Source organism: Cynocephalus volans, chromosome 4 (genome assembly GCF_027409185.1).
Source record: "Cynocephalus volans isolate mCynVol1 chromosome 4, mCynVol1.pri, whole genome shotgun sequence".
NCBI lineage: Eukaryota > Metazoa > Chordata > Mammalia > Dermoptera > Cynocephalidae > Cynocephalus > Cynocephalus volans.
In genome coordinates, this window is record NC_084463.1 from 164,306,678 (window position 1) to 164,376,996 (window position 70,319).

The 70,319-nt window shown below is 55.2% G+C and overlaps 1 protein-coding gene across 1 annotated transcript; it reads right to left on the reverse strand.

Annotated features, from left to right (window-relative positions):
• Positions 1-25,015: 25,015 nt before the first annotated feature.
• On the reverse strand, positions 25,016-26,746 carry FGF4 (fibroblast growth factor 4). Its single transcript, XM_063095999.1, has 3 exons — positions 26,407-26,746; positions 25,712-25,815; positions 25,016-25,192 (listed from the first exon to the last, which is right to left on the reverse strand). The coding sequence occupies exons 1-3, from the start codon at positions 26,744-26,746 to the stop codon at positions 25,016-25,018; spliced, it is 621 nt and encodes a 206-aa protein (XP_062952069.1).
• Between the last annotated feature and the right edge of the window lie 43,573 nt (positions 26,747-70,319).

Sequence of the window (70,319 nt, forward strand, 5' to 3'; positions counted from 1 at the left end):
TAAGTTTTAGGGTGATTTGCTCTGCAGCAATAGATAACTAATACAGACATCCTTTTTATTCACTGAACGCTGACGTGTGTGGAATGTTTACATCCTGATCTGGTATCATCATCACAGAATTCCCTCAGGTAGATATAATGGTCCCCATCTCATAGATGAAGAGACAGAGGTTCAGAGAGGACCAGTGACTTGTCGAAGTCCCTCAAAGGCAGCGGCACAGCTCAGACCTGTCAACTCCAAAGCCTCTTCCCTTTCTGCCCTGCTCTCTCCTTCACTTGTTTTGGAAGCAGAGGCGCTGCCCATCTACAGAGGCCACTGCCGGATTTCAGGCCCGGGTTTCTGTTGAGACATTTCAGTGGCCCAGAGAATTCTTTAGAGTAGGAATAAATATAACAACAACTTGTAATTTTTATTAGATTCCCAGGGCTGCTAAAACAAACTACTGCAAACTTAGCAGCTTAAAAGAACAGAAATTTATTCTCTCACAGTTCTGGAGGCCAGAAGTCCAAAATCTAGGCATTGACAGGACCACAGTCCCTCCACACGCTGTCAATGGACTCCCTCCTGCCTCCCCCAGCTTCTGGTGGCTCCTGGTGCTCTTGGCCTGTACCTGCGTCTCCACGTGGCCTTGATCCTTACCTTCATTACATCTGCAAAGATCTTTATTCCAAATAAGGTCACAGTCCGAGGATCTGGGTGGAAATAAATTGGGGAGGGACACGATTCAACCCAGCACACGTTCGTTCAGTGTACCACCGTTTACAAAATGCCTGCACTTCTGGGCACACTTGCTAGGTAGCTTTTACTGTTTTCCCCACAGACAGTTGTAAAACTCAGCGAGGTGAAGGGACCTGCTCACGGCCTCAAAGCAAGCAGGTGGAGGAGTCAGGATTCGCTTACGGGAAGTGTGACTCCATGGCCAGGCAGGTGACTCCGGGCAACCTAGGGCCTCAAAGCCATGGCTTCTGACTCCCAGTCCAGCGCTGTGGCCAGACGACAGGGTCCTGGCCTTCCCTGGAGTGGGTGTGGCAGGAGCTCACACTGCAGGTGGCTGCCCCGCGGGCCTCTCCAGGTGGGCTCGAAGGCCATCAGAACCTGGTAATGATCGAGAGCTCTCTTTGCAGCGTTCCCTAATGGTCCATTAAAGGCAAGTTGGGGCCTAATGATTACAGGGAAAGTTCGACTGGCTTCTCCTTTGAAATACACAAAGGCTGCTCAGGTAATGGGCTTGAGCCCCCGCGTTTGAAGTGGCAGTCCTTCCAGGGAACATCTGGCAGGCTGTGCCACCGCACTACAAACACACCGAGCACAGCTGGCCCTCAGAGGCTGCCCGGGCCAAACACTGGGGCCAGGTTCTGCTTTTTTCTTTGGTTGTGACGCGCCCCAAACTCTAGGATGTTCACTTGTGCCTTTCTTTGGCGGGTCGGGGGTGGGGTGGGATCTTTCTTTTTATTTCTCCGAGCTGAACTTCAGAGAATATGAACACCAAAGAACCAGTGTTGCCTCATTAATTCAGGATTAATGTTGAGCCAAGCGATTCTTCGAACAGTTTAAAAAAAAAAATACACGATGTTGAGACCAGAGAGTTGCCCTGGTCAGATACCCGTTGCAGGATTCTGGGCAGTGTTTTGGGGACCAGCAATCCCCCCATTTTTCTAATCACCCATGCATTCAACAAATACTTATCTAGCACCTACTATGTGCCGGGTGATGGGGACATAGCAGCCACGAGACACTTGGTCACTGCTCCAGGGGCTCAGTGTCTGGGAGAAAGATCAATCACTAGCAAGGGGACCAATGCCTGAGATGATTTTGGATAGTAATAAATGCTTAATAGGGAGTGGCAACGGTGGCGTTTGAAGGTGAGGAGTAACACTTTAGCTATGGAGGTGAGGAAATTCAATATATGAGCTGAGATCTCCATGAGAGGGGGAGCCAGCCCTGCAGAGACCGCAAGACGAGCCTCCCAGGAAGTGCAAAGGCCCTGAGGTAGAAAGCTCTTGGAGCATTGGAGAGCCAGCCTGAAAGGGCAGCATGGCAGGAGGGTGGTGAGCACGAGGGCGTGGGTGGAACAGATCGAAGAACACGGCAGGGGCCACAGGGCGCGTGGTTCCTGTTGTGTGTGAGGACACCACTGGAGGTTTGGGCAGGGGAGTGACTTTGGTTTTAAGCATTCTACCTGCCAGTGTCTAGGTTCTCAGATGGCTTTCCTGGAAAGCACCAACAGACAGGGAACTCCTAGCAGGACCTGGGTCTGACTCTTTTCGGAAGCCCCAGCACCCCGCCCTGGGCCTGGCACACAGTAGGGCCTCAGCACACCCCAGCTGATCAGATCAGGGTCAAGCCTGCTGCAAGGGAAAATGAGACCAAGGGGCCTGGGAGCGTTCTCCAAGGTCGCTTGTGGGAGAGGGTGTGGCTGGCTTGGAGAAGACTCAGTCCTGCCCTGGGAGAAAGCCCAGTGCAGCCAGCAACCCCTCGGCTCCAGTGGGAAGAGCAAGGCTGCAGAAGGGGTGGTGGCTGGTGCAAAGGGCAGAACCCCTCACCTCCTGTCTCAGCCAGTCTCCTGGGCTTCCCAAACCTTCACATGGGGCCTGAGCAAGCACTCACCAGTATTAAGTCCAGCAAAGGCACAAGCGAATAAATGAATGAACTAGTGAATGAATGAATGAATGTAAGAGTGAATGCTATCCCACTGGTCCAGGGAGGAAAGTCGCTGGTCTTCCCTGGGCCTGGAATACCTTCCCCCCACTCTTTTTAAATCCCCCCTCAGCTTCCAGGCCCTTCTGGCAGGAAGGGACGATGGCTGGGGATATGCAGACCATTTGGGCTGGTGGGGGGGGCTCCACTTCCTGAACGGGCTGGCAGGACTTTTTGAGATCCTCATGTTTCTTGCTTCTTTTTTCTGCTCTGAAACCTTTTGTGGTTACAAAAGTTTGCTGTGAAAATGGTAGAAATAACTGCAAATGAATGTGTGGGCCCATGGACACACACACCCCGAAATTCCTCTATAATCCCATCAGTCAGAGATAACCAATGTACGCATTTTAGTGTCTGTCTCTCCAGAACTTCTATGCATAACCACATACACTTATATTTTTCAAACATCTTCTATTCAAACCGTTGACAACCTGCTTTTGTCACTTAATTGTATTGGGAACATCTTTCTGCATCGTGGAGTATCTTTCTACTTGATTTTTAATGCTACAGAATATCAACTCCATTGTTATTTAGCTCATCCCCTTTAGGTGGGTGCTGAAGTTGCTTCCTTTCTTGAGGGCAACAATCTTTCTTCCTGTGGAAAGCACACGTAACACGAGCTACCACTCTACCCATCTTAAGGAGCACAGGCCAGCGGCATTTACCACATTCACAGGGTCGTGCAAACATCACCGCTCAGTGCAGAACATTTCCATCACCCCGAAGGAAAGCGCTGCACCCATTAGCCGTCGCACCCCGTTCCCTTTCCCCACCCCTGACATCCACGCATCTACTTTCAGTCCTGTGGATTTGCTTATTCTGGACACTTCACAGAAATGAAGTCGTGTACTCTGTGGCCTTTTGCGCCCAGCATCTTTCACCAAGCGCCGTGTTTCCAAGGCTCATCCACACTGCAGTGCGTGTTGGTGTCTCGTTCCTTTTAAGGCCGGACAGCATGCCATTGTATGGATAGACCATATTTGGTGTGTCCAGTCACCCCCTGATGGGTATTCGGTTGTTTTCCCCTCTTGGCTATGGTCAATAGTGCTGTTATGAGCCTCTGTGCACAGGTTTTGGGGTGGCCATAGGTTTGCAATTCTTTCAGGGGGTGGAATCACTGAGGCACATGGCCACCCACTGCTCAACTTTTACAGGAGCTGTCGCACGGTTTCCTGCAGCGGTGGTACCTTTCTACGCACCCCTGCCTGAGCGCAACAGCTCTGGTGATGGCCAAGACCGTTCTCTCAGGCCCAAAGCCTGGAGGCTGAGTGCTGGGTCAGCCTGTGCTTCCTTCAGTTTACCCGGCACTGCCAGACGGCTGTCCAGAAAGCCTGCTCCAATTCACTCTCTGGGAGGGGGGCACTCTTCAGTCTTATTGGGTCCTTTCGGGGTGATTGGCACCTTGAGGTGACACAGGCAACCCTGGGTGACCATGGACATATCCTTCCCCTCTCTGGGACCACGTTTCAGCCTCTGGTGTGTGGGCTGCACCTGGCACATCTGGAGGCTGCCCCGAGCGTCAGAGGAGCAGTTCAGAGAGAATTTGGTAGGCCAGGGCTCCAGCAGGTGCACTGGCCCATGGACTGGAGGGGGAGGGGACGCTGGCCTTGTCAGGGCCTGACCAGGGGGACTGATGGAGGTGGGGAGAGTCCTGGTCATACCCGCAACTGCCATCTTTTATAAATTGCTGATGGAAGGGCTTGAAAGGGCTTGGAGGGATGGGGAATAAAAGAGGGGAAGGGCTCCCAGCCCCTCTGGGTGGTGGCTGAGGGAGGGGATTGGAGCCAATGGCCACTGGGGGTGATGAGTGAATCTTTTTAGCAGACATTTCCCAAAGGCAGTGGGCCTGGGCTAAGAGCAGGGAGAAGAGACAAAGGGGAGTTTGGAATATTCCAGAAGGAATGGGGTTACTTCCAGGTAGAAAGATGCTTCAGTACTCCCATGGCTTGGGCACGGGCAGGCCAGGAATGAGGAAAACCAGCCCCGGTGTCTGGCAGAGGGTCCAAGGCTGTGACTTCTGAGCACCACAGGGGTGCGGGATGCACACGCCAACACGGCCAGGCAGGGGTCCCGGGCAGCGGGTCACCACGGGTGCTGCGGGCAGGGAGGCTTCTCGGAGCCGGGCCTGGAAGGAGGAGCAGGAACCAGGAGGGAGCAGAGCAGAGAGGCATCTGGGCTGGGGAAGATTGGGACAAAGGCATAAAATGGTCCTGTGAGAGGACAGAGGGGGCCAGGCTGGCTGGGGCCACCTGTCAGAGCCTCGATGCCAGTCTAAGCCAGGCTCTGTGGGCAACCGTTGCAGAAAGTCATGAGCCTCCACGCTGACCCATGCAGAAAGTCCTCTGTGGGAGGCCAAATGCTTGTGGTGTCACCCAGTGAGGGATCATGACGGGACAGGAAAGGGCAGCCTGACACTGCCTGGCCTGGCTTTGGGGGCCTCAGAGGCCCAGCCTCACCTCATAACAGAACTGGTGGGTGCTTAGGGCCACATGATCTTGTCCACCTCTGTCCTTCTTGTTTTATGGGTTTCAAATTTTACCTGGGACTGAGAGAGTTACTGGAGACGGTACTTTGTACTTCAATGGACGCTTTCATCTGCAGCCCTTGGAAGGCTCAGCAAACATGGCTTAATTAAGGGTCCCGGCACCCCGAGCCTCCTAAGTACTGTTTTGCAGCTGGATGGCATACAGAACAGAGGGATTAAGTGATTTGTCCAAGATTGCACAGCAGAGCTGGGTGGAACCCCCAGGGGCAGGGGCGCCCCAGCTTCTGCCTGGCACCCTCTCTCTGCTTGTTGGGTCTTGTCCTGCTGGGGCCCCAAACACTCAGCCTGCGTCCCCTGGAAATCCAGGCTGCCTCTCTGCCAGCAGCCAGCCCACAAACGAGCCTGATGAGGCTGTGTCTGATGTTGACGGGGCTGGGCAGGGGACTTCTCCAGGATGGAATGGCCAAAGGCGTGGGTGGATCATTGGGCCTGGAATCTGCTCCCACGAGGAGGTCCGTGGGGCCCCGCAGGGCTGTGGCTGGCTCCCAGCCTCTGGGCGCTGGGCCGGCAGGGGTGAGGGGACCGGGCAGTGATGGCTGTGTGTGGGGAGGGGTGAGGTTGGCCCCGTCCTGCTGGAAAATTCCTCACGTTCTTTCTTTGGGTCTGTGAGCTCATGAGCAAGGGTGGTGGGTGCACGTTATAAACCGGAAAATAAGTCACTCATTGAAAAGAAGAAAAACAAATGTGTTTCCAGTGTGAAGCGTCAGTAGTCATCAAAGTCCAGCGCAGGGGGGTGGCCCGGCTGCCCACAAGTGGGGACGCCGGCAAAGCCCCAGCTGCCAGCTCAGCCCCCGGCTCCCTCTCACTTGGGCGCCCACTTTGCCCACCGGGCAAATTCAAGAGCCTGCTGGCAGGTCTCTGCTTCTTGTCTCACGATGGCCTGTTCTCAGCCAGACAGCCAGGTTGACCTTATTATAGCATAAGCTACATCAGACCCCTGCTCTGTTCAAAACGCCCGGTGGCTCTTACTTCACTCCAAGCAAAAGCCCAAGTCTTGCCGTGGTCCCCGAGGCCGTCACCCTCTGCACGCCCTTTCGTCTCCTCCCCTCCACCCCGCCCGCAGCCCCCCGGCCTCCCTTCTCTCTGCCCCACGTGCCCTCTGCCCGGTGCAGCCTCACCTGGCCCACTTGCTGGCTTCTCCCTCGCGCCGACACTCAGGGACCCTCTCCCTCCCAGCAAGGCCCTTCCCAGCCACGCGAGTGAAGACTGCGGTCCCCGCTCCCGGGCCCTCCCGCTGCCCTCTCCTCTCACCTCCTGCCACCTTCTCAGATGCGGTATCTGTCGCCTTCTTCACGGCTTTGCTTCCTGCCTGTGCCCCGCCTAGAACGAAACCCCAGTGGAGCGGGTGTCTGTTCAGTCACTAGAATGAGCTTGGTGTCGCGTAGGCAGCAAGAAGTGGTTGCTCCGTGTTGAAGCCAAGAGCTGAATGGGTACCGGGAAGACAGCGGCGGGGGGCAGTCCTGTGTGTTACATTTCCAGAGTCAGCTTTGGGACAATGTGCTGAGAATCGTAAGCCAGAGGGGTCCCCAGGAATGAAAGGGGATGGTCAAGGGTAGAGCCAGATCCCGAACACCCCAGGGCAGGCAGGACCCAGCAGAATTGTCCTCAGGGCAGGGGGGTGGCCCACCGGCGTTTGGAGGGTGAAGGTCCAGCCAGAGAAAGGAGGCTCCAGAAGAAAATAGGGAAGAGGGATGATAGTCAGCAGAACGTTCCAGCAAAGGTCTCCTAGGGCTGTGCCTGGGTGTTCCTGGGGGAGAAGGGGGCAGAGAATTAGAAGCAAGCGCTGGACAGACACTGCTCACCGCACTGCCAGCTGCACCCTTGGCAAGGGACGTCTGCAATCCTAGGGGACCCGCAGCACAGCCCCTTCAGCAACGTGAATTTCTCCCATACTACAATGAGCGGTAAAATGGTTTATGCTCAGCCCGGGGTCAGGACCACGCAGAGCCAGATCCTGACAGCTGAACCCAACACCCGGGCCAGGCCTGGCCCTTCCTGTTCTGGTCTTGAGTCACAGTCCCGTCCCTCTGTAAGACCTGCCCTGGGAAAAGGGGCATGGAAGAGCCCCTAAGGTTCCAGAAAGAAGAGCTGGGAATTAGAGTTGCCAGAGTTAGCAAGTAGAAGCAGGACACCCAATGAAATATGAACTTGAGATAAATACTGAATCATTTGTTAGTATAAGTATTTCCCGTGCAACCACTGGGATATGCTTACGCTTAGAAGTTATTGTTTATCTGAAACTCAAATTTAACTGGATCTTATCTGACAGCTTAGGGCGGACAGAGCCTCTGGGGGACACCCATCTGGGTGCCCAGGGAGGACGTGTCCCAGCTGGAGCATCACATAGCAGAGCGTGGAGCCATGCTCTGTCCCATGCACCGGCCCACTCAACCTCAAGGGTGAGAGCCTCATCCCTGCAAGGGTTTAAGAAATGAGGGGAGGATTCCTGTGCTGTGTAGGAGATGGAGGCCCTGGAATCCTAAGATTTTCAGGGCCAGAAGTGGACAGTAGAAGTGACCAAGTCTCATCTTACAGATGAGGAAACTGAGGCCTGGGGAGGTGAGCTGGCTTACTTGGGGGCCCCTCTAGTGTCAGCAGCTAAGCTGGGGCTGAAACCAGCCATCGTTTCTCTCTTTGCATACTACCTGCTGTCTGCAGCAAGTGTCACCCAATGGCTAGTGCCACCAAGAGCAGAGGCCCAGAACCTCAGCCTCACACCCAGTCTGGTGAGAGCCCTGGTGAGAGTCCCGCAGACAGAGGCCACAGCCCAGGACCCCCTGGACAGCCCCTAGCCACCCAGCCCTGAGCGTCTTCCCTGCCTGGGCCCCGAGCCTGACTTCAGGCCCCTCTGCCACTCCCTCAGATCCTTGTTTGTCAAAGCTCCAGCCCCTGGGGACCCCAGAAGCCCTGCGTTTGCACATGAATAGGTGAAGATTTCCTGAGGCCATCTTGCCATGAAAATGCACATTTCTCACCAAAAGGTTCTAAGTCGGGCACCAGAGACTCCAGCAAACAACATGGCTGATCCTATCCCAGGTGTGGAGGTGGTTGGGTGCTCCCAGGGGTCTGCCCAGCTCCCACCCAGGTGAAATGAGCCAACCCAGGTGTCTTTGGGGAGACAGCATCCCGAGGGCCCCAGACATACCTAGGGCCCTCACCGAGGACAGCAGGAATGTGGAGTTTGGGGCTATCTCCCCAGATTCGTGCTCTTGGGAGCAGATCATCAGGGCTGTGGGTGAACTACAGACTCAGAAACCTCTCTGTTTGTGCTCACTCATTCACTCAACAAATGTTAATCCAGTCCTTGCTGCCTGCTGGGTATGCCACAGAGAAGGGGACAAATGAGACAGTCGAGGACCTGCTCCCATGGAGCTTAGAGTCCAAGGAGAGACACATACTGGGCAAGAACAGGATGGGTGGACTTGCTAATACAGGCCAGGAAGGAGCATGCCAGGCTGAAGGAGGGATTGCCTGAGAAGCCTTCTTTAGCTGGGGTGGGCAAGGCGGCTTTCCAATGTGGAGGGACCTGCCTGTGAAAAACTGGGGCAAGAATGCTCTAGGTGAGTGAGCAGGTGTAAAGGCCCTAGGCTGGATGGGCTTGGCTATGGCAGGCAGAGGACAGCTAATGTGGCCAGAGGATGGGGAGACGGTGGGAAGTGGTGGCTGCCTTGTGGGCTGGTTGATGAGAGCTGGCAGGTCTTGCCCCCGTCCTCTCAGGTCCAACTTTTAGGGGTCCACATTCCTCCTGAGGGTGCCTCTGCTCTAACCACACACACTGTCTGCTCAGGTCTAGCTCCTCTGCCTGCTGGGCCTGGGTCCTGGCATTGGACGGGGTCAGCCAGGCCAGCCCTCTGCCTCTTCCCATCCGCCACCCAGGAGGGGGTCCACAGCCCAGCCAGGCTGGCTGAGGTGGGATGGGCTTATTCCTCCCAGCTGTAGGGGGTTGAATGGTGTCCCCCCAAAAGATGTGACCACATTCTAACCCTTGCAACCCGTGAATGTGATCTTATTTGGAAATAGGGTCTTTGCAGATGTAATTAAGCTAAAGATCTGAAGATGAGGTCATCTCAGATTCAGAGTGGGACCTAAATCTAATGACAGATGTTCTTGCAAGAGAAGAGAAGGGGAAACAGAAAAAGAGCACAGAAGGTCACATGAAGGTGGAGGCAGAGATTGGAGTGACATGGCCACAGTCAAGGAGCACCTGTAGTCACCAGCAGCTGGAGCAGGTGAGGAAGGACACTCCCTTAGAGCCTTTGGAGGGGGAATGGCCCTGCCCACACTTTGATTTCAGACTTCTGGCTTCCAGAACTGTGAGAAAATAAGTTTTTGTTGTTTTAAGCCACCAAGCTTGTGACATTTGTCATGGCAGCACTGGGAAACTCACACCGTGTCCTTTAGCCCTTCCATGACTTGGCGAGTAGACGTGAGGCCCACACGCCTCTGAGACCCTCATCTTTCCAGCCTGGACAACCTCTGGAGCTCCTCTTTGGTGAGAAGGGACCTAGGGAGAGTCTAGGGTTAAAGAGGTTTGAGGGTCGAATGTGGGCCGCCCACCTGCAGCAGAGAGAACTTGGCCAGGCCACTTAAACTGCTTTTAACCTGCCTCTCCTCATCTGTGAAATGAAGCCATACGCCTGCCACCCCACAGGATCTTCAGGGCCTCTCTAGAGGACCCAAAGGAAGGACTTCAGCAAAGCTGGGGCCCCAGGCCCAGCCCATGCTCTGCCCACAGCCCTCCAGAGCTCCGGGAACAGGCCCCGGCTGGGCGCCAGGCATCCCCGGCTACCCCACCCCACCAAGTGATTGGGGCCATTTGAGTCCATTAACATATTCTGGCGACAAACTCATCCCTAATCACATTAGCTCTGAAGTACAAATCAGGTCCGGCCCTGGAGCTGGTTTCAAAGAGTCAGGGGGCTTGGCAGGTTCTGGGGGCTTCTCCAGGCTCTGTTTATTCCTCTCTTTAAATCCAAACCTCCTGGGCTGGTGTCAAGGAGCTGGGAAGAGCCAGGGGCCTCCCTGGGAAGTGTGAGTGTGTTTGGGGGGCAAGCCCCAGCAGAGAGAGAGACCGCCCACCCACCTGGGGTCTGTCGGGTGCCCTGGCCTGGCCTCAGAGTGGGAGTCCCCCCACCTCGATCTGGGGTTCTGCCCTCAATACAGGTAGCGCACACCATGATTCTCACCTTGGGACCTGCAGACACATTTGTGGCAGGTCAAGGATGCCCCATATTGAAAACTAGCTCCATGGTGATAGCAAAGGCTTTGGACACACAACGACCTGGGTTCCACTGAGTCTGCCACTCGCTGAGCTGTAGGACCTTGGACAAGACCCTTCATGACCCAGCACTGAGAGCACAGGGAGGGACTCTGGATAATTCTACAAGGGGTGGTTTTGGAACTCACCACCCAAGTTCCACACTGAACGTGGAGAAGAGATGTGGGCTGAGCTGTGTCTCCCCAGATCATGTGTCCAAGTCCTAACTCCCATTACTTCAGAATGTTACTGTATCCGGAGATAGCGTTTTTCAAGAGATCATTAAGGTAAAATGAGGTCACCAGGGTGGGCCTTAATCCAATAGGGCTGGTGTCTTTATGAGAGGAGGAGATTAGGACAGACACACACAGAAGGGCGACTATATGAGGACACAGAGAGCAGACACCTTCTGCAAGCCAAGGACAGCGGCCTCAGTGGGAACCAGCTCTGCCACACCTTAGGCTCAGACTTCCAGGCACCAGAACTTTGAGGTGATAAATGTGCATGGCCTAAGCCGCCCGGCCTGCGGTGCTTTGTTACGGCGGCCAGAGGAAACCCACAAGGGTGTTTCTCGAAATGTCTTTCCTTTGTGTAGCGGGTCCTCCTCTCCTGGGGTGTGTAAATAGGACGAGGCACTCTCTACTCGATGCTTTCAGCGGTAGTTTGGACGTGTCAGCAGAGATGTGTGTGTTCCTCCTTTTGATTTTTCTTCAGTAGTTGAACATGAAATACCTTTATAAATAACAAATATGTAACCATATTAAAAGGGATTAATCTTGTCCCCCTACAGCACCACCATCCCCAGAGGGACCCCGTGTGGACCGCTCGTGGGACGACTACCACCCTTTCTCCATGTCCGTTCACACGTGTCCCGACATACATGCTCGTGCGTAGAATTTTTATGGTTCCTGGTTTTTGTACAAATGACACCATCGCGTGCACACTGCTCTGCAACTCGGTTTTCTCACTCAGGGTCTCGCCAGTGAGATAAATGCACGTCTAACCCTTCAGTTTTATTATTTCTCTTTCTTACGAGTCAGTGGCCCAGAAGTGATCTGAAGTTTAGAGATAATTAGGGCCCAGCTGTAAATCCATTTAGACCTGCTGGCTTTTGAAAATAATAGATGATTAATCACATGTTCACTTTCTCCTATGGTTATAGGGTGTGCTTAGGTTTTCCATCTCTTTTGGAGTCAATTCCAGTCTTTGAATTTCACCGAGGAATCATCACTTCCTTTACATTTTCACTTGTATTGCCATGGGGGGCAGGGGGGTCCACATTTCTTTATCTCCTGGCCTATTAACTCCTTCTTCATCAGGGGCCGTAACCTCTTTCTTGTTCTTACATTTGTAATTCTTGTTCTGTTTCTTTCTTTCTTCATTCTGATGTCCAGAAATTGTTTTTCCCATTGTACTGACCTTTTCAACAAGCCAACTTCTGGTTTTATTCATGCTTTCTGCTATTTTTTTACTTTCTGTTTAACTAAATTTATCTTTTAACGCTATTAAATCCCTCATCCTAATTTCTTTCAGTTTACTTTCTTTTTCTTATTTCTTTACTTGGCTATTTAACAGATTTTATTTTCAATACGTTATAACAACAATGACATTTCTATCTATAAAAACCTCTGAGTACAGCTACTGCTGCATACATATGTGTTTTTATGAGGTATTCTCTTTCTAGATTTGCAGCTAACTTACGGGATTCGTTTTCAACTCATCTTTGGTTTAGGAGTAACAAAAGATAGTATACGATGCAGCTTTCGGTGTGTGACAAGCCAGTGTACGATGCAGCTTTCGGTGTGTGACAAGCCAGTGCGAAACACGGTGGCTTAACGGCATAACTCTTGCTGCAGCTTGCTGGCTGTGGTCTGGCTGGGTGCTCTTCCACCCCGGGCTGGCTCCTCTGATTTCCACCGGGTTCCCTGAAGCATCTATGCTCAGCAGGGGGCTGGGTGGCCTAAGACAGCCTCCCTCACGTGTCTGGCAGTTGGCAGGCTGTGGGCAGGGAGTAAGGATGGCTGGGCTCGTCATTCGAGAGGGTGGCCCAGGCTGCTTCATGATGAGAGTTCCCAAGCATAGTGAGAAAGAGCAGGCCCCAATGGCCAAGCACTTTTTACCTCTGCTCGTACCACATTTGCTTAGAGTCCAATTGAGCAATGCAAACCACATGGCCAAGTTCAAATCCAAGGGGTGGAGAAATAGATTCCATCTCCTAGTGGGAGAACTGCAAAGTCATATTCCAAAAGGGGGTGCTACAGGAATGAGCATTGTAGCCATTTTAGCAATCTAGTAGTTTCGTTTTTTAATGCCCAAGCGGTAGAAAAATTTTAAAAACATCTTAGAATTGTTTGTTTGTCTTCTTATTACGTTATAATTTTCCTGGAGGTAGGGGGGAGATTTATTAAGCTTTTCCTGTGGCCGGACACATGGTCCATTTCTGATAATGTTCCATGGACATGAGGAATGCGTGTGTAACCTCTGTCTTAAGAGCACAGTGGTTCTTCCTGTTGACAGATCACTCAACTTCGTCTCCTTCATGACCTTGCTGTGTTTCTTGTTCGACTTCATGGTTTTCAGCGTGGTTTAGGAAATGGCTACCCATGGCCCGTAGATGTAGCATTAAGTTGCACTGAGTTACGTGGTGGTGCAAATCCCCTTTTTATTTTCCTTCATCCTTCTGATTAGAAATGGGAGACTCTCAGTGAATGCCAGCACACCTGTCACACCTTTCTAGGGCTTCCAGATCCTCATATTTTAGTACAGTGAGAGCCAGGACACAGGCTGGTGCTCTCAGAATCTATCTAGAATTTCATCTTGATTTTATGTAACTGGATCTATGGGTACTGATGTCAAGGAAAAGTAATTTTCCAGTGACAGGACTGACACAGAGTTTCCTTTAAATAGAACACGAGTTGGTTTAAAGAAAAAGATTAAGTGAATAATAGAACTGGGTTGAGCAGCGGGGGCAGACATCAGTGCGGGTGATTACCTACTTTCCCTTAAAGCAGGTTTCTTCTGTTTCAGAGATCTGTATGTAGCCATATATAACAAACACCAGACATTCAATTCCATTTGCTCATGAACACACATGCTGAGGGTCCCCTGTGAGTACTGTCCTCCCTCAGATAGGACCAAGGAAGCAGTGACCAAGGAAGTCACACATGGAGCTCACCACCAAGGGAGCCGATGGTCAGTATGTGCAAAAACAAATGAACATGGTCATTCCAGCAATCACAAGTGCCACGAGGGGAGAGTGACCAGGGAGGGCCTACTTAATCCTGTGTGACCCTCAAAGGCATCTCTGAGCCAGAGCTGAGAGCTGGATGAGGAGGGCACCCGAGGTCCAGGGGGGCAGCAAGCAAAGGCCCTGAGGCAGGACCAAAGGGAGGGGCCTGAGGCTGGGGTGAGGCCACAGGGCACAGAAGAGCCCGCCATGGGTGGGAAGATGCTCTGCTGGACGGTCCTGCAGACCATAGACCCAGCTGCCATCCTTAAAAAACAAACAAACAGCATCTAGTGAACATTAAAACTTACTGTAAAAGTTTTAAAAGTCTGTGAAAAGTTCATTGCTCCTTGCGTTCTAATCCCAGCGCTTCCTTGTATTTACTGGCCAAAGTTCCCAGCTGCGTCCCCGTCTCACACTGGACTGGGTCTTCCTCCACAGGGCAGCTGGGCCCCTTGAGCAAGTTCCCATTTTCTGTGTCCAGCAGTGACTTGGTCTTCCCTTGGCCCCTGTCTGGCCAGCCTGAACAGTGGGGGACACGAGGGGCACTGGAGGGACCTGCAGCATCTGCCCCGAAGCCAGGAGGAGCAGGAAAGCAGGAAGGAAGGGGCCGACCTGGGAAAGAGTCAGTCTGCACTTAGGCCCCAACTCTGGGTGCTGGGAACCATTCATCCTGCTGTGAGGTCTCCCTCCTGCTCCTCGGGTCCCATCCAGGGCCATCCAGTGAGGGTCCGCACTGGCCCTAGATGTAGGAGTCCCCTCAGAACACAGGGAAATCTGGATTCTGCAAGAAACCTCCAGGAGGAGCAAGCCTTCTCCTCCACCACGGGTCTTGGCTCCCCTCCCAGCCTAGGAAAGCAAGATGCCCAGAGGCCCACCTGCCCTGGATGTCCCGTGGCCGCAGGGAGGGAGTGGCTGCAGCAAGAGCTGGAGTGCATTGCTGCCACCGTCCCTGCCTCTTCTCACAGCCTGTGCCATCACACGATGTACTGCAAAAACAACCACCATTTTATTGGGCTACTGACCCTGTTGTAAGGAACTTGGATGGGGCACAACCAAGTGGCTTGTCTCAGCTAGGACATCTGAGCCTCAGCTAGGAAGACTCAAATGGCTGGGAGCTGCAACCTCCTGTAGGCTTCTTTACACGTCTGGAGTCTGGATTGGGGCAATTTGAAGTCCAGACCCAGCTAGGACTGTTGCTGGAGCACCTGCATGTGGTGTGGCTGTGAGGCGTGGGCTTCCTCCCAGGATGGCGGCCTCAGTGGTTGAAACGGTGGCTCATGGTTCCAAGTACCTCCTTTTGTGACCCACTCTCAGAAGTCATACAGTGGCACTTCTGCCAAGGCTATTGGTGGGAGCAGTCAGAAGCCCACTCAGGCTGAAGAAGAGGGGACAAAAACCCACCCCTCCGTGAGAAGGAGATCATGAAGTCACCGCCACGGAGCTTCGTTTGTCATTTTATCCAGGAGTCTAACATTGGCATAGAGACACATGCAGGCACGTCCTCTTGAAGAGGATGCTCTGGGGCTTGGCTGGGCTGGCCAGGGTCTCTGGCTGTTTTGGTGCTATGAGCAGCTGTAGTGGGAGGGAGCTCATTGAAGGTATGAGGTCACCTGCCAGGTGCAGTTTCCCTTCTGGGTCAGTGCCTCGGTAGCTCCTCCGGGGACCTGCCACTACTCTGACCAGGAAGATAGAGTTGGCTGCCTCCCTGTGGCTGACCCCACAGTGCACATCCATACACATAACTAAAATTGGAGCTGACCCTCTTTGAGCACTCACCGGCCCTGGAGCTGTGGTGAGCTCCCAGTGCAGAGCACCACATTGGCAGCAGCAGGAAAGGTGACACTGGGGGGACATGGTCTAAGCACTGTCACAATGACTCTCAGAGTGAGAAAGCTATTCCCTTTTAGTCATTCTCATTACCAGGAGAAAGTCTCTGTTTGGTGATAGGAAGTCCTTAACACCTCTCCAACACTTGCAAATCTCCCTTTAAAAAAGAGGCCAAGCCCCAGGCTCAGAGCTTTCAGCAGGCACCTGCATCTTGCAAGAGGTTCTGAGCCTCATTTTGCGTTTATTTTCGTGGGTCAGCTTCTGTGTATGGCAAGAAACAATGTTTTTCTGTTTAAGCTGGTGCTGTAAAGTTTTAAAACAATTATTTAATTAACAAAGGGGTTAATTGAAACAAAAATATCAGGTAAATAGAAGTACAGACGGTATGTAGATGTGGCTGAAGTCATGAGGGTGGAACCCAGAGCCCACGTTAAAACAGTGGCAGCCCTGGAGACACCTGAGGTTTCAGGAGCTCAGCCTCACTCCCTCCTAAGAACCCTGGAGAAGGATCAATTATCACAGGTTATTAAGTATCACAGTTGAAGGAACAGGACTCAGTGGGGTTCAGTCTCATTGCTCAAAACCTACACCAAGTGCAGGGCATCACCAGGAGTCCAGCCTGTCCCCCAGACCCTGGCTTTCCCCACCTGGTTTGCTACCTGCCTTGCTGCTGCCCTAGAGGTGGGGCCTGAGCTCGAGGGTCCAGGGGCTGATAACACAGAGGGACATATCAGGACCAACCACAGGGAAGCTCCCGAGATGCCAACTGCCTCGGGTCAGTCCAGAGGCAAAGGTGTGGGCACCAGGGCTCAGGGTCCAGAGGGACCATCCCTGAGTGGTGACCAGGGCTCATCAAGTCACTGGGTCCCCAGATGACCTATGGGAACAAGTCCTGAAGTTCCTCAGGTCATCTGGTCCACCTCACGCATGTGTGTGCGTGGCTGTGTGTGAGCATGGGGGGCGGGCCAGAGGTCACAGATTCCCCCCGCCCAGGGAAGGAACAGAGACTGAAGCTGAAGTAAATCCCAAGTCCAGGTTAGGGCATCTCACAGGGACAGCGCTGCCAGCACCACCAGTCCCAGGCACCAGAATGTGGAAGGTCGTCCCAGTGTGAGAGCCCCCCAAGCGTGGGGCTCCAGTCCAAGCCCACCTGCCCCGATGCACATGCCGCAGGCTTCCCACGAGAGGCTGAGGGGGATGCAGTAAAAGTTGGCTGAAGAAGGGAAGTTTGTCGTGTGACTTTGGATGTGACTCCCACAAAGGAGTCCCTGGGATGTCCAGGTCTCTGCCACACGGCAGGTGACACCAGGAAGAAGCAGAGATGCTCCATCCCGGTCTCCTCCAGGGACAACCTCAAGCCCTGTCCCCATCTGCTGTGGTCTGAATGTTTGTGTCCTCAGAAAGTTTGTGTGTTAAAACCTTATCCCAAGGTGATGGTGTTGGGAGGTGAGGCCTTTGGGAGGGGATTAGGTCATGAGGGTGGCACCCTCATGAGTGGGATTAGTGCCCTTATAAAAGGGACCTCAGAGAGCTCCCTTGCCCCTTCCTGCCATGTGAGGACATGGACAGGAGTTTCCATTTGTGAACCGGGAAATGGTCCTCACCAGACACGGACCGTGCTGACACACTGATCAGGGCCTTGCAGCCTCCGGGACTGTGAGAAATAAGTTTCTGTTGTTCGTCAGCCGCCCAGCCTAAGGCATCCTGCTACAGCAGCCTGAACCCCCCAGCAGGAAAACCCTGTTCACTTTTCAATGCGAGAGACTGAGGAGAAGAGAAGGAATTGGAAATAAGTGAGCTGCTGATACTCTAAACAGAGAGCCGCTGGGTGGGAAGCTGGCTCCGGCCCTGAAGCCTCCTGCCATCAGCCGGGTGCTCCGTGGAGAGCTCGCACAGCAGACACACATGTCTGATCGCAAAGGCACAGAGCACCGCTATGAGAGCCAAGCCAGGCCCAGCCCCTGAGCTCAGAGATGCCAGTCTCCTGGGTGAGGAGAGCAGGCACTGAACCGAGAGCTGCACAATTCATGAACCAGCTTGTCACCCCGTGTGGGCTAGGACGAACCACCAGGCGTGGTCCCCTCCCCAGGACAGTGCCTTCATCTCCCAGCCGCCGATGGCTCAGAGTCCCCCTGCCCCTTACCTTTCCCTGAATGGGGCCACTTTGCCTGGAAGAGCCTGGGGGGTCCGTCTCCCCCGTGGCTGCCTGCAGCCAGTGTCTGACAAGGGGGGCACGACCCCCTTGCTCCCAGGCGGGACAGCTCTGTGGGGTCCTCACCAGCCAGAGCACCCGGGGAGCAAGGGGTCAGGCTGGCCACCCTTCGGGGGCATCTCACCTTGGTCGTGCTCCTCCCTGGCCGGGCCTGCTTCCCTGCCTCCCTTATGAGTTTCTCCTGACAGCTCCTCCTTTGATAAACCCCATGCTCTGGACTCCCCATCTGGGTCTTTTTTCTGGGGGGCCTGACCTAAGATGCCAGAGAGCAGGTGATGGGATACGCGGCTGAGCTGGGGAAGGCTGGGGCGGAATGAGTGGACTAGCTGGCCTGGAGAAGCCTATATCTTCCAAACACCTCACAGGAGTCAACTTTTTCTGTTCTTCCAGCAAATGACCTCGACTGTGACTTTAATAACAAATCTGGGTCAACTGGTATACTGGGTTGGTCAGTGTCCCCCCAGATTCATGTCCACCCTGAACATGTGCATGGAACCTTGTTTGAAAATAGGGTCTTTGCAAATGCAATGGAGTTAAGGTGAGGTCATACTGGATTGGGGTGGGGTAGGGCTAAGTCCAGTGACTGGAGTCCTTACAAGAAGAGGGAAATTTGGACACAGAGACACAGGAACCCAGAGAGGAGAAAGAAATGTGACCATTGAGGCAGAAATTGCAGTAAAGTAGCCATAAGCCAAGGACTGCCAATGACGCCGGCAGCCACCTGAAGCTGGAGGAGGCAGGATGGACCCTCACCTAGAGCGGCAGCGAGCACTTTGATTTCAGACTTCTGGCCTCCAGAACTGTGAGAGGATACATGTCTGTTGTTTAAAGCTACCTGATTTGTGGTCATTTGTTACAGCTGCCCTGGAAAGCTAATGCAGCTGGACAAAGAGCTTGGGGTGGGGGAAGATCATTACAGGCATGGAGGGCAGCATGCGCAAAGGCTCTGTGGCTGAGTAGATGGCACCTTTGGGCTCTGAAAGAACAACAGCATGACAGGAGCAGGGCTGAGCACGGGGCCTGACGTGAAGGGGGATGGAGGGGTGGTCACTGGGGAGAGGAGATGGAGCCTCTGAGGTAAATTAAAGACAGCTGCAAATTCTGTGCCTTTCCCATGGTGAGCAGAGTCCAATTCCCTCTCCTGGAATCTGGGCTGGCCTGGGAGGTTTGCATGACCAATGGCAGAAGTGATGTTCTGGAACTTTCCAGGCAGGGCCATCAGAAGACTGGGGCCTCTTGGAGCACTCTCCCTGGGATCCCCGAGTTGCTGTGTAACGGCTCTAACCTCTGGAGACAGCTGTGCTGGGGAGTCCATGTGTAGCCACTTGAGTTAATGGTTCTAGCTCCCTCCCACCCCCAGTCTTGCCTGTCAGGACACCTGCCCTGGACATCCAGATGAGCCCGTCTGATGGCTGAGTCCTTCCACACCATGAAAAGCAGAAGAGGCACCCAGCCGGGCCCTGTTCAATTTCCTGACCCTCAACATTGTGAGATGTGATAAAATGATTGTTTGTTTCAAGGCACTGACCTTGGGGTAGCTTATTAGGCAGCAGTAAGTGACCGGAACAGCCTCTTAGGCCTGGCTGAGGGCTGTGATCTTGACCCTAAGAGCACTGGGAGGCTGTGGAAAGATTTTTAGTAAAGGGAGGCAGGACAGAATTTGCATGTTGAAAGGCCCCTAGACAGCCTGTGGGTGTGCAGGTAGAAGTAGGAGGCTGGCTGAGAGGCTACTGCAGCCACCCAGGCCCACGGAGATTGTCCTGTACAATGGTTGCTGCTAGGTGGGTGGAGAGATCATTAGATTTCAGAGCTGAGGGAGTGGCTGCAGGAGGGCAGGAGGAGGTGGGAGGGTGACCCCAGGGTTTGGCCTGTGCACCTGCACAGGAGCGGGGCAGGTTGGGGCAGGTTGGGGATGGTCATGTCCACGTGTTGGACATGTGGAGGCACCTCAGGGGCCTCCCAGTAGAGTGGCTATGAGGCTCAGGAAGGGGTCGTGCTGGGGGTACACGGGGGAACTGGGGTCACATTGTCTACTAAGGGTGCCCTAGACTCTGGGCCTCTTGTGGCAGTTGGATTCCTTACAGTAGGCCCTGGGTCTGCCAGGATGGGCCTAGGACCCCTCCTGTACTGGGCAGGGAGGGGACCAGGCCAGAGAGGACTTGGGGAAGGGTCTACACTGGGTTTATCTTCCTCATTCCCATCACAGGAGGCAGCCCAGTGCCGACAGTCCCCACCCATTTTTTTTTTTAAAAAGAAACATATAGGATGCAAATTACAAATCAAAACAATTACAAATGATTAGCATTGAAGAAACATTCTGAGCTCATGGGCCTTCAACCTGTCGCATTTTAAATAGAAGAGCAAGCGTAAACCAGCTCCGCCTGCAGCTGATAGGAGCTGGAATTCCTGGAGTCTCCCTGAAGGACTGTCAATAGAACCAAAGCCAGGGACCGAGTGCTGGCTCCTGGGACCAGCCCCTGCAGAGAAGATCCTGGCCATGCCCTCAGGGAGGGCCTTTTCTCTGCATGACAGTGACTGCTGCACTGGACCTGAAAATCATCCCATTAGCAGGAAGATAAAAAGGGACTGGGCCGTTAAGACAGTGATGAAGGCTCTCAGGGGAATCGCAATCATAAAGGCGATGTTTGCTGTGCGCTGAGACAAGTGCTTTACAGGCATCTTCTTCATCCTCACACCAGGCCCATGGGGTGGGAACTGTGAGCAGAGGCAGGGTGCAGTCACCAGCTAGTTCAAGGTCACCAGCTGGGAAGCAGTGGGGCCAGGGACGGGCCTGAGCCTCTCACCAAGGGGGCCGACTTTGAGAAACCCACGCTGGGTCCCCTCTCCTCTTTGTTAATTTGACTTCTAGCCCCCCCATGCCAGCCCTGACCAACCTACCTCCAGCCTGAATCCCCACAGTCCTTTCCTAGTGGGACTGCCCAGATCCCTGACCGCCTGTTCTCAACCCTTCTCTGCTCGATCCCAGGGCTTTGAGACGCCTCCATCACACGGTGAGGAAAGCCCAATCCTCATGGTGGCCTCCGTGGCGCCATGAGCCGGCCTCTGCCCTCACCCCCTTCCCGGCCCCTCCAGAGACTCCAACCACTCTGGCCTCTTTGCCGAGCCTCAAACGTACCATGTCCGTTCCCTGTTCTGCACCTTTGCACTGGCTGTTCCCTCTGCTGGGAATGCTCTTCCTCACATGGCTTCCTTCCTCTGCTCCTCCAAGTCTTTGCTCAAATGTCACCTTGGCAGCAAGGCCCACCTTGGGCTCCCCGTCACTTGCCTCTCCCCTCGCTCTCTTTCTATCTGTTGAATCAGCATCACCCACCTTGCCAGATGATCCTTGGTTATTTTAACGTGGGCTCGAGGTGGGCAGGGGTTTTTTTCACTTACAATCGTGCCTGGCTCATACTAGGCCCTCAACAAATATGTGTTAAATGAATGAATGACTTGTGAGTCTCCCTTTGCACCCCTCCTGGACATCCCATCATCCCACTATGCTAAAGGTTGCACAGCCGAGCAGAAGCTCAGCTGGGTTGGTGGACTCTGTGCAAGGTGGACTTCCACCCCAGAGGCTGGATGGGGCATTCGTTTGTCCAGGACAGATCTGGCCAGAGACCCACTGAAGACCGCAGGGGCCAGCAGAAGGAAAGGGCGAAGGCTGGATCAACCAAGGTTTCAATCCCCTCCCTCCGCGATATGAGTAACTACCTGCATGAGTGTCCTGGGGCTTCCACAGCAAAGTGCCGCAGACTGGGTGGCTTAAAATAACAGACATTGATTGTCTCACAGTCCTGGAGGCTGGAAGTCAGATCAAGGTGCCGGCAGGGTTGGTTCCTTCTGAGGGCTGTGTGGGAGAATCGCTCCCCTAGCTGCTGGCAATCTTTGGGGTTCTTTGGCTCATAGAAGCATCACCCTGATCTCTGCCTTCATCTTCACACGGGGTTCTGCCTGTCTGTGTCTTTTTACATGGCCTTTTTTGTATAAGGACACCAGTCATATTGGATTAGGACCCACCCTAATAACCTCATTTTAACTTAATTACATCTGTAAAGACGCTATTTCCAAATAAGGTCACATTCTCAGGTACTGTGGGTTAGAACACAATATATCTTTTGGTGGAACACAATTCAACCCCTAATACTCCCCATGTATTTCTTTGTCACACACACCTAGATCACGGTGTCAAAAAGTAACGAAGGAGAATGTGACATCCTGAAGAGCAAAACAGGCACAATTAAAGATCTCCCAAAGACCTTCCAACCCTGACTTTGGGGGCCTTTTCGTGAAGTAATTGGATTTATTTTATGGGGAAAGGGAACCCCAGACTCTGGGCACATCAGGTCAGTGTTTAGGGTTTTTCTAATCCAATTTACCATGCTGCTCCATTCTATATGACATTCTAGTAGAAGCTAGTTATAAATACATAGTATATACAATTAAAACCAATTTTCACAAGACAATCCACGTGCTTGCTGTGATTGACACTCTAGTATTTTCTATTCCATATGAATCTTATCTCATTCCCTTTCCATTCCTGGCTAGTTGGGAGTTCATCACATCCGTTTCAAGACCCATTCTTGAGTGAGCCCTTTGATGAGCAGCTCTGGGACTCCACTGTCCACCCCAGAGAGGTGCAAATTGCTTTCAAGAGCTCCAGTCCAAGCGGAGGGGCGCAGAGCTCTGGTTAGTTCCAGTGGGGGGGGGGGGGGCGTGAATTAGCCACATTGGGAGAATGAGGATAAACTGCAAGATCCAGAGTCACGGCAAAACTTTGTGACACTTACCGACACCCCCCAGGCTCCTGTTTTCAAGGCTCCATTTGTGTGGACACAGCTGGCTAAAATTCGTCTCCCCTGCCCCCACCCCACCCCCAGCAATGTGAGGCTCAGGCCTCAAATAGACTCTGGAAGACAGGGGAAGGGAAGCAGATCTCGGCATTTCAAGGCATGTTTTAATGGTTTTTAATACCTTTCCCAATCATTTACATCAAGTCCAGCGGGGTTTTTTTTTATACACGATAAATGCTTATCATTTTATTCGGCATCTTGATGTGCACAGCACATATATCACGATACGGATTGGCACCTGTATAAAACTACAGACAAATTCTGAAAATAATGGTAAATACACAAACCTCAAATCTCCATCACAGCAATATAAAAACTGTACAATATTTCAAAGGCACGACTATGTCCCAGATGTATCACTCATGATTTTCTGAAGAAATATATATACGTAGTCTAGCGTGATTCAATCCTGCACTTAAGACATCTTAATTCCTGACAATTTGATTGGGCTCTGAGACATCTCATAATAATTTAATGCGTTGAAGATCATCACGGCTTGTTTCTATGTAAATGCATTAAATACACCAAGTCCATAAATCCCCCCGCCCCCGCCCCCGCCCCCAGCATGGGGATCTTTGAGCATCGTGTTTCCTCAATACTCCTGGAGAATAGGGCGTGGTTTAAAACTTGTTTTAAAAAATGTATTGCATTGCATGAAGAGCAGTTTAAGATGTGTGGTCCTGTCTTAGTGTCTTCGCAAGTGGTTTCTTTTCTTCTAGGCCTTGGTTAAGAATAGTATTTTAAGTAGATGATTTGCATTCAAACAAAGAGTTTTCAAAAGGAATGTGAAAGACAAAAACTCCAATCAGATTTTCCAGTCTTGCTGTCTGTAGACTCCCATAAAGTTAATTCGGGAGACAGTTCAGAAACATCCTAGGAGAGTATTAAAGTCTTGGTCGAAACATTCGGAGCATTTCTGGTAGCAAGCTAAGGTCATTTTGTATAAACTCTAAAAAGTCATTCATTAAAATTAAATGTTTGCCATCACCTCGGAACTTTTTTTAAACATCACTGACCCTGCCTCTTCCATCTTTGCTTCAACGACAGGGGTTACATTTGTAAAATATATAAAGAAAAATATAAGGTTACTTGGTGACCATATAGTGCACTCAACAGCTGTCTGCAAATATTTTCACCATGATTACCCTTACTAAAAGTAAATCACGGGGTAAAGATAGCTCAAACGTGACAAGGTTCCAATGGGACGCACCGATGCTCTCTGCAATCCTTTTTGGCTACATACGGACAAAAAGCCACTTGGATGGCAAACTCCCTGCACCGGGTCTGAGCTTTCCGCAAATTTTGCCAATGGTTTAAGGGCTTGTGAGGTAGATGTTAAATGCATTTAAGCAGGGAATGCATCAGAAAGCAGCATGCTCCTCCATGCAAACACTGCATCAAGTGTTTTACACAATCACAAGGACATTTCACCTAAAACTAATAGCTATTTCTAGCCCAAAGCTCCCCAAGCACGGGGGAGCCTGTTTTTCTGTTTTTGTTTTTAGAAAATATATTCTATTATCAGAAGTATCTGCTATCGAAGTGTATTTCACCAGGGTTTTGTATCACCGGGGTTTTGACTGTGGTGGCAAATACAACGTCCTGTCCATTTGCAGCCTTCTGGTGGGATATCGACCGACTCTTTCCCATCAGACTTACAAAATAGCTTTGTCTTTTTTCCAATGGCCACAGCAACACAAGCTGCAGCAGATCCAAAAAAGGAAAACAAGAGTTTATAACATTGTCTAAGGGTCACTCCCATCTGGTAGATCAAGATTGACTACAGGAAAGTTCAAAGGTCAGTCCTGGCAGATCTAAACACGGAGTGGCAGCCGAGGACTTCGACAGCACACTCTCTGTACCCGAGGTAAACCGATATGTCCGATTAATAGCAACAGGGCACAAAGGGTGCGGGCCCTGGAGGCTGCAAGCAGAGGAAGCCGAGATGAGCGCTCCTCAGCTGGCTTCCAAACCCCCTGCAGGCCTCTCCAGACACGGGGATGCTCCACGCCATTCCACAAGGGGACGGCGCAAAGCAAGGTTCATACGGGGATCTGATGTCACTGTTTTTTTAAAACACAGAATAGCAGCACACTAGTGACAACTTTTTGAGAAGTTAAACAAATCCAATGGTAAGGTTCTGCATTGTTCCACCAGAAGTCAGAGTTGTTTGTTTCTGGTTTTTTTGATTCCCCCATCCCCCCAAGAAAAATATGAAACACACCCACAGACCATAAATAATTTGGTGGCGATATATACATATTTAAATAATTAATTTAAATATCTTACACCTACTCTTGCATTAAACTCTCCATCTGAAGAAAGTGCACCAAGGTGGTCCTCGGTGCTCCCCTCCCAGGAGCTTCCCGAGGCTGAGGTAGGGCGCTCCAGAGGGTCACAGCCTGGGGAGGAAGTGGGTGACTTTCATGGTGGGTGACACTCGGTTCCCCTTCTTGGTCTTCCCGTTCTTACTCAGGGCGATGAACATGCCAGGGTACGTGTGGGACTCATAGGCGTTGTAGTTGTTGGGGAGGAGTATCTCCTTGAACTTGCACTCATCGGTGAAGAAAGACTGGGAGGGAAAGAGACCAGCGTTAGGGCCGGGCCACCTCTTGGGCAAGGGACCCTGGGGGCCGAGGGTCAGGGGCTCCTTTCTGTCCCAGCCCCCTCTCTGAGCTGAGAATTCTCCCCCGGACAGTCAGGGTGTCAGGACTCTGACAGGGTGAGAAGGAGACATGGTCAGACCACAACAGCTGGTGCTGCCGCCACCTGCCAGGCACCTACCAGCCACTGCGTCCAGCCGGAAGAGTGCAGCGCTATCCCTGGGATACAGAGATATCCCACCTGCCAGCGGTGCCCTTTCCCGGGTCTGGTAGGTGCCCACTCGGGGATGGGCTGCTCCTTTTGTCGGGGCTGGCCGCAGGACACCTGACCTTCTTCTGAGAACTTCGGGGGTGTGGGTGGCACTGCCAGCCCTGTGACCCAGTGTCTCCCCTCTGCGACCCAGGCACAGGTTGGCCTGGAGGAGTCACGATCCTGCTGGTGCGGTGCACTGGCCCCAGCCAGGCGCCTGGCGACCCTCGCTACTCACCGAGCCGTAGAGCTTGCCCTTGCCGCTCATGGCCACGAAGAACCGGCTGGTCACACCGAAGATGCTCACCACACCGCGCTCCACCGGCGACAGCTCCAGCAGGCCTGGGGGCGGGGCGCAGGTCATTCCGGGGCAGGCGACCCTTGGCCCACACCGCCCCTCCGCCTGTGTGCCTCCGGGGACCCCATTTCTGGGGTGGGATGGGAGTAAAGGGCCCTGGGTCCCCAGCACAGGTTGCCCCCCAGGGCCCCCGAAGCCCAAGTACGAGCTGGCGCCGAGTAGCTCGTCCCGTGTCGGGGGCCCCCGGCGGCCACGCCCAGTCCCAGACAGCAGGAGCGAGGCGGCCCCCGAGCCCTGCCCCGGCCTGGGCGCTTGTCCCGGGCCCCCGCGGGTGCCGGTGGCCGCGCTGCGCTCCCTGTGCCCACGGACGAAGGCGCTGGAATTCAGTACCCGGAGTCCGGGGCTTCCGAAGGCGGGGAGGCGGGGCTCGGCCGCCGGGGTGCGCAAAGCCGGTCCCTGCGGCCACTGCTGGAGCCAAGAGAGTTTGCGTCCCCGCGCCCCAGCGTCAGAAGGGACCGCAGCCCGAGTCCGCCCCGGTTCCCAGGGCCCGAGAGCAGGTGCCCGCCCGGGGCCTCCGTGCGTGGTCGCGCGAGCCGGAAGGAGCGGCCGCTGCCGCGGGCCCCCGCCCCACTCACTGTCGCTCGTGTCCGCGTGCACGCCGCCGATGCGGCCGTCGGGGAGCACCTGGAGGTGGAAGCCGATGCCCACGTTGCAGTAGAGCCGCCGCAGCCGCTTGATGCCCAGCAGGTAGTCGCCGGCGCCGCTCTGCGCGGCCGCCTCCTGGGGCTGCGCGGCCACCGGCAGGCGCGCCAGCGAGCGCGCCACCAGGCTCTCCCAGCGGCGCTCCAGCTCGGCCTCCAGCGTGCCGTTGGGTGCGGTGGGCGCGGCGGCGCCCCCTCTGCCCGCCCAGGGCGCCAGCAGGGCCAGCAGGACCGCCGGGAGCAGCGCCGCCGCGGCCGCCCCGGGCCCCGCCATCCCGGCCCGCGGGCCGTGCGTCCGTCTGGCGGTCCGTGCGCCCAGGAAGCCCGGGGCCCGAGCTGCGCCTGTGGAGGCCCGCGGGAGCGCACGGCCTGGACCCGGACCGGGAGTGCGGGCGGAAGGACGGCCGGGAGGCGACTGACGGGGCCCCCGGGCGCCGGGCGCTACCCGGGCTGCATGGAGCGGCGCGCGGCGGCGCGGGGTCGTGCGGCCGGGCCGGGAGCCGGCGGAGCGGTGCGCGCCTCCCTGCGCGCTGGGCCGGCCGCGCCGAGCCGCGGCATATATAGCCGGGCGCCCCTCCCACTCGCCGGCTCCCGCGGGGGGCCGTGCGCGATCGCCTGGGCGCCCGGGGCGCTGTGGCGCTCGCGGCCGGTCGCAGGCCGCCTGCCAATCAGGGCCGGGGGAGGGGAGGCGGCCGGGACGAGCTCCGCCAGTGCCACCTGGAGGGACCCCGGCCCCCACCCTCGGCTCCGCCCGGCCCGCGGACCTGTTCGTGCCGCCCCTCTCGTCTCCTCCACTCCTGATTCTCATCCAAAGTTCGGCCTCCGACTCGCGCCTTCTGCGTCTCTGCTCAGGCCGCCTGGGCGCAGCCCTAACTCGGGCGCCCTCACCTCCGCGTGCGCTCAGGAGCCAGCTGGCCGCTGTGTTTTGCGCTTCGCCTTTCGGGGACTCTCGGGGGCCTGGTTCCATTGCTGGGGACTTCAGGACTGGCCCAGGAATGAGGGGTGGGTAAGGGCAGTAAGCAACACCCAGGTGGCTGGGCTAGGGAGAAGCCGGCGGCTACAGGCTAGAGGGAGGCGAGGCCCGGTCCTGACCTGCAGCCTTGGTGCGTTTCGGGGATGGAGTTCCATCTCCTGTGGGGAGGCTCGGCCTGAGCAGGCGTCCACGAAGGGGGTTGCTGCTAGCCAAGGGGAAGGTGGTGAAGATGCACCCAGGGGAAGCCACAGCCCTGTACCGCCTGTACACTAGGACAGGTGGCAGGGCACAGAGCTATAAAGGACATCCACCATCTCCCCTTCACCTCCCATTCCGCAGCAGGAATATTCAAGTCCCATAGCTAGAGCCTTCAACCCAGCAGGACCCAGGCCAGGCCTTGGGAAGGCTCCCATCTCCCACCCGTGGTCCCCACCCCCTACTGTGCCCATTTATGGCCTGACGGGGATGGCTGCCAGAGGCCCAGCTAGATGCTGGCTCACCTAAGTGTGAAAATCCCTGTTCTTTGTGGTACCTGAGGAGCCTTGCTTGCCACCTCCAGCAGGCCTGCCTGCCACAGCTGCAGGGGGCTTGGAGCCCACCTCACCTTTTGTTGCCACCAGCACCTGTGACCAGAGACATCCCCAGACCATTTCAGCCTCCTCCACCTCCCACTCCATCCCTGCCTGGGGAGCCCTGGGAGTTTAGAACCCTGCTGGGGCTTATTGATACCACTGAAGGGGACCTGGGAGGCTTGTGGTCTCTGCTGGGAGGCCCAGAAACGGGTGCACTCAGGGGTCATGGAGTGGCCTGGCAGGACCAAAACCTGTCTCCAGACTCTTCAGTGCAGCTCGTTGCCCCTCTCTGGGCCTACAGCCTAGCCTGCCCAAGCAGCACCTGCACAGAAGCAGGTCTCCCTGGCTCCCCACTCACAGCTGTGAGAGGCAACCTGGCAGCCTCTGGGCCCCTGGCCCCCCAGATGGGCCTGCAGATCTGGTGCGAAGAAGACAATCCTGGCCAAGGTTCTGGAGACCAAATACCTGCCCCTCATTTGCTGTGTGGCCTTGGGCAAGTCTCTTTCCATCTCTGGGTCCCTGACTCCCAATTGGCAAAATGGCATGGAAGGTGGTCTTACCTTCCTCACCCTGGGTCCCCCTGGGCACCTCCTCTGGGGGAGTGGGACCCAGGCCTGGAGACCTGCTGTGCCAGCTGCCCTGAGCAGAGGCCCTCTGATGTCTTTCCCCAGCTCCTGATGGGATGAGTCCTCTCTCTTCCCAGGACTTCTACAGCAACTCTATTTGGGGCTCCCCCAAGACCCCTTTCTAACTCTCCTATCTGCTGATGAGTTCAGCAAAGAACCCCACGGGCAGCTAATTCAGCTCCCAGAACTGCTAGCCCACCTGTACGTAATAGGTGCTCTTGGGGACTGAAGGACTGACACCCAGCAGGGGGATTAGGAGTTGGGAATTCTGGGCAGAACTGACTTGAGATATGGCTCCCACCTTGTCACTGAGGGTCCCTGAGCCCACCCTTCACCTCTGCAGGCCTCCTCACCCAACCAATGTCAGCTAGCAAAGGCACAGGTGAGGATTTGTGGCACAGCTGCAGATGACAGGTGCATGAAGCACTCAGTGTTGCAATTTCCCTCTCCATGACCCCCATTTCTTGACCCGGGTCTCCCGCCTTCTTCCTCTCGGCCACTGTGCTCCAACCACACTGGTCTTTTTATCTCTCCAAGCTTCCAGCTGGAAGACTCCCCCACACCTTTCTGTCAGTGACTTCTCCCTATTCGGGGAGCAGCCTCAAATAGCAGCCACTTGGGGATACTCTGTGGCACCCCCAGTCCCTCTGTGGTTATTGTCCTTCACAGCCCTTAAAGACTCTGACCTTTCACCCCATTTAGACTGTCACCTGCAAGGGCCGAGCACAGGTTTGTGTCACTCCCAGCTGTATCTCCAGTGCCTGGCACATTATAGGTGCTGAATAGGTGTTGGAGAGTAGGCGGCTGGCTGGCTGAGTGCAGCTTGGAGCTCCTCTGCCAGTAGATCCTCCATGCAGGCTGCAGTGCCTAACCTGCCACCGTGCCTGGGACAAACAGAGAACACCTGCAAAAGCTTCAGGCCCAAGCTGCTGGCTCCCCCATGGGAAGCCCCTCACTGACTTTTTTCCTTTTATTGGAATGAAAGAGTTGGACCAAGGGACTAATTTTTCCAGATCTAGACCCCTTGAGGACCCGAGCCAGCTCTCAGTGGAGGGATAAGGCGATCTTGAAACAAGACCCTCACTTAGCTTGGGCCATAAGCCCTTCTACCTTGCTGCTTCCCAGGGTGCCCTGCTTACCAAGAACGTGGGTTGCGAGGAAGCCTTGGGGCCATCCCGAGGTTCTGGGCTCTGCAGCCACCTGCTCTGGATTCACATCCGGTCTCTATCTGTGTTGGTTGTACAACCTTTGGCAGTCTCACTTCTGATCATCCTCAGTTTCTCTGTCTATAAAATGGGCGTAGGAGTTGGACGTCAGCCTTAACAAGACAGGGAAGAGGCTTAACAAGTCAGCTCTTTAGACTGCACACCCCTTGGGGAGGGGGTTCAGACAGGGCCTGGCTAACAGTAAATGCGCGGAATTGGTGAGATAAACAAAGCCGTGTGTTCGGCCTGCAGGAGGGTCTTCCGAACATCATCAGCCAGTGAGTAGAGAGGCGCAGTGCGTGTGAGATGGAACAAGAGCTCCGAGAGGAAACCGCTGCTCCCCGGAAATCCTTCTGATCTAAAAAAAAAAAAAAAAAAAAATCCCAATGTCGTATCTTCCCCAGAATGGCTTCTTCTCCCAGGAAGGAGTGAAGGGGCTTTGCAGACCCACCAGCTCAGCTGTTAAGAGCTTGCTTGGCTTAATAATAATAATAATAATAAAAGTGCTACATAAAAAGTCACTTTGAGTCCTCAGGGCAACACAACAGAGCTCGGCCTGGGGCAAGGGCCGAGGCCGTGTGAGTTCTGTAAATAGCTCAACTGTTTTCTCAACTCAACTTCCCATTCTGGACCTTGGCAAGAAGAGCCTCACGACAGCGTCTTTCTGCATAAGTCAAGGAGAAGGGTTCGGCCGGAAGTATAGAGTTGTCCACATTCAGCCAAAGCACCCCAAGAAAAGTGACACTTTTTTCTTTAGGATTTTCAAAGGAAGGAAAGATTCAGCCAATATTTTTAGCTTTCTTTTTTAATGGTGATAACATAAAATTGACCATCTTAACCATTTTTTAAAGATTTTTTTTCAGAGCAGTTCGCAGCAATATTGAGGTGAGTTCCCATTACCTCCTGCCCCCATACGTGCCTGGCCTTTCCCTTTTGAACCATTTGTAAGTGCACAGCTCCGTGACATTAAGCACATTCACATTATTGTGCAGCCACCACCAACATCCGTATCCAGAACCTTTTCGTCTTCCAAACTGAAGCTCTGTTCCCATTAAACACCAACTCCTCATCCCTTCCCTCAGCCCCTGGCAACTACCATTTTACTTTCTGTCTCTATGATTTTGACGACTCTAGGGACATCATGTAAGTGCAATCACACAGTCTTTGTCCTTTTATGTCTGACTTATTTCACTTAGCACAATGTCTTCAAAGTTCATGGTGTTGTAGCGTGGGTCATAATGTCCTTTCTTTTTAAGGCTGAATAATATTCCATTGCATGGATAGACCAAATGTCCATTGGCGCTGGTTGCCTCCGCCTTTGGCTACTGTGAATAGTGCTGCTGTGTCCATGGGGGTGCAAACATCTGTTCAAGCCCCTGCTTTCATTTCTTTTGGGCCTAGATCCAGAAGTGGAATTGCTGGATCATTTGGTAATTCTATGTTTAATTTTTTGAGGAAGTGCCTTACTGTTTTCCACATTTTTATTAAGGCACCTTAAACATAGGGCATCAAGGAGATGAAGCAGCAGGTCGCTTGTTAGCTCAGAGGTGTCTTGGGTAGACAAATGCTTGCCCAGAGGTGGCTCTGTGACCTCTAGCTTCTCTCCTCTCTTGTTATCCTCTGGCTCATTTCTCCTTTACCTGACGCTCACCCAGCCAGGTCTGGGCAACAGGCTTAGGGGCAGTTTCAGTGACTGCAAATCTATAAGACAATGGGCCATCCGGATGCACAGGTGTGCAAATCTTTGCACGTATTAGATACTCAAACCTGGGAGAATTGGACAGAAACTATGCCTCAGTTTCCTCATCTGTAAAGTGAGAACACCAGAGTTCTCACCTTGGAGGATTAAATGAGATGACCCATGTTCAGCCCTTAGAACAGGCGGGCACACGCTGTCATGGCAAAGCACACAGGTGTATTGCTTTTGAGGTGTTGCTGCCTGCTTGACCACGAGTCTGGGGAGCCAGGTGCCCGGCACACCCCCTCACCTGCCCTCACTCACCAATGACTGTGGGCGATTTGCTTAGTCCCTCAGTACCTAGCATGTTACCTTCATGAGGTCGCTAAGAGAACTGGAAGAATTAGATGTGCAAAGTGCTCGGTGCCCTATCCCCAGGCTGTGAACCATCGGGATCTCCAGCACCTCTCCAGATAAGAATCAGCGCCGCAACGTTTATTAGGGAGCCGGGCGCTGTGCTCACCCGGGCTTTGCAAGGCTGACTGCCCTCTGTCCTCACCCAGCCCATGAGGCAGGGCCTGCCTACTATCAACATTTTACAGAAGGAAGAACCGCAGCTCGGGGCACTGCAGCAGAAACCTCCAGGTCACCGAGCTAGAAAACAGCAGAGCCAGGCCCAGACCCCAGCACTGGGCGTTGAAGTCAGGCTCCAGCCATGCTGCTCCCTGCCTCAGTTCCCTCTCCTGAGAAATGGAGCTCGTGGTCCGGACCTTGTCCACCTCACTGGGACGTTAGGAGTTCAAACTGTGCAAGTGAAAATCTTCCGTCAGTTCCAGAGTGGGTATGAAGTTCCACGCGCTGATGTGACAGCCCCTATCCATTTGTCCATTTGGGAGGTCGTAAAATATGTGATCAAGCTCCCAACCTCCCACAGTCTCTGTATAATAGCAAAGATGGTCAGAGCTGAGAGGACCCCCAGACGCTGCCGAATCTGACCCTTTTGCTTCACAGAGGACAGTGGAAGGCCAGAGGGTGGAAGGGCTTCACCCAGGTCACCCAGGGGCCCAGTCCTCCCACTCGGGGGTCTGTCTCCCCATCAGCTGGACCAGTTTTCATGGCGTACCCACTCTGGAGAGTCCTGGGGTCCTGGGGATGGGGACATTTCAGCTGAGACCTAGATGATGAGAAGGGGCCAGCCAAGAGGGGGACGCAGGTGCTCCAGGCCGCTCCAGGAAGCTAGTGCTCGGGAGCCGGGTGGGTGCACGAGGTTGGAGGAGTGGGTAGGCCTGTGGACAGGGGAAGGGGTTTGGACTCGTCAGAGGGGGATTCACCCCATGGGGCTTGCCAGGGAGTCTCTGCAGATCCCGTGTCCTCCTCATAGCCTTCCCCAGCAGAGGAAGGGGCACCCCTATGGGCCTGAGGGGCTGGCCACCGGGAAGACTGGGGGTGGGAGGCATCCAAAGGATAGGGGGTGTGGATCCTTCCCCCTGCTCAGGGTTTCCCAGAAACACTGAGGTCGAGGTCCACTCTCTTCCCTGGCAACTCCAGGGGTCTGCTCACAGCAGTGGGCATGGGGTTCAGCCCACACAATAAGACAAGATGGGAAATGCCAGTGGGAGAGGGAGTGAGGCCCCCCCCAGCCCCAAATCCCTCTCAATTCTGGCCCACAGGGTCCTCAGAGTAATCATGAGGTGGGGGGTGTTGGGAGGTTGAAGAAAAGTCAGCCTCTTCCCCCTACCCTCCACAGTGCCCTGGATGGACTCTCTAGGCCTAGGGAAGGTTCCGGACACCGTTTTCCTGCAACTGTGTGGCATCGTGCCCCAGATGGTCTCTTCTCTTTCCCTCTTTCTCCCTTCAGGTCAGCAGAGCCTGGAAAAATCCAAAAATAGCACCTGGCCTGACTCACCTGCTTACAGAGGAATGATCTCAGGCCCCAAATCCAGGGTTGATAACTTAGGTAGCATGAGGGAACCTGTGGGGACTTGGAGCACACAAGCTGGGTCCCAGTGACTGCCCCTCCGCTGATGGGCTGTGTGGCCTTGGGCAAGTCACTCACCCTCTCTGAGCCTTTGTTGATTTTTCTGTAGAGTTGGGCCTATAATGGTGCTCACCTAGCAGGGTTTCTGGGACGATCTAATGAAATGGGATCCTCCTTATGAAATGGGAGAGCCCACAAATGCGGGGAGGAGGAGTTTAGAGGAGGGGCCCTTCGTTCTCTGAGAAGGTTTGTTTCCACGGCCAGACCTCAGCTTCCCACCATTTCAGTCCTCTTGGTCATCTCTAGGACTGACCGTCCTCAGAGGCTTGTCCCAGGGCTCATCGGGTCTGCAGAAGTGGGGGACATGAGGCTGGTGGGGGGCGGGCTGAGGCTTCTCTCTCTCCTGGTTCCATCCTGCTCCCAAGGAGACTTGCTTGCTGGGGACGCAGATCTGGGAGGAAACCCAAGGACAGGTGTCTCCAATGGCCCCTAGACAGGAGCGTTCTATCGAAGGCTGGACATCTTGCCATTCAGGGTGGGAGGGACCCTCAAGCGATCTCAAGGCAGAAACCAGCATTGAGCTTTGGGGCCCGTCCTCCCCTGATAGGGAAGAGTTCCCTTGTTCCTAAGACGGCAAGTCTTCTTTGCTCTTGAGCCGTTCTGAACTCAGTGTTATAATTTACGTAGGTTACATAAATCCAGATGACCTGAAGGGCCAGATAAATCCATGCCCTCACTCAAATTTGGATTTAGATTGCCCTTGGTCTGGAAAATAGTTTTCTTCTTGGGAGACACATGTGTTTCTTTGTCCAAGGGGACAGGGGAGCGGGTGCGAGGACTTCGGCAGTGACGGGGGGCCGGGGTGATGGGTCCTCTGTCTCAGGCCTCAGCCAGCAGGGGGCTGCCTCCTGTGGCTCTGCCCAGCCCAGGCGTCCTTTCTTCACAGGCAGCAGGTGTCCATTAGGGACACCAGCTCCTTTTCTCTTCTGACCCGTCATCCTCAGCGCTGTCTTCATCCTCTCATGTACAGCTGAGTTGGCTCTCTCATACCTTTTTACGCTGAAATCCGAAATTTGTTACAAATAGCTGCAAAAAATGTAAACTCCAGAATATCTTAAATATTGACATCTAAAGTAAAATTCTTCTGTTACTCTTTGAAATGTGTCCAGTGGAGTCTAAAAACTATAACCATTTGATGTCTGTCAAATTTTATTTTTTTAAAAAAAAATGAATTAACTTTACTCCAATAGATAAAAATTGCAAACCCTTACCTTTTACCTTTGTATTTATATTTTCATTCTATTTCCCTCACCAATTTTACCCAAATTTGATGTAGTTTTAACCTTGAGAGTGTTTTATTGATCACTCTGTCATAATTCTCTGCAACCAAAATATTTCTATGAATTAGTTTAAAAACTAATGTCCTATGGCTATTAGCATTAAATGTTTTTGTTCTGGATTTTGTTTTCATCACAGTTATTATTAATACATAGTTAATCAAATAACTGATAAGTAAAGAGCACAGATCAAATTCTGTTGGAAATGAATCTTAATTTGATGGAGGTAGAAGTTTAATTATTTCATATGCTTATTATTTCTGGAATCACATGGGGTTGGCTTCAGTTTTATCCCCATTTTCTATAGGTGGAAAAGCTGAGAAGCCTGTTCTCAGAAATAAGTAGGCAGAAGGGAAGTTTTGTTACGGTGACAACACCCACCAAAGCGTACATTCAAAATTGCATGTGATTTACCATGAAAAATGGTTTTTACTGCTCTATCTGATGACACCTTTGTTAGTTCCTCTTTTGATTTGTTGACAGCAAAAGCTCCTGAGTCTTTGCCTGAATCAGCAAAGGATTTGTCACCAGTCACTGGAGCTGTACTTTTTTGGCTTCTGGAAAGTTTAGCCAAAGGTCTTTTTACCAAGACCTATGAAAGAACCATGAATTATGCCAGTTGGTCTTTCACTGGAAGGAACCTTGTTAAACCCTATATAGGGCAGAAGGGGCAGGGAGGGGGGACTATTGCTAATTTCAATGTGGCTTAGCCAACACTATGGTGACAAAAAGCTTCTAATGCATCATGCATTTTACATATGTTTCTTTCCAGACCTTGGAGCTGCCAACTTAGCTCACCCGACATATAGAAAGTTTTTGCCATATAGTGGTGCAATCAGCAAAGCCAGTCTTCACGGTGAGAGGGCCACATGAGATTTAGAATCAGAAGGCAGCTGACTGGGTTTTCCCATCCAAACCAGCAGGTTACTCTGCGATTTCTGATTTCTAACTCTAAGGGAGATGGTAGGGGACAGGCAGAGATGTAAGTAGAGGAAAAGGGCCAGACCTCTGCCTTGAGCTGGATGCCTAATGACCTCAGGAGCCGCCCTTAACCTTGCGTGCTTGCCCAGGGCTCTCTCTCAGGACTAACCCATCTTTGTCAACTGTGTGTGTGGCTTGGGAGACACAAGGTTGTTAAAAGAAATTGTCACACCTCGGGCACTCCACTCTGCAAGGTATCTGCATCCGAGCTCCCCAGTGCAGACCAAACTGCCCCATTCCTCCTGTCTCCCTTCACCCTGCCAGGGGCTACTTCCAGGCCAGGGAGAGCTGGAAGGAGTGTCACCATGCTGGCAGACTACATCGTCCTTTTGTTTGGTGCCCTGAGGCTTTTGCACTTGAGGAGTGCTCAGCCTTTCTTTTGTAAAGTGGGAGAAAGACCAAGGTGAAAGGGAAGGTGGGAAAGAGGAACCACAGGGCACCTGGTGCATTCTCAGATGCAGAGCTGTCCCAAGGGAGCGCTCACTTGGGAGCGGGTGACCTGTTCCTTCTATTCAAGAGGAGGTGGGGCTTGGACTGCGGGGCGTGGTGGTGGGCACAGACGGGAGAGTTTTCTGAGAACTTCTCATTCCCCACCTCACCTTTCAGACCTCAGCTCGACCTTGACCTTTCAGGGAAGCCTTGTCTGATCTCTCAAGTCCAAACTCCCATCAAAAGGTGACCCTGTGAAAGTCCAAAGTGGGACTTTTGAGAAAGAAAGGAGGTGCTCTTCATTACTGCACTGGGACAAAAGGCACTCACCTGGATGGTCCTGGGAATGGCACTGGAGGCCACCATGAGTCCCCAAGAGCAGCCTGCCTCTTCCCACCGGGAAGAGGTTCTGTGCGCACATCCATGCCTGGACATCCACATGACCTGGGCCTCGGTTCACCTGGTGACCAGCTCTGCACACAGCAGGCTGAGGTCCCGGCTCTGAGACTGGTAGTTTAAAGGGCTGCATTCGGACCCTGAGGGTGACCCGCGGGTGATCCAGCAATTCAGGGCAGGGGCAAGGGTGCCTGGGAAAGCCGGCGTAGCCCTCAGGCCCGTCAGTGGGGCCCTGTTTTCTCACTCACTCCTCAATGACCCCAAGAGCTGGGCAGCGACCGCTCTTTCCGACTCACCGACAAGGGAACTGAGGCTCAGGGGAGGTGGCTGCCCCAGGTACATGTGGCATGTCCCGGGTGGTAGCTTAATGGGGGATTAACGTGGATGTGGACAAAGCAAGGCCTCACTGAGCCAAATGTGTTCTGAAGGATCCTTCCCGAAGCGCTCTGCTACGTGGGTCCCGCCCTCCTGTCTGTCAGGTCCCCAGGACATTCTCCCTTCAGTGTCAGCCTCCCCAGCTGCATCTGTCGTCTCATGAGGCTGCCTCCAGCCTTTAGGGGAAACATCAGATGAAAGATACTCTCCGTGCTGACTCTAATCTCCTAATCAGGGGGGGGTCCGAGCTGATCCCCTGATGGGGGTCAAGGGCTCCCTCTGCCTCCTCCAGGGCTCATCGAGCAGCAGGTGGCATCACCTGCAGTAGGTGAATCATTCTTTCCCCGCTTACCTTCACCATTTTTAATGCTGCCACAGGATGGTGGGAGCCACATAGGCTCCATGCAGCCTCTGGGGACGTCTGGCTCCAGCCTCACCCTGGCTGTGAGGCCTTGGGCACATTCTCACCTCAGTCCTCTCATCTGTAAAATGGACGAGAAAGCATTACCTCTTAGGGGAGTGGGTGGGGTAGGGTGCAGGAGCAGGGGCTGCCTTCCCATCTGCACCCCGAGCCCTCTGCCTCTCTAACATCACCCTGGGGCCTCCCGCTGCTGCGAGGCCGGGGCTGCCGGCCCTGCCAGGCTGCCAAGGGCCACGCCTAGGCCTCTGGCCTCAGTGACGAGGCCTTTTTCTGCTTCTGCCGCCTGCTCCCTGACATCTCACACGCCTGCCTCTAAGCCTGAGATGCGGCTTCTAAGCCAGGGCAGACCCAGCCTGCTATTCTGGGGTCTTCTTTCAACTATTTTGGCAAAGACCAAATGGCAGCCTCCTTTAAAATAGATGCTCCAAGCTCAGGGGTCATTCCCTGAGAACCAGGTCAGACCAGGCCCGGACTCCTCCACAGCAGCTCATTCAAGTTAAATACAGACCCTGGCATCTGTAGCTTTGAGGAGGGCTCGACTGGAATACCAGGGGGCAAACGTGGGGCAGAAACCAAAATAAAATCAGGCCGGTCCTCGGAGGTGCCTCTGGCTCCTCAGTTCCATGAGCGCTGCTCTGACTTTCCTTGTGAAACCGCAGGGCCAGCTGCACGAGGTGGCCAGGGCACCCGTATGCTTGATAAGTGGCAGCCCAGCCGCCTCTGGCGAGGTCACTCCACAAATGCCCGTTGGGGGACAGTCTCCCGCTCAGAACTGTGTGCGGGAGCAACGCGCTGAGACCAGGAAGCCCTATCTGCAGCCTAGTTCCCTGGGAAATGGCTTTCTGCTTAATGTTCCCCTAAATGTTGGGGATCCTATAGTATAATATACATATCACAACTGAGAAAACTTGAAAAAACAAACAGAAAGGACTCCCAGAAATAAAGCGATGCAACTCACATTTTGCTACAGGCATGGCACCGGGCTCCAAAGACGTCAAATTGTGAGATGTCTCTGGTGTGCACCTGACCGCCAGTGCCTGGGACCCTGACCATCTACTAAACTAAACGGGTTCCCCCTCGGCTCATGTGGTTTCACTCAGTCTCACCACTCTCAGACGTCCTCACATGCCAACCTCGGGAAGCGGGTCTGTCGGCAAGTGCAGAACCAACGCGTCAGGTGGGCCCCGCGTCAGAACGGCATGTAAGCAGCAGCTGTGAGCCTTTGCAAGGGGAACAGAACGCTTGTAACTTTGTGAGGCTGGGGAGAGACCCCTGGAGTGGCGGGGGACTGGGGAGACCTCCCTACAAAGCGATTCTGGGGCAGGGAGCTCATGTCTGCCCTCCCTCCCTTAACAGCCCGGCGATGGGGTCAAGCCTAGCGTCAAGGGAGTATTTTGCCCATTTGGAAGGCCAGTATGTCATTCAACAAACGTTGGCTATCCTCTGTGTGTGCAGACTCTGTTCCAGGCACTGGGGACAGGGCAGAAATGCCACCATCACTGCCTTGGTGGAACTGACATTCCAAGGGGAGAAGCAGACTCTGAGTAAAGAGTTACCATGGAGTGAGGACTGAGAGAGGGGGATGGAAGCTCCCCCGGATGGCGTCTGAGGGAGGCCAGGGGCCACTGACCTAGCTTGGGGGTCAGGGAGGCTTCTCCCAAGAAGCAGCGTCTGGTTGACCTGAAGCTCAGCTTGGGCCAGTGAGAGTGACCTGGGCAGAGAGCACAGCACGTGCAGAGGCCTGGAGGTGAGTCACAGGAGTCCTGGCTTGGGGAAGTGCAGGCAGCCTGGGCGGTCAGCCCAGGGGGCTGAAGCCAAGAGGCTGTGGGGGCTGACAGGGCTTTGAAAGGCCAGCCCTCTGGGTTTGGGCGTGGGCACGGTCAGCTTTGTGTTAAAGGTGGAGCTTTCTGGTCTCTGTGAGCAATTGCCAGGTGGGACAAAGGCATGAGCCCTGGCTCCTAGCACAGGGCTGGGCCTGGGGGCAGCAGAAAAGGCTTTACTCTTTCAACCAACCTTAAATCAAACTTGCGTGGTTTCTGACCATCTGATGGCCCTCAGCCTGGTCTCCTCCCTGAAGTGCAGGGGTGGCCTGAGGTCTGAATGGGCTGCTGGGGCCCAAGGATTCAGGCCAGGCCTTCAAACTTGTCCTTGACCTGCCCAATCCAGCAGGCAGCGTGGGCATCTGCCTCCACCACAAGTCCTCCCCACAGCGTGTCGGAGAGCCGAAAGGTGCAGTGTGGCCTCCTGGTAGGGAAGAGGGGGCAGGGGTGCATGGTGGGGCTGGAGACTTGGCAGGTCCATGGGAGCCTGAAAAGACATTTTTATCTTAAGAGCAAAGAGAAGCAACTGGAGCGTTGAAGCTGCAGATTGACTTGGTCTCACCGGTCTTTCTCAAAGCTTGCCGTGACTACAGCAGTGCGTGGCAGGGGCGGGCAAACACTTCTGGAAGGAGTCCGTCGGGAAATTATTTCCAGCCTTGTGGGCCGTGCAGTCTCTGTCCCACCACTCAGCTCTGCCAGTTGTAGCTGGAAACCAGCTGCAGACAACACGTCAAGGAACAGGTGTGGCCCTATGCCAGGAAGAACGGGCTAGGTGGGGGGCTGGATTTGGCTAATGGGCGTGCAGACCCCTAGTGGAGGGGCGGGATGGGAGTTGGGGCGGTCACGTGGTCGCACTTTACTGTTTGAGCACCTCTGTCCTGCAACCACAGGATCCTTTGTTCTCCAAGTCTCCTTGAGTGGCCGTTCCATTCCAATGGGCCCCTCCTCGAAGAAAAAACACTAAATCGTCCTCCAAGACTTATGGATCCAGTACCCATGGTAAGAAGCATAATACAACGATGATATTACTGTTTATTGGGCAGGCACCACAGGCATTTCGTGGTCTCATTTAGATTTCACAACAGCCCTGAAAGTGAATGAGGAGACTGAGGCACACTGAAGTTAGGCAGATGCAAACTGCAACAACACGGGGTAAGCCAGGGAGACAATGCCACGGGTGCAAATTCTCCTTGAAACCAGGTGCTGATGTCAAGAAATAGAGTAGAATCTTCTCACATTACGCAAATCACCAAAAAGACAGAGGGGACCTGACGCCCTGAGCCACTGAATCATGAACGTTGCAGGTCAGGGCAAATCTGAAGATGTGTGCAAACGACCTGAGAGCACGAGGTTGCTTGTGATTTCTCCTCTCTCATCTTTCCCTGTGGTCCCACCCAGCCCTTTGGTGTCGTTGCAAAGCAGATGGTTTCAAGGGAGCACTGGTTCTCATTTTGCACGTGTGTTCTACTGGTGCGTTTGTAATTCATGTAATTTCCTGGTTGCTCTTAAAAGGACAGTGGCCACCATGTCTGCGGAGTGGGGGTCACTAGCCCAGTGAGCATGTGAGTTGGAGGTCAGTTAAGCCTCAATTGGCTGGCTGAGGCTGTTCTGGCACAGTACACACGTGAGCTGTTATTGCCATGTTTTTAGGATCAACCTCATTGCCTCCCAGACGGGAAGATCTCTGGAGAGCTCCATTCTGCTAATTACTTGCTGCGTGGCTGTGGGCAAGTCACTGACCTTCTCTGAGCCTCAGTCACCTCCCATCCTTGTGGTGAGGATTTGACAAGATCATAGCCGAAGAAGGCAGAGGGCCCGGTGCACGGGCTGGCCACGTGGTCTTGTCTTCACGGGCAACTTTTGGAGTGGGTGGGCACTGGCTGGCACTGTGCTCCTGCACTGGATCACAGCGGAGGGGCCTGCTGGGGCTCAGGAGGCTTCCTCTTCAGCACAGAAGCATGTGCTTTGGGCCAGGGCAGGGCAGACTCTGGCATCCTTGGTCATGCCCCGGGCCCCTAAATGTGTAACTCTGCTTCCCAGAACCCAGGGCTTGGACCGAGGTGGGAGGGGAGGGGATGACCAACAGACAAGTCAGTCCTGCTGCTGGGGGTGCTGGGGCCAGAGGATGTTTGGTTTCTCACGAGCTATTGCAGTCCCAGGAGAGGAGCTGTTGGGCTCAGGGGACGTGGACACGCCAGAAGCAGTGACCGTGGCACTCCTCAGGGGCCTAGCCCCTGTCCGTCTTGATCACCCAGGCCAGGAATGTGGTGGCAGAAAGGCCCCATGAGATGGAGACTCTGATAGGTCCTGAGGGGAGGGGTCGCTTCCTCTCAGCCAAGCCTCAGTCACTGCACAAAAGGCGAGGGTCACGGTGAGTGGTCCTGCCACAATGCGGGAGAGTGAGTGAGGGGCCAGAGGATGGGCTGCACCCTCGAAGTGGCTCCTGGGAGATGCTTCCAAAGCAATGTGATATCACTGCTGCCTCCTTAACCTTCCATGGCTCCCCAGTGCCAGACGGAGCAGGTCCAATCGCCTTGGCTGTGCCTCCTGACCTGGACCCAGCTGCTTTCTGCCCAGCTCCCCACCCAATACGACCACCTGGCCATGCTCATTAGACTCCATCCTAGAAAGCCCTTCCCCACCTTCTCTGTGAGGCTGATGATACCACTTCAAAGGCAGCTCATCTTTGGAAAGCTGCCCGACTGTTTGGTGTCAGGGTCCAGCCGGGCCACCTCCATCGGTGTCCTACCCCAGGAGTGATCATCGCTGGCTCTGTGGTTGGCTTCTCCCACAACACCCCCAGCTCTCAAGTGCAAAAGCCAGCCCGGCACAGCCAAGACCTCAATAAATACTTGCTGAACGGACAGAGGAATGAATGAATGAATCATCCTACAAATACAACTTTTCTCCCCACTTAATAAATACACTCTGCCATTTCCCTCACCATTATGTGGTCTTTGTAAACATCACAACTTCTGCAGAGAGGATGATGTACGTGGTTTATTTAACCGCTTTTCTCCATTTCCAATATGAGGTGGCTTACAAGTTTATTTCTATTATAAACAATGCTGTGATGAACATCTTTGTGCACAAACATTTTGTTTTCATTTTGTTTTGTTTTGCTTCTGTATTGGGATGTGATCTTCAGAAGTAGAATCTCCAGATTCAGGCCAGGAATTTTGGGCTATAAATTGATGGTCCTCAAAAGTAGCATTTTATGCTGACAGAGGTATGTCACAGGCTGTGCATTCACTGCATCCTCACCAGCACTGGATAGGTTTTGTTTCTGTTTTTGTTTTTTCCTGCTAGTGTTTATTAATTTGACAGGCAAGCAATAATACTTGACATTTATTTTCTAATAAATTTGAATACACTCTTATTTTAGAATAGTTTTAGATTTTTAAAAAGGTTACAAAGTTAGGACAGAGAGTTCTTGTGCATCCCACAATCGGAGATATTGTTAACGTCTTGCATGGGTGCGGTACGTTTGTTACAGCGAGCAAACCAGCACTGACACCTTATTATTAATAGAGGTCCATGCTTCATACAGAACTCCTTAGTTTTGCCCCATGTCCTTTTCAGGACCAGGATCTCATCCATGTCACATTCAGTCCTTGTGTCCTCACAGGCTCCTCTTGGCTGTGACAGTTTATCAGACGTCCCTTGTTTTGGTGACAGTTTTGAGGCAATGCTTGGTTTTTGCTGCCCTCCTAACTCGACTGCCTGGGCTGAGCATGTCTCCGCAAGCTGCTTTGCTGACGTGTTTTCTCTTCTGGGTCCCTTTATCTCTTGGAGTCTTGGTGGATTTCCTGGAAATCTGAGCAAACCTAGAGTTTGTGAGCGGGAACCGCGCCCCGCGCTGGTGGCCGGCTCATGCAGGTCTGTGCGCTTCCGCTCCAGTCTGTTACTTGGTGGGACTCACCACACGCTGTCGAGTAGACGGGTGCTGGGGGATCTCGTGGGCAAAGCCCTGTTGATATTTGTGTCCCTCAGCTCTGGGGGAGGCCAGGGATGGCGTGGGGGGCAGTGGATAAAGTGGGGGGGGTGGCGGCAGGTGCAGGAACGTCACGGTTGGCCCCTTGAGAGCAGTGAGGGTCTCTTTCCGAGGGTGGAGTAGAGGCGCAGTGCCCCGGCCCTCTGCACCTGCCCTCAGAGCCAACGACACTGGGAACAGAATGCAGGGTCCCAGGTATGGCCCTGCACACGCTGCCCTGCCCATCTGGAGGCAACTGGCCGTGGGCCTGGCTGCTCGACTCTGTGCTAGGCCTCTCCCCGCCCCAGGGAAAATTTCTTGCAATTGCTGGGCACCTTTCTTGCACGGTGGCTCCTTCTTGTCTCTCTGGTATCAGCATGGATGTCACCTCCCCAGACGGGTCTTTCTGGTCAGTTTCCCCCGTTGCACCGGCCGCACGGCTCTCTAGCCCACTCTGAGGTTGGCTTCATGAGACATGAAGGCTCGTCACATCTGAAGGTAGCTATTTGTCTCATGCTGTCTTCTCTAGCGTCGGCTGCATGGACAAGGAGTCGCCTCTCTCGCCCTGCTCTCTCTGCCAGAGCCCCGTGCCAGGCTGGCACCTAAAGTCAGTGAGTATCTGAGAAAGGAACGAGAGAAGGATGACGCCATGCAGGCATCCCCACTATCAGGGGGACAGCACCATCTGCTGCTGGAGGCAGCCTCGACGTAAGGCCACCGCACGGCACCTGCCCCGTGGACCAGGGAACCAGGAGTGGGGCCAGGGGTTGGCCCAGCAAGGATGGCCTGGAACTGGACCATGTGAGTTTTCCCCAACGACAAGGTGTCACCCTCCTCTCTGACTGGAACTCAAGTCCTGGCTCATCACTACTCAGCAGCTTCTCCTACAGGACCCCAGGCTGTCAGGGTGGCCAGCTCTTGGAGGGCCACACCCAGCTCTTCTAGTGGACATCAGACCAGGGGCTGGAGCCAATGACCTCTGGAGTCCCGCCTGCCCAGAGACCCGAAGACCTTCTCACCCGAGTGTCTCCTACTGCCAGGTTTACGATGGTCCCTATGAGGGGGCAGGGCAGGGATTGGCACCCCTATTTTCCAGGGAGAAATGGAGGCTCAGAGGCAACGGGAAGGTCTTGTTCATGTAAAGGTAAGAGGTGGAGCCAGGTCTGAACTAGGGTTTGTTTGACTGCTTGGCCTTTGCTCTAGACATGAAGACCCAGTGCTGTGTGACCTCGGGCAGATGGCTTCACCTCTCTGAGCTGTTCCCTCATTGTCAAAAGGGCGATGATTCTTCTAGGATAATCGTGAGGCCTGGGTGAGAGCTCGCATCCAGAGCTCAGTGAAGCCAACATCACATTGTGGCAGTTAGCTACAGCCCACAGGACTGTCACCCCTGTCCCTGGTCCACTGCCCTCCTTAACGCCCATCCTCACCCCTCCTGGCTGCCCTTGGGGGACCCAGATCCTGCCCTGGGAAGTGCAGCCCGAGGTACATGGTGGGAAATGGCTTCTGGAAGGCTGGCCCCTGTCTTCCTCTGCCCAGCTGGAGTCCAGGACCTCAGCTTTGAGCCCCCAAAACCCGACCACCATCCCTGCGGGATCTGCAGGTGGGAGGTACATAGCTGGCACCTGGCCAGCATCATCTGGGGGCTCAAGCCCTTGCTGAGCCGAGAGTCTAAGGTTGTGCTCTGAGGGGAGGGTGTCTGGTCCCCTCTGCCAGGGAGAAGCTACTCAGATCGAGCCAAAGTCCACATGGGACCTGGCTCAGACACAAGTCCTGCCGTGTGCCCAGTGCTGGCCCCCGGCCAAGCCCCACCTCTCTTCCCACCGTAGGAGCAGGGGCGGATACCATCACTTCCAGGGCCCAGGCCTGGGGTCAGCTTGGCAAAGTGTGTGGCCCAAGTCCTGTGGCTGGTGTGCAGCCAACTGTGGGGTCCACCAGCACCCCAGGACTCCCTACTCCCACTGGGTTGAGGTTCCGAGGAAGGTGCTGGCCTGACTGATGCCCCTTTAAATGGCCCCAACCCGGGAAGGATGGGAATGACAGGTGAGGGCAGCAGCCTGCAGCCCCTGCCCCTGCCCAGGGAGGGGCTCTGATGACAGCCGCCCAGCATCACTTGGACAAAGCCTCTGACGGAGTCCTTCGGGCTCTAGCTAGGGAAGCTCTTGTGGCCAAGCTCAGGGTGGGACCGGCAGGGGCTCTGACCTCCAGCAGGTGGTTTCTGGCTGAGCTGGCAATAAATCTTCACACTACTCTTGCTGCAGGGGGGCATTCAACGTGCCACGCATTCTCCTGCGTTACTCACATTTGAAGAAGCCGCCAGGGCAGAAGAGCTTGATGGCCCCAAGAGACACAAAGGTGGATGAGGAATCATGTGCCTACTCTAAGGAGGGCTGTGGCAGAGACCCCTAATATCCTTTCTCTCTTTTCTCCTTAAGAAGAGAAACCATGAGTCTTGCCTGGCACTTGGCCGCCTAAAGACTACATTTCCCAGCTACCCTTGCCTCTTGGAGTGGCCATTTAACTGAAGCCTGGCCAATAGGAGGCAAGCAACAATAGTGGGCGTGGCTTCTGGGAGATGACCTTTGAAGGTGGAGACATGTCCATCTTCCTTGCTATTGCTGGATGGAATGTGGGTGACATGGCTGGAAACCAAGCAGTCATTTTGTTCCATGAGGTCAAAACTACCTGACAAATATGGAGGAAAAAGATAGGCGGAACCTGGGTCCCTGATAGTGAGGAGCAGCTCCATTACCCTAGATCTTCTTTACGTGAGAAATATAAACTTTTCTCTTATTTAAAGTACATTTATCTTAAGTTTTCTGACCCATGTAGCTGAGCTGAATCCTAACTCATAGAGAGAAAGAAGATACTCTGGAAAGTTCAGCTGTGGCCAAAATGAGCTGTAAACTCAAATCCACCAGATTCCAGAACAAGCCTTTCCTGTGCAGCTCAAAGTGGGGGTGCAGGTACAGTGAGCATTAGAAGGACCCAACCTGTTGCTGAAGGGGGCCAGAGATTCCCCAGACAAGGCCTTAGTGAGCTTCAAGGGGACCAAGGCTCCCCCCAACCCCCTGGCCTGTCTCCTGTCAGGAGAAGGCCTGAGATGGCCCCAGACAGTGATGCCCATATTCCGGTGACGATGTCTTCCCCGGCCACACCCCCGGTGGAGGGAGCACTTCTTTGCTCAGTTCTCCACCTGCCCCTTAGCTCACAGAAAGAGTGTCATGGGGGGGTGGGGGGTAAGCCATGGTCACCAGAGCCACTGTCTGTCCACAGTACAGCAGGTACAGTGACCTCTCAGACCAGCTTCCAGTCTAAGCTCATCCCTTATAGCTAGGGTCTTGGGACTTTGTCCCTGAGCCTCAGTCTCCCCACCTATACAATGGAGATTATAATGGCCATTCCTACAGAGTCACTGGGAGAACTCAGCATCTGTTGGGTAAAAAGCACCCACCCATAGCAAAGCACTGTGCATGCCAATTCAGTAAGCATGACGGCCCATGGGATGTCCCTTTAAATCAGGGGTTCCTAAACTCTAGTGTATCCAAAACACCCAGAGGGCCTGTTAACACCCAAATTGCTGAGCCCTACCCCCAGGGTTCTGATTCAGCAGATCCAGGGTGGGTCTGGGAATGCAAATCCTCGGTCAAGTGACCAGATTTTGAGAACTTCTGGTTTAGATTAAGGACCCTAAGATGAAAACATGAAGTTGAGATCCCATTAAGACCACCTGGGCCCAAGATCAGTGGTGCTCTAGAGCCAGGTGGCTGGTGTGAATGTGACTCCAGTCCTTGGAAGCTGTGTGACCTTGGGCAAGTAGCCTTCCCTCTCTGAGCCATGGCTCCTCACCTATCACATGGGGAGAATTAGAATCCAACTCAGAGAGCTGAGGTGGAGATCGATCAACGTGACATGGTGCAGAGTGGGAAAAGTGCCCAATAATGTTTCTCTTCCTCCTCTCCATAACCATTTTGTACAGATAAGCACATGCTCTATTTTTTCAGCAGAGGGAGTGGCTCTGCTGCCCATCTCTCATGCAGTGTCAAGAGTGGGCACCTGCTGCATATCCTACCTAGGACCCAGGCCCCTGCCTCTCCTTGCCAGGCCCTAGCCCTTGTGCCTAAGGAGGGGTGCACTCTGTTCTCCATGTGTCACCCAGGGTGACTCAGCAGCCACTGCAAGCATGTCACTGGCAGAGGCCTGCCAGGTGGGGACAGACCGGGCGATGGGTCCGCCAACTCCACCGCACCTGGAGCTTGTCACTGAGATCACTGCCATCTGCTGGTGAGTCCCAGTACTGCATGCAAGGATGACCTCCTAGACCACCTGGGACAACCCAGTCCCCATCTTCTGTCCCCCGAATTGCCCCCAAAGGGTGGGGAAGGCTGCCCAGTCTCACTGTCATGGAGATGTGGCTGTACCATCAAAGTCATTGAGATATAATTCATTTACCATACAATTCATCCATTCAAGGTGTGCAGTTCAATGGATCTGTATTTACAGTGCTGTGCAACCATCACCATCTATTCCAGAGCATTTTCATCACCCCACAAGGGAACCCTCTACCCATTAGCAGTGTCTCCCCATTTCCCCCAGCTCTCCCCAGACTCTGGCAACCGCCAGTCTACTTTCAATCTCTCTGGATTTGCCAATTCTGGACATTTTATATCAATGGAATCATAAGTTTGTGACCTTTTCTATCTGGCTTCCTTTACTTAGCATAACGCACTGGAGGTTCACCTGTGTTGTAACGTGTATCCGTACTCCATTCTTTTTATTGCTGAGTAATATTTCATTGCATGTCTATAGCACATTTTATCTATCCATCCATCAACTGATGGACATTTGGGTTGTTTTCATGCTTTGGCTAGCACGAGTAATGTTCTAAGCACGTTCACGTGCAGGTTTTTGTGTGGATGTGTGTTTTCATTTCTCTTGGGTGTATACCTAGGAGTGGAATTGCCTAGTCACATGTAACTCCATGTTTAACATTTGGAAGAGCTGCCAGCCTGTTTCCCAAAGTGGCTGCACCACTGTGCCCACTTCTCGGTGTCCCACCTCTTCTAGTTCCCTTTGCCAGTACCGTGTAGGGTGTAGGACAAGCACTGGAGCCCGAGAGACCTTGGAACCAGCCCTGACATGCTGCTCACTGGCTGTGTGACCTTAAGAAAATTGCTTAATCTCTTTTATCCTCAGTTTTCTTGTATGCAAAGGTAGTGACACATATCAATGGAATCATAAGTTTGTGACCTTTTCTATCTGGCTTCCTTTACTTAGCATAATGCACTGCAAAGGTAGCCAACACTGTCGGGGTTCCACCCATAACCTCTTGGCCCTCACCGTTCCATGCACATGGAACCCAGAGCTTCCTGTTACAATCCCCTCAGTTTCTTTGTCTGAGGAGAGCAGACTCAAAGTTCAAGGAATGACTGTCCCCGAGAGCAGCCCTCAGCCAAAGACAGACTTGAGCTGGTGGATGAATAAGTAGCCCAGGTACCTTACCCTCAGGTGGCAGATTGGTGGGGGATAGCAGAGAGTGTACAATTACCTAGATAATTACAGACAATGTCAGGTCCTGTGAAGGAAAATAACAAGGTGCTGTGAGAAAAAATGAGAAGGGGTCCTGATTTGGGGAAGGGGTGGGTCAGGGAAAATCCCTCTGAGGAGGTGACACCCTTAGAAGTGAAGACTGAGAAGGGACCAACCTGGTGAAGAGTAAGGGGAAGATTAGTCTCAGCGGGCAGCATGTGCAAAGGTCCCGAGGCAGGGAGAGCTTGGGCTGGACGGAGCAGTGTGGCTGGAGTACTGAAGTGAGGAGAGGGAGGGCACAGCATCCTGGTGGAAAGACCACAAGGCTTGCTGCACGATTGGAGAGTCGGTCTGCCCTCCTGAGACAAGAAGAACTTTCAGATAGACTTGATCTTGCACCGTGAGTGTTCATGGAGGGAAGAAGTCAGAGAGAAACCTCTTGCAAAGAAAAGGAACCCAGTGCTAAGAATCAAATGGGCAGGATTCTCGGACCAGCCCCTCCCCTGCACATACTCAGCCAGCAACCTCCACGGCGGGGGCCCTGGGGATGGACCCTGTCATCCTTGGAGAGCTGGGAGGCTCACTTCCCTTGGTCTGGGCAGTCTTGCTTAGGAGGGCTCCCTGAGGCTACAGGGCATGGTGCACAGGACGGTCCACCCAGCTGTGTCATCTGCCAAGGGCACCTGTCAGTTCTGGGCGTTGGCTTCCTGGTCAAGCAAGCGGAGACAGTAGCCCCACCACCAGCAGGGGTTGTCTGAGGATGCTGAGCCGCTGTAGGTGAGTTTAGAGAATGTGTGAAGCACGCGGCCTGGTCTGCCTCCAAGCCAGTGCTCAGTGAAGGGGGCTTTTCATCATCCTCATCACTACTGTCCCCTGGCAGGGCCAGGACTGGTGTGGTGACACTGCTGCTGACTTAAGAGCTCTGCTGATGGGTGCCAGGTACCATCTCCACTCCCTACCTGTGGTAGAGCATTCGATTTTTGCAACACCTTTGTGAAGCAGGTGTCATTATTGTTCCCATTTTACAGAGGAGGAAACTGAGACTCACAGAGTTTAGAGCGTCTTACCTGGCCTTGCAGCCTGTGAGTGGAGCACTGAGCCTGGGGCCCAGGTTGGCCTGAGAACCTACACACTCCTCACTGTGAAGTGGTTCTGTCTCTGCCTGGTCTTCCCCCTTCCTGCCCTCAGCCCTTCAATCTGGACCTTTCCACATCCAGTGCTGCTCTGCAGGTTTGCTGGCCAAGGGGTGTGAGGATGTTGTCAGGTTGTCATCAAGGTGGCTGCTGGGGGTGGCTGGCCACAAGACACTGACTCCGAGAGCAGGTACCTGACTGACAGTGTCCCTGTCATTGTCATAAACAGAGATGTCCCACAGCTTTTCCTGGATATCTTGGGGTACTGCTCCCACCACTGTTTTAGAGCTGTGCCTCTGTCCCCCATGAATCTGCAAGCTCCTGCTGGACAAGGACAGGCAGCTTCACCTCTGTCTCCCTGCCCAGCAGAGGGTCTGGCATGTGGCTGGTGCTGACATATGCTGAGCGGACAGATGGATGAGTGAAAGGGTGGGTGAGCAGATGGATGGATGGATGAGAGGATGATGGAAGGATGGATGGAGGGAAGAAAGAATGGAAGGATGGGTGGGTGGATGGATGGGTGGGTGGATGGATGGATGGATGGGTGGACGGATGGATGGATGGATGGATGGATGGATGGATGGATGGATGGATGGATGGATGGACGGATGGATGGATGGGTGGATGTATAGTTGGAAGGAAGGATGGATGGAAGGAAGGATAGATGAATGAATGGATGGATGGATGGAAGGATAGAAGGATGGAAGGAGGGATAGATGGATGGATGAGTGGAAGGATGGATGGAGGAAAGGAAGGAAGGATGGACAGACGGATGGATGGATGGATGGAAGGATGGATGGATGGATTGAGAATTACAGTGCCATCTTCCTGAACTGTACAAAAGACAGACAAATGTATTTATTTCACCAGTGATAATAAAAGAATTTTTTAAATGTCTATCTTGTAACCAACCTGCCCAAGGCATGGGGTTTCCCAGGATTTCCCAGCCCACCATCAGCATGCCCTGTGGGTCCTCACATGACTCCCATTCATTCCCCACCTCTGAGGCCTGGGTCACCAGCGCCTCCGACAAGAGTGCTGTGGAAATGGTGCCTTGGGGAGCACGTTTTGCTCCTGTGCATCCCCCAGCCCCTGGCAGGAAAGCCGAGCCTGGCCCTCCCCTGCATTCTCTCATGGCTATGCAGCTATTACTTAAGGACAATTCGCCATCCACATTGTCTCAGTGAATCCCAACAACTGCTGTGGGAGCCCAATTTGACAAATGGGGAAATTGAGGCTGGGGAGAGGCCCCGGGGCTGCGGGTGCTCTCATGACCAAACGACACAAGCAACCAAGGCCATGGTTGAATCAGCAGGTCTGAATCCAGCGCTGGCTCTTTTCCCACCCTGCAGCCCCTCCCCACCAAGTCCTATTCCTCAGCCCCGGCGGGCCACTCAGGCACATGTGTGGGTCACCCCTGGTGTTGCAGCTACTGCAGCTTGAGGGGCAAGAGGTCAGCTTCAGGGGCTGCATCTGGCACTGCCCTGGAATGCAACTAAGACAAGTTCACCTTCCAACAGGCAGGCACTAATATAGACCTGCTCTCTCACGTTTCCAAGTCTTTCAACCCCCAGGGAGGTGGGAGGCCTCTGAACCCACAGGGGGGTCAAAGGACCACTCAGAGTAGCTGAAGCTCAGTCATCAGGGCCAATCCTGCCTTCTGCATCAAAGGTAGCCAACCCCATCCGAGGCAGAGAGGGACGAGAGGGCTGCCCAGGGCTGGGGCTCAGAACAGAAAGCAGGGTCCTTGCTGTCTTGGCTTCACCAGGCAGGGCCACCTCTCCCTGGGGGCAGGTGGGGACTGGACCAGACCTTGTGGAGTAACCCATGTGCTGCAAAGCCACCTGGCCAACCAGTGAGCCTGCTGGGCACAGGGGACCTGCTGGCCACCCCGAGAGGGTCTTTTCCCCCAGTTTATCCAGCAGTGTTTACTGAGCACCTTTGACGTGGTCAACCCGCTGCCTCTAGTGGGGAGGGCCCCATGGTGAGTGACACCATCCCCGCCGCCAGGGTGCTGCGAGGACTAGCCATTTTAAGCATACAATAATAGCATCAAGGACATTCGCAATCTTGCGCAACCATCCCTGTCACCTCTTTTCAGTACTGTTCCATCTTCCGAAACTGAAGCTCTGTCTCCATTGAACACAGTCCCCAGCCCCTGCAACCACCACCCTTTCTGTTCCTGTGATCTTGACAGTTCCAGGTTCCTTGTATGAGCAGAATCATGCAGTGTTTGCCTTTTTTGACTGGTTTTTGTCCTCGAAGTTCATGCACGCTGACGCGTGTGTCAGAATCTCCTTCCTTTTTAAGGCTGAGTCGTGCTCCCCTGGGCAGATGGAGCACGCTTCGTCCATCCGCTCGTCTGTCGATTGACACTCGGGTGGCTTCCGCCATCTGGCTACTGTGAGTCATGCTGCTGTGAACACAGGCGTGCCGATATCTGCTGGAGTCCTGCTTTCATTTCTTTTGGGGATAGACCCAGAAGTGGAATTGCTGGATCACGTGGCAATTCTACATTCAGCTTTCTATGGAACTGCCATACCGCTCTGCATATTGGCTGCACCCTTTTACATGCTGACCCCTGGCAGGTCCTCGGCCCAAAGTCCCAGAGACTCTGACAGGCAAAGACCCTGCCCGGCCTCCACCCCAAGCCCTGCACCTCCCTCCCTCTCCCTTCCCTTTCCTGTCCTGCCCAGGCAGGTGGCAGTGACAGCCAAAGCAAGGGAGGGAGGCTGCTGTCCCTGGAGCCTCTGAGATGGTCTCCCAAACACAGGGCACCTTCTCATGGAGCCACAGGTGCCGGTCTTCAGCCCCCAGCCACTCTAGGCTCAAGGCAGAGCAGGTGGCCGGGCTGAAAAGGGATTGGCACTGGGCTGACAGGCTCACCCTGCCACTTCTCCTTTTCAGGGGGACCTTCCCTGCTTCAGTCCCCTCCTGCCTAGAATGAAACAGAGACTTCCGCTTGTGCCCATGTGGCACCCCACGCAGCCAGCACCTTCTGAACCCTCCCAGGGAGCCCACACTTACAGCCCAGATGCCCACCTTCCCTCCCCTTCCCCTCTTTCAGCAGAAGAGGGGTCTCTTTCTTTTTGAGGGCCACCCAAGTGGCCAGGCATCCAGGCCCCTTGTCCTCTGTGTTCATTTACTTGGGCTGCTGTAACAAAGTGCCACAGGCTGAGCATCTGGAACAACAGACATTTATTGTCTCACAGTGCTAGAGGCCAGAGGTCCAAGATCAAGGTGTCGGCAGGGTGGGTCCTTCCGAGGCTGTGAGGGAGGATTTGCTCCAGGCCTCTCCTTAGTTGCAGGGAGTTTGCTGGCAAACTGGCATCCCCTCACCCCAATTTCTGCCTTCGTGTTCACATGGTGTTCTCCCCGTGTGTATGTCTGTGTTCAAATCCCCCTTTTTATTAGGACACCGGTCACACTGGGTTAGGGGCCTGCCCTACTCCCATGTGACTTCTTAACTAGTTACATCTGCAGTGACCTTATTTCCAAACAAGGCCACATGCTGAGGAGACTAACTTCAACGTATGAATATTAGGGAGACACAAATCAATCCATAAATCCCTCCCAACCCATTCCCCAAATGAAGCTGCCTGGTCTCTGTAGAACAACAGCCTATCAGCTGCAGAAAATGCACACACTCTTGACAAATCTGTTCTAAATATTAACCGAGAACCCCCAATGTCCCCCACCCCTTCGTCTGTTGATCGTGTAGCATTGAGGTGGAATCAGCGCTGCTGCACCCCCTCATAACTGCATGCCCTGGGCAAGGTCACCCCGCTGAGCCTGTTTCCTCATCTTCAAAACGGAATAGCAGCACCTGCCCCATGTCGCTCTGGACACACGATGAACCCAAAGCAACAGCTCAGCGTGAGCTGCCGCCCCTGCTTGTCACCAGTTCCTGGGAACCTGACTTGCTGAGGGGCCGGGAGAGCACCCTTATGTCCTTACACTTGGCAGCCCTGCATTCGGCTGGTCTGAGCCGACCGCGGGCTTTCTGACCCCTGCAGTCCTCCAGGGGCCCCGGGCCCAGGCCACATTCCTCACCTGGGCCCCTATCCACCTTGCCCATGTCCTTTGACTCTCACCTGGGCTGGCCCCAGGTGACTCTGTCCCACAGCCACTGTCAGGGAGCAGGTGTGGGGAGGCGCCTGGTCCAAGATGGAGCTCAGCCACCTATTCCTCGCAAACCACGTCGCCTCTCTGAGCCTCACTTTCTTAGGCAAAGATAGGAGTGCTCAAGACCCTGGAGCAGGTTGGAAGGATAAAGGGAGGGACTTCAATGCTCAAAAGTGTCCCCAGGGATGCATGCAGCTTTAGGAAGGAGGAGCTTTTTGGAGTTCTAGAACAAAGTAAGCCTCTCTCTTCCTTTCTCCCTGCACACACACAGGCACACCCGCACATTCAGACAAACCCAAGAACACGCAACCCAACCGTGAACGTAAACATGCACTCATGCACACACACGCAGGCACACCCGCACAGTCAGACAAACCCAAGAACACGCAACCCAACCGTGCACGTAAACATGCACTCATGCACGCACGCAGGCACACCCGCACAGTCAGACAAACCCAAGAACACGCAACCCAACCGTGCACGTAAACATGCACTCATGCACACACGCAGGCACACCCGCATGCACACACACTCAATAACACACAAGCACCCATCACACACATGCACACGGGCACAGGAGCCCACACACATGCACACACATGCACACGCACACGCACATTAGCCTGTTCTTCCCATGCACACAAACCACCTATTGGTTTCCAAAAATAGTAACTTTGAAAAACTAGGGGATTAAAGCGCATCGTTAGCCCGATTCCTCAGGATACAATCTTACAACTTAAACTAGCAGTCGGTGCAAGCAACGCCGGCACAGACCCGTCTATCAGCAAAGCAACTTGTTGCAGTAAAAGCTGCAAGTGTGTCCTCAGCCTGCATTACATTCTATTAAATAACAAAGTAGAATAAAATACTTTAATGTTTCGTTACGCACGTCCCCACGCTGTCCCACCGCTCCGCGCTGCCGGGCGGCAGCTCGGGGGTCTTCCGTGCAGGCTGGCGAGGGGCTCCTTGCGACGTAAGCCCACCAGGGCCTCGCACTCAAGGCTCCCGAGCCGGCCTCGGGCCTCCTTAGCTCCGCCGGACCGTGGGAGCTTCGGGAAGGCGGGGACGCGTCCCGCCGGCCCACGCGACGTCGCCGAGAGCTCGGAGGGCGGGCACGGAGGCTCGTCCCCGGCCGCCGCCGCGGGGTCCCCTCCCCGGCTCCGCCGCCGCCGCCGCCGCCGACCCTTGCCCTGGGGTCCGGCCAGGCCGCTCTGCAGCAGCCGCACCAGCTCGTGGTCCCTGGGGTCCAGCACGCGGGGCAGGAACAGCGAGGACTTCTGCGTGCGGCGGGTCTTGAAGCCGCGGCGGGGCCGGCCCTTGCCGTTGACGGACACGTACCACAGTCTCTCGGCGCCGGGGTGGCGGCGCGGCCCGGAGCCACCGGGCGCCGTGCGGTACAGCCGGGACGCGTAGGTGTTGTAGCCCAGCTCGTGGATCCGCTCCACGAACTCGCACTCAGCGTTGTAGCGCTCCTGCGGGGAGAAACGCCACCGGCGGTGGCCGGGGACAGCAGGCTGGCGTGGACGCCAGGGTGGCAGGGACCGCGCCCCCCTGCTGCCGCCGACCCTGCCCGGCCCGTGCCCTCCGCCCGCGCCCTTCCTCCCCCGGTGCCCGGACGAACGTCTCTTCCTCTGCAAAGGCTTCCCGAGCACCTGCGGAGGAGTCGGCCTCTGCCAGCTCTGTCCCCGCTGCCGAGGGCACTGGCTATGTGGCACGTGGGGAGCAGAGACAGGGCTTGCCCACCCAGATGCCATAGATGTCGGCTAGCAGCATGGACGCAGCAGAGACTGGGCATTGGGACAAAGGGAGAGATAGATGGCACTCCAGACCTCTTTTGAAGAAATTGCATAAAAGAAAAAGAAGGAAAGGGACAGCCCGTGGCTCACTCGGGAGAGTGTGGTGCTGATAACACCAAGGCCATGGGTTCGGATCCCATGTAGGGATGGCTGGTTTGCTCACTGGCTGAGCATGGTGCTGACAACACCAAGCCAAGGGTTAAGATCCCCTTATCGGTCATCTTAAAAAAAAAAGAAAGAGAAGAAAAAAGAACAGAAAGCAGAAGGGAAGGGGAGGAGCCCGGCTTTTTACAAGCCCGAGGTCTCCATTAAAGCTGAGTTTGGGTCCCAGCTCTAGTCCTTGAGCTCTGAGAGTCACTGTCTTGGCCTCCAGAGTCCCCGCCCACAGGTTGGAGGTTAAAACATAGACACAGCGGAGCTGGGAGCATCGCCTGAAGTACATGCTCAATAAATGTCCCATATTGCTATGCTTAGACGAGAGCAGAGGCTGGGGTTCTCCAACCCCAGTGGGGACCCAGAGGGAATTCACTTTGTCACTGGCCATTAGTGGGGACCTGTGTCAGGGGTAGGGTGGGGAAATGACAGGTGGTCCCCGCCCTCTCAAAGGCACAGTCAAACTCTGAACTGAAGGAGCTTACACCAATGTCCCCAAGGCCTGGCATCAAGGTGATGTCCCTCAGCAGTCACCTGTGGGGTCTCCCACAGCCTGTGGGATGTGAAAGGGGTGGTGTGCCTTATGCAAACCCAGTTGAGGCTTCAGTCCCAGCCACAGGCAGGGGGGAGATGCCAGGGCCACCTCCCAGGGGACCACCAACCAGAATGGGCCATCCCCTGCTGAGTTGAGGTAGGGCAGGGGGCAGGTTGGGGCAGGCAGCAGGATCTCTCCTTCCTTCTGGGGACTGGCCACAGGGCAGGAACAGGAGGGCTAAGTGGTCTGTCTCCATCTGGGACATGGTGCCCCCATGGGAGTGAGAAAGCTGGGTAGCTACGGCATGGAGGTGACCCAGAGGGCTGCATGCCTGTTTCCCAGGGTCCAGGCTGGCTGGGGCCCAGGCCCATGAACTGGGCAGCATCTGACCAGGCAGGACCTCAGGAAAGAGGACGTTTTATGTCAAATCCTTTTTTTCCAATGATGCAGAAGCCCAGCGCAAGTAAGGATGAAAGGCTCTGGCCGGGTCAGGGGTAGGGGCTGCCTCTCCCCTGACCCCAGCCCTTCTCTGGTCTCTTGCCCCTCCATGACTGCCTGGAGCTCTGCAGGCCACAGTACAGCTGTCACCACCCAAAGCCAACCTCCATGGTCTATAGATGGGGGAATCTGGGGACCAGAAGGGGTGTCAGGCCCCAAATCACGGAAGGATATGACCCTATTCTGACCTGTGCCTGACCCTTGAATAGCATAGGGTGCAGGAGCTGTCTGGGGAATGAGTGGGTGGACCCAGGGCACACTTACCCCAATCCCCCTCTCTGGGCATGCTGAGTTAGCATCTGGCGCCCACACTACACCCTGAGAAACTCTGGGGCAAGCAGGACTGATGCTTCTCCCAGGTACCTCAGTCCTGGAGGAAGTGCGTCCTCCCAGGTCAGAGGAAGCAGGGGTGGGCTTTCTCTCGGCAGGGACACTTGAGAGGCAATTGAAGGATACAGGCCTGTTAGCCTCAAAGGGCAAGGGGCACAGACCCCCCCCAAGGGGGAGTTCTAGGGGTGTGGGTGCACAACACTTGCTTTCCCCTTGCGAGGGCACCTGGGGGTGGGAGGGGCAAGATGATCAGGGAGGAAGGTGTTGGCTCAGGGGCCAGGGCCATGACTCTAGGGCTACTGCAGTGGGGACTCACCATGCCTGCCATGACCCCACGGTCCCACTCAGACCCTTTGCTCCAGAAGCCCCCACCCCAGAGCTACTCCCACCCATGAAGGGTGAGGAGGAAGTAGACTCAGAGATATCTTGCCAAGGAGGTGACATTTGGAGGGAGTCCTAAGAAGGAGGTCGACACTTTCTAGTGGGCATTTTCAGAGAAGGGGGCATTCCAGGCAGTGACAGTGTGGGTGAAGGGGTGAGCAGCACAGCTTGGCTGGAGAACTGAGAGGTTCTGGAGTGTGGAGGGGGACACGAGTTATGGAATGATGGGGGAGCTGGTAGAAGGAGGCACCTGGCCACTCCTCTGTGGACGGAGCTAAGGTGCCTGGGCGATAACTTGTGGGTGATGAGGAATTCCCAGAGGTCATGACATGAGCAGATTTGCTCTTTGGGAAGACCCCTGGACATGTACCTAGCAAAGTGTGACATATGGCAAGTGCCCAGGACACTGATTGACAAGTGAAGGAATCAAGGGATGGATGGATGGATGGAAGGAAGGAAGAATAGGTGGATAGATAGATGGATAGATGGGTGGGTGGGTGGAAGGAAGGAAGAATGTGTGGACGGATGGATGGATGGATGGAAGGACAGGTGGATGGATGGATGGATGGATGGACGGATGGACTGGAGGACATGGAGGCTGCAGGCCAGTAGCCAGATCCCAAGGCCATTGCAGTGATCCAGGTGGGAGGTAATGAGGGTCTGCACTAGAAGGGTGTCAGCCTTAGGGATAAAGCAGAGGGAGGTGAGGCATGGGGACTGAAGAGAGAATGTCAGGAGGTGTAGTCCGAGGACCTGGAGATGGACTGAATGTGGGGCTGGGAGAGAAGGAGGTGTCTACCATAACTCCCAGCTGGCCTTGTCCTACAGTGAGCGGCTGCTGGGGCGATGATGAAGCCAGGGAGTCAGGGGGAGCCCCTGCATTCCATTGGGGTGTGCTGCCCTCTGCCTGGGGTCTCCCAGCCATCAGGACTTGTAGGGGAGGGTGAGCTAGGACTCAGATGGGAGATCAGAGCTGGAACAGGGAGTGTCAGGGTGAGATGGTCACTGGCCCCCAGAAGCCAATGAGCTGGACTGTGGGAGGTGAGAAGCAGGCTGGGGGCAAAGCCCAGGGAAGCTGGGCAGCCACAAGGCAGGGCGGTGAGCACAGCACTCGTAGGCAAGCTGACAGTGCACAGGATGGGGTCACTGGGTGTGGCAAGTGACAGGGCAGTGAGGACTCCTCTGCTGGGCACTCCGTAAAGTTCCACACTGTCCAGCTAGGCTGGCTATCCCCAGTAGGGCTGGGAGCCTCTGCCCCTCCTCACCCAAAGCCAGGGCTGTCAGCGCTGAGGGACAGAAGCCATGGGGGTGGAGGGCTCTGGCCCATTGGGATCCCCAGGGCGTGCTTTGTTTTGTCCCCCAAATCCTGGGCCTGGGTCTCCATGGGAAGAAATGGCAGAGACCTTTGGCTTTCCCTCCTGAGACAGCCCTTGCTGCTCCTCTGTGAAGTTCCCAGTAAGACCCGAACCACCACTGAAGGCCAAGAAGACCTCTTTAGTGGGGTGTTCTCTCTCCCTGAGGGTGAGGAGGGACGGTGTGTGGACTGTACTCAGTTCAGTCAGACCAGGGCATGGGACCCAAGGGGTCCAGAAAGCCCCAGGCCACCTCAAGAAAAACTCGGACCCAACCGCTGGCCAAGGGCATATTCTTGTACACCATGACTGGCGTGTGGCATAACACGCACAAGAGGCTGGCACCACGAGGACCCTGCTGCCAGATGCAGCGACTAGCAGGTGGCCCCTGGGCCAGAGGAAAGCAACAGGCACGTTCCAGCGTTTGCATTTCCTTTAGCAAAACAGCTGAAAACCTGTGAGGAAATAACTGGCTTAAAGGAGGGTTTGTCCAACTTCAAAGGGGGCAGGGAAATGTTGGTACGTTTCCCCAGCAAGTGCAGATGAACAGGGATGACTGCTGGGAGACGGGCCGCGGGCCGCGTCGTCTAGGTCACGTGTGGATGGAAAACCTCTCATTGCCCAGGGAGGTATCAGCCGAATTGCATGTAATCACTAGTTGGAGGGAGCAAATTTCCTAGTTCCATGTATTTTACTGCATGTATTCCCCATCCTCGCCCCTTGGGGGAGGGGCACTGCCAACATCCAGAGTCTCAGGACCCTTTCTGGTGACTTGGAGGCCCAGGCGTAGACACACTGGGTTCCAAGCCTGGGCTCGTGGGCCCTGTGTGCATGGGATGTGGGTCCCATCTCCCTTGCTCTCAGTTTCCTCCCAAGAAGCGACAACTCTTGCCTTCCCACCCTGGGAGAACCACTGACCTGACCCTTTTCTTTCTTTCCACACTCCCAGGAGAGCTCTGGCTGCCCCCAGCAGAAGAGCTTTCGCCCAATGAACCCCCTCGCTTGCCCCCAGGTTGTCTTGAGTCTATTTATTTCAGTGAAAATTTGGGGGGCAATCTCTCCACTGCTCTCAGCTCCCTTCAGGGAAGGGTGAGGGTGATGACAGCAAAGTTTGGGGGAACATCTAACCCGGCAGTGCTGAAGATCGTAGGACGTGTCTCACCCCCAGTGGGATCCTCCCCGAGAGCCATGCTTCAAGTCACTCAAGCTAGGGCCACCTCTAACAGAAGCAGCCAAAAGACCACTGGGTGTGGTCATCAGCTAGGGGTCCTGGTCCCAGTGCAAGTCCTGTAAGCCCCTGGGCAAAGCCTTCTACGGCCCTGTCCCCTCTGTCCGCTGACATGATGCTCAAGCGAGCTGGCTACTCCATCAGTGCCTGCCCGCGAGAGGGACTGGACTCACCGAAGCATAGAGCTGTCCCCTGTTGTTCATGGCCAGGTACCGCCCAGAGAAGAGCCCCTTGATGGCCACAATGCCCACCTCCACCGCCGTGATCTCCAGAATACCTGGAAAATTGGGAAGGCTCGTCATTCCCTACTGCTCCCTCGAACCCCAGACGTGACAGCTGAGCACCCACCGGCCCTGCCCGCAGCCCGCCCAGGCTTAGGGTGAAGAGGGCAACATACGCCCAACAGGCGTGTGTGTGTGTGCGCGTGCGTGCCTGCGTGTGCGTGCGTGCGTGTGCGTGTGCGTGCGTGCGTGCATGTGCGTGTGCGTGCGTGTCTGTGTGCGTGCATGCGTGCGTGCGTGTGCGTGTGTGTGTATGGTGGCAGGGGGAACTGGAAGTGCATGGAAGGGAGTAATCACTGGATAGGTGACAACAGGGGACATCTGGAAGGCTTCTCCAAGGAGATGGAATTCAAACCAGGGAAGGAAATAATAAAATTTACATTTACACCCTCTGGCTCAGTGCCAGACACCACGGTGGCATGAGGTGTGGCTCACGTGAGCCTCACAACAACCGTGCAAGCTAGTTTCGTCGTCTGACAGACACGCAAGCTGAGTGACTTGCCCCAGACCGCACACAACATGCGTTTGAGGGAGAGTTCAAACCCGGGCTGCAGATACTGGAGCCTGAGCTCTCAAACTTCGCTGCCTGAACCCAGTGCTGGTGGAGTCCCAGCTGGGGCGGGAGAGCTGGAGATCTGCCCGTCGCAAGGCGCAGGCTGCGGGCCTCCCGTGCGCACCGGGCGCAGGCTGGGCGGACTCCGCGGCGCCGGCCCGGGGACCAGCCAAGCGCGCGTCCTCCCTCTACCTCCGGGCAGCCCGCCCTGGTTGCCTCAAGAAGCCTGAATGTTCTGCGACTCCGAGAGGGAGCCTGGATTTGGAGAGAACCGGGGTGACTCTGAGAGACGCGTCCTGCGCACGGGGTCGCCCTGGCGACAGCCGGTCCCCACCGTGCGGCTCCAGGGGCATCCCCCGAAGACGCCCTCGCAGGCTGCGGCTTTCCTCGAGACCCCGGTGGCCCTGGCCACACTCCCACGCTCCCCACCGCGCTCCTTCGCGGCCCCGAGCGCCGCTCTCCTGCTCCCCATCGAGGGCTCCGCACGCGCCCCAGGTCCACGCGGCCGGAGGAGCCAACCCCGGAGCCTCGCGGAGCTGCCGCGGCGAGCGCAGTGCGGGCGGCGGGTCCCGGACGCGGGGCGGGCGTGTGCGCGCATCTCCACGGCCCCGGACCCTCACCCCGCGGGCCCTCCCTGGGCGGCTGGGGCGCCTCCCTTCCTGTCGATCTGCGGACCGGGGAGGAGGCAGGAGGGGTGCAGCTTCCAGCCCAGGGAAACGAGTGTCGGCGGCGGCTGCAGCCCGGGAAGCTGGCTCCGCCGGGCGAGAGTCCCCTGGGCAGAGGCAGCGGCGCGCGGCGGCCACCGGGGCGGCCAAGAGCGCGGAGCGGGGTGCGGAGGAGGCTGCGGGGCGCCCCGGGAGCGCAGGAGAAGTCGTCAAGATAATAAAGAGGCTGATCCATGCCTCGTGCGGCTCCTTTTCTCAGACAGATGCAAAGGGCTTCAACTGGCTGCCGAGCTGGGAGTCCGGGGCCGCCTGTCGCGCCCTCTCGGACGTGACCCCCCTGCGCACCCCGAGCCCCGCCCGGACCCCGGCCGTCGCCCTCCGTGTTCCCGGGCACCCTGGGCGCGCCGTCCCGCTCCCGGCCCGGGTCCCCCCCGGGCGCCGCGCCGCGCCGGGCACTCACTGTAGGCGCTGTTCTCCAGGCTGCCGTTGACGCGGCCGCTCGGGTGCAGCTGCAGGTGGTACTTGGTGGCGCAGTAGAGCTTGCGGCGCCGGGGCGCCCCGCCGAGGTGCTCGTAGACGCCGCCGCGGCCGCCCGCATCGCGCCGCAGCCGCGCCCCGGGGCCGGCGGCGGGCCAGCCGGGCTCCAGCAGGCTGAGCAGCAGGAGCCAGATCAGGCCCATCGTGGCATCGCGCCCGCCCCGCGGCGGCGGCTGCAGGCGGGCGCGGCGCCCATGGAGCGGGCAGCGGAGCCGCGGCGAGGCGCTCGGAGCGGGCTCCCCGCGCCTGGCGGTGCCGACTCCGACTCCGCGGGAAGGGGGCGGGGACGAGCGGGAGACCCTTTAACTTCCACCCGGGAGCGGTGGGATTCCCGTGGCTGCGCAAAGCGCTGAAAGGACGGACGCGGTTCGGCAACAAAAGGCCGACGTGGTCCCCAGGCGGAGGCGCGGGCGGGGCGGGGGCCCGGCGGGGCGCGGGGCTCGGGCCGGCGTCGCCTGCGCACACGGGTCCCCGCGCACCGCCGTCGAGCCGCAGCTCCGCTCGGCCGCGCGCCCGGCGCCCCCGCACGCCCTCGGGCTCTGCGCGGTCCCCTCCCGCCCCTGCCCCGCCCCCTCCCCCGACCAATTATGCCTCCGAAAATTATAGACCGAGGCCTCGAGGCGGCCGCCCCAGGCCCCGTCACCCCCTCCCGCCCCCCGTCAATCCCCCTGCACAATGGGACCAGCCGCCGATGACTGATGTCCGCGAAGACAACTTGCGGGAAGTCGAGCTGACAAACGCCCGTCAAAGGCGGTGCACAATGAGGCGGGCAGGGCGGGCGGCGGAGGGGAGGGTCTGGGGCTCGAGCGCGCGTGGGGGACCCCGGGTCTGAGTCTGCGGCCGGCGTTCCCCGCAGCCGCCCGAGGCGCGTGTCACACCGGCCCCGGCGGCGCTTTGTCGGGTCCGGCACTGCAGCCTGGCGAGGTGTGCGCACGTCGGGCGGGCCTCGGAGGGTCCTGGACTGGGGAGAGGGGGCTGGGGAGGGGCAGGAGCGGGGAGAGAGCCAGAGAAGGGGGCCCAGGGACCGAGCCCTAGAGAGGAAGAGAGGCGGACAGAAAGGGAGGAGAAAGAGAGGACAGGACAGGAGGATATGTATGACACGGATCCACAGAGAGACCAGGAGAAGTAGAGAGGACACCCAGAGAAACGCATGGGACGCGGGGGCTGCGGAGAGGGGGCGTGGGGGGAGAGGAGAGAGGCTACAAGGCAGCGGGGGTGTGGGGGGAATCCGGGCCCGGGGGGTGGGGGGCAGCCCTGTAGATGCCCAGGAATGGCGCCCAGGATGGGGGGGGGGTCAGGATGCATCTCAGGGAGCCCTGCCTGCCAGGGACCCAGCGAAAGGAACACTGGATAGAGTTGGGAAAAGCCCTATCCCCACTCCCTTCTCTTGCTGCCCTGGCCTCAGTGTCTCCAATGGCACCCTGGCCAGCAGCCAGCTGGACACCAGCAAGGAGGCTCAAGCAAGGGGGCTTAGTGGGTGGGTTGGGGCACCCTGTGTGGCCCGGTGGTCTAGGCCACAGCCTGGGCTCTAAATCGAGCCAGGGGGACTGGTATTCCCCATCCCTTCTATCTGCATCAGGATTTGGGGTCCTTGGAAGTGTACAGGGGGCCCCGGTGAGCTACAGGACCTAGCACATGCCATGGGACATTTCTAACCACTGTGGCCTAATACAAACAGGGCAGAGTGTCCTCAGTGAGCCCACTCCAGCGTGCTCAGTGCCTGAGTGGCTCTCTGGAGGTTGGCATCCCCAAGCCGTCACCCAGGACCTCAACCCTGGTCAAGATCTGCCTAGTCACTGCCCCAGGGCTGGTTTGTGAGAGCCCTTGAACAGTCCAAAGACCGGGCCACTGAGTTTCTAGAGCCGCAGATTCTTAGTGATAGAACCTGCTTTATAGGGGACAGAGGACAGCCCTAGGAAAGTCCCCAAAGACAGAACCAAGGGAAAACTTGCTCCAGATCCAGTGGGACTCTGTGGGCAGACCAAGGCTGGGACTTACTGGTCACTTTAACTTCCTTAGAAAGCACAGAAGAGATGCATGAGGGATGTCCGTGCTCTGAACACCTCAGCTCTGCTTCTGAGAGTCAGCTGTCTCCACACACTGTGTCAAGAACAGACAAGAAGAGATGCAGTGTTCAAGAAACAGAGACAGAGCATGCAAGAAATTCAGACAGAGACAGAAAGGACAGAATAAGATCCAAGGAGGGGGTAAGACCAGTCTGCTGGGGTCGGGGCAGGACAGGACTTTGGACGCCCCTTTCCTATGTAGGCCCAGCCTCCCCCCTGTGCAGCTCCCCTCCGGAAGAGCTGGGAGGAGCCAGAAAAATCCCAGTGAAGCAATCTTGGTTTACAGCCTCCTCCTGCCCCGCACCTGGGGCCCCTGACAGTTCCCAGGGAGACTCCCTGGCACTGGTCTCAAACCCCTCCCAGCACCAGGTCTGCCTGTGCCCTGGAATCTGGGGTGGGGGCAGGGACTGCTGCTCTAGAGCAGGGGTCTGAGGGGGCTGCCTTCCATGGGAGGGAACCTCGGGAGGGCAAGAGGGTCTGCTGGTCTTGCTCTGTGGTTGTTCCCTCAGCTGCCAGGCAGCACCCGACACTCAGTAGCCGCTCAAATGGCCCGTCTTATTCCTCACCATGTGACCTTGGCCATGGAGCATCGCCCTTCTGAGATACTGGCTTCTCCTGCATGTGATGCCCCAAATCAAGTGCCAGAAATGCAATGGAACCACCCCTGTGAAGTTTCCCACCCCTGTATCAGCCCCATGGATAGGGACCACGGTTTACTATGCAAACGTCCATGCCTTTGAGAGAGAAAAAGGCCACAATACAGTTGTGCTGAGACAGCAGGTGCCCATGGCTGAGCTCCCTCCAGGTGGCCCTGGCTCACCAGGTGGTATTCCTGTTAGTGTGACTTCTCCGGGGCAGTGAAGTTTCCTGGCCATGTTTTCTCCTCTCCTCTGGGCCCTGGTGATAGCCTCCGTCAGCCCTCCACCCTGACTTCAGAGGGAGTTGTCTGAAATCCAGAGCTGCCTCTTCCCTGCCACAGGCCCTGTGGCAGCTCCATCCTCTGCCGACAGAGGCCATGGTGGTATGGGACTCTCGGGTACTCTCCCAACCGCCTGCGTCCCCAGTCCACTTTCCACCACTCCCCGTCGGGGCTTTCAGGCCTTTGTTCACCCACCCGATGAGGTCGTCCTCCTCATTTGAATCCACTCATCTTTCTGGGCCCAGGAAAGCCCCCTGGACCCCTCCCCTCTGCCAGGCATTCAGACGCTTGCTCAGGCCCGGCTGAGGAAGGGGCACCTGATTCCTTCAAATCTTCCTGGCAGGGGCAGGGGTCTCATCCACAAAGTCTTGCCAGCCTGGGCTGGGGCCGCCACACAAGGTTGACCTCCGCCCCTCTGTCCCATGTGGAACCAGGTGGGGGGTGCATAATGTGGTAATAGCGACCCTGTTAATTGCTTCCAAATGGTCAGCTGCAGCCATTTGACTAATCGGTCTCTTCCAGACCCCTGCCTGGACTCCCCCAGGCCGGGCCCAAGCCCTCCTACCACCAGTCCCAGAACATCTGCTCTGGATCTGCCCACCCCCAGAAACCCTCCCAGCCATAACTGGTACCTGAGTCCAGGCCCCCCACCTCTAGCCCCTTCCCCTGGAGAGGGAGATGAGGAAGGAGAGAGGGCAGAGGACAGTGCCCCGTGACGGAATCCCAGACAGCTGGCCAGGGACTGTCGGATGTGGTGTCAGCTCCCGGCCCCAGACTCACTCTAATTATTCCTCTACCCCCAACCCACCCCAACCCAACCCCCACAGAGAGTAGCTGGAGAGAGACACAGCCTTCCCTGTGCCAGCCTGGAGTGGGTGGGCTCCTGAAATCCTAGGAGCGGCCCTGCTCAGTCCCACCTTACCGATGAGAAACAGTCACAGAGAGGTGAAGTGACTTGCCCAGGGCCACACAGCTGGGAGATGAGGCAAGGCGACTGGAACCCCCATCTGTCTGCTCAGCTTGGGGCAACTGGACCTTTGTCCCTAGTAGCCTGCAGGGTCCAGGGCCTGAGCAGGGCTATGAGGGAAGCCAAGCCCCTCTAAGTCCCTGCCTTTGCTTCTGGCAAAGTTAGAAGCTACAGGACAAAGGTGGTACTTGAACGTGGAATCTCCATACCCAGCTGTGACCAGTTCTCTGCTCAGTAGACACTGCCTCTAGGGAGAGCAGCTAGATGCCCTCCCCAGGTGCAGAGGAGTAAATGGAGATCCGGGGGCAGCGGGGGCCTGCCCGGGCCACACAGTTGGGATTGCAGATGGAGCCTTTCCAGCCAGCCCGGGACCACGACTTGCTGCGCAGGACATGAGGCCCTGCACTCCACTTCTCTTCTCCAGGAGCACCGCCCGCATGACTGATGGATTCTCCCTGCTCTGTAGATGAGGAAACTTATGCTGTAAAAATGGCCACCAGAACTGGCCGTGGCCACCCTGTCCCTAAGAGGCAGGGCCTTGTCCCAGGGCCTGGCACAAACCACCAGCTGGAGGGTAGCATGGCTCCCTCTTGAGGAAGTTCTGGTTGGCACCCTGCCAGGGTCCTCCTTAGTGCCAAATATCCCAGGAACCACTGTTCAGTTTGGTGGGGCTGCTGTCCCCACAGGGACTTGGACATTGCCTGTACCCAAGACAGGGAAAGCTGCTGGGCACGAAGAAGAGGGGACCCCTCCCCTACTGCAGGTAGAACCTTGGGTTGGGCTCAGCTCCAGGATGGCGCCTTGGGCCAGGAGCAACACACACATGGGGTGGCTCCCCGGGAGCAGACGGGCAAATAAGAGCCCAGAGGGGTGGCTTGAAGCCTGGGGACCGAGGGATGCAGCTGCCCAAGCTGTCTTTTGTCTTTTAGTTTAGTTTTATTTTTTATTTTTATTTATTTTATTTTATTAATTTTTTTTAATTAAAAAAAATTTTTTTTTTTCTGATTTTTGTCTTTCAGTAGGTGTTACGTGTATTTCTTCTTTTAGGATATTTTTATTTTCATTTTTAATTTCTTTTCTATGTTTCTATGAGAGTTTTTTATTTTTTATTTTTTTATTTCTTTGTTTATCATTATGCAATGTAGTTGATTTTCATGGCCCTTTACCAATTCCTCCCTTTCCTCCCTCCCCCTGCCTCTCTCCCACCCCCATCGACATCATATCTGTTCTCTTCTCTTAACAAGCTCCAGGAATTATTGTGACTGTTGTGTGGTTTTTTTCCTATTTATTTATTTGTTTTTATTAGCTCCCACATGTAAGTGAGAACATGTGGTATTTCTCCTTCTGTGCCCGGCTTTTTTTACTTAACGTAGTTTTCTCTAAGTCCATCCATGTAGTTGCAAATGGCAGTATTTCGTTCTGTTTTATAGCAGTGTAGCATTCCATTGTGCAGATGTACCACATTTTCCTTAGCCACTCATCCGACGATGGGCATTTAGTTTTATTTTTTTTAATTTTGAAGCACTTTAGTGAGACTTAATTTACATACCACATAATTCACTCGTTTGAAGTGTACAATTCAATAGCTTTTAGTACAGGTGGGTACTTCAAAAATTTGTGAAAAAATAGAATTAAAAGATTATACAAATCTTTTCACGCACTTTTCGAAGACCCCCTCACGTTCAGAGTTGTGCAACAATCCATTTCACATCACCCCCAACCGTTGTGCCACTCTCCCCTACTCCTCGAACCCTGCCCCAGCCCCCGGCAGCCACCGGTCCCCTTTCTTTGTCAGCTCCCTGCTCTGCACATTTCATGTAAATGGAATCAGGCAATATTTGTCCTTTCATGCCTGGCTTCTCTCAGGGTGTAATGCTCTGAGGTTCTCCCACGTTGTACCGTGTGTCAGAACTTCATTCCTTTTTATGGCTGAGTAATATTCCATTGTGTGGAGAGAGCACATTTTGTTTATTGGTACATCCATGAAGGGACATGTGGGTTGTTTTCTGGCTATTTGACTATTATGAAGCCTCAAGCAAGTCTCAAAGGAGGGATTCTTTCTGGATAGAAGGGGAGGAGGGAACAGAGGGCCCTCTAGGCAAAGGGACAGACACCCTGAGCTGGCTTCTTTCTCCTCACGTGACCAAGGGGAGCCAACCGGCTCACTGTCCCACCATCTCCCCCTGTCGGTACAGGGCACAGGGTCATACACGCAGCAGTCAAAAGGATTCAGACCATGGCCTCCAGGGATAGTGCCCACTGCCTCTGCTGTGTCTACGGACTCTGACACTCTGACAGGCCTCTCTGTGCCTCAGTCTCCCTGTTTGAGATGGTGGCAGGGGGCAGGGTTGGTGAGATGGAGCTGGGGTTGGCTAGTGGACAGGTCGGGGACTGTATTGAAAAAGTGACCTCCAGGCGCTGGCAGCACCAGTAGCCGTGCCTTGGCTGCCCTTCCCTGCCCACCCACCCCCACCCGCCCCCGGGACTAGCACGTTCCTTCTCTGCACCTCCACATTCTCCCCAGCACCCTCACGGCGCAGCTTTGTGGCTCCTGTGTCTGTCATAAAAAGGCGCTGTGTTCACCTGGGGTGGGGGAGGGACTTGAAATCCAAGCACAGGAGCTGGCTTCATTGGATGACGTGCTCGAATACATCGTCTCTCTCAAGCCACGGCCTTGGGTCCAGAATCTTCCAGGCCACCTGGATTCCATTTTCTGCTCTATTCATTGTCCTGCACATGCACTCTCACAGCTCTGATGTCCATCCCAAGTTTAGGAAATGTAGGCAGGACGTCCACCCTTTTCCTCATGTTCCTGAGTGGCACGCCGCACCCCAACATCAGGGCTTTGCAGCCTTGGATATGGTCCTCTGAGCTGAGAGGAGGGCCAAGGTGCTGGCAAAGCCCCAGGATGCTCAGGCTCTGGGGTGAGGTTCCAGGCAGGGAATGTCTGGGGCCAAGGGCTTGCCTGGCCCTGCCTGGCTTGTGTCACCTCAAGGGCCCTGCAGCCCCAGTGACCAGTCCTGGATGCCCAACCTGTGGGCACTCACCATTCCTCCCAGCTTCTCTGGAGGAAGTTTGGAGGGGCACCCAGCCCTCTCTAAAGGGTGCTCTGCAGGGCAGTTGGGAGGACCACATCGCCAAGGCAACGGGTGACTTCTGGGGACCAGCTTTCGTCTTCTAGTTCTGACTCAGACCGTGTGGCCCTGCCCTTCCCCAGCCTCACCCTCTCAACAAATCAAGTTGAGCCCGTAAGATGTGGTTTCCCCAGGCCTCCCTTGATTTCATGACCGCCAGGGATGTTTCACGGCCACCTGGGCTCGAGCAGGGATGTGACCATGGCAGGACCGAAAGCCCCAGTTCAGCACAGGCGCTGCGGGAGCCAGGTCAGCAAGCAGCAGGCTGGGCCCACCCTCGCTGTTGTTCACGACAAACGTTTCTCATTCCCCGACTTCAAGGCTGGCGCGAGACCCACCTCCCACGGACTGAGCTGAGCGCAGTCCCTCTGCCTGCACCCACCGGCGGCCGCCCTCGTCCCCTGCGGGGGAGGGCACACTACCCACAAGCCTGCCGTGTCCTCCCATTCTTTTGGGCCTTGCTGCAGCCTTCATTTGGGGGGTGAAGTCCATGCACCTCGCTTAGACCTGGGCACAGCCTGGCCCCTGTGCACCTCTCCAGCTCCTGCACCACCCTTGGCCTTCTCCAGGTCCCTGTGAGCCCTGGCTCTTCCCATGCTGGGGTCTCTGCGCTGGCCTCTCCCCCACCCCCCACGGCACGTGCTCCCTCTCCTGCTCCCATTTTCGGCTGGTCTAGATTCCTCCTGTTCTTCAAGATCCACCTGAGGGGTCCTTACAACCCCTCGTCCCACCTCTGCACTCCCTGGCGGGGTCAGGGTCCCTCCTGGAGCCTGGCTCTCACGGTCTCCTGTGCTGCCCAGGGCACCTGCATCATGGAGAGGTGGCTGCGGGTCCTTCTCACCCTCAGGGTTGTGAGCTCTGAAGGGGGCTGGGCCTGTTCAGCTCCCCTCTGTCTCCTCAA

Bases quoted from the DNA above. Each gene is read 5' to 3' on its own strand.
- FGF4 (XM_063095999.1), bottom strand. From the start codon at position 26,746: ATGGCGGGGCCCGGGGCGGCCGCGGCGGCGCTGCTCCCGGCGGTCCTG. The intron at 25,816-26,406 runs GTGAGTGGGGCG...CCCCGCCCCCAG, and splicing joins GCACGCGGACACGAGCGACA to GCCTGCTGGAGCTGTCGCCG. The intron at 25,193-25,711 runs GTGAGTAGCGAG...TTTCCCTCCCAG, and splicing joins AGGGCAAGCTCTACGGCTCG to TCTTTCTTCACCGATGAGTG.